The 71,793-nt window shown below is 42.9% G+C and overlaps 2 protein-coding genes and 1 long non-coding RNA gene across 8 annotated transcripts in view; 2 read left to right on the forward strand and 1 right to left on the reverse strand.

Annotated features, from left to right (window-relative positions):
• Positions 1-4,706: 4,706 nt before the first annotated feature.
• On the forward strand, positions 4,707-57,383 carry GUCY2F (guanylate cyclase 2F, retinal). Its single transcript, XM_013191257.3, has 18 exons — positions 4,707-6,345; positions 7,564-7,865; positions 9,599-9,953; positions 13,745-13,829; positions 17,042-17,138; positions 17,991-18,125; positions 18,818-18,898; positions 19,903-20,079; positions 21,031-21,187; positions 22,633-22,782; positions 25,000-25,148; positions 27,220-27,383; positions 27,666-27,858; positions 27,979-28,153; positions 33,783-33,881; positions 36,036-36,130; positions 38,319-38,404; positions 51,585-57,383. Exons 1-18 carry the CDS (start codon positions 5,607-5,609, stop codon positions 51,721-51,723), a joined length of 3,378 nt encoding a protein of 1,125 aa, XP_013046711.3. The 5' UTR covers positions 4,707-5,606; the 3' UTR covers positions 51,724-57,383.
• Positions 9,807-14,280, reverse strand: LOC106042386 (uncharacterized). The gene is made up of 3 exons (XR_010828464.1): positions 13,871-14,280; positions 13,257-13,308; positions 9,807-9,947 (listed from the first exon to the last, which is right to left on the reverse strand). It is a non-coding gene; the product is annotated as an uncharacterized lncRNA (long non-coding RNA).
• A 12,266-nt stretch (positions 57,384-69,649) lies between the features above and the next one.
• Positions 69,650-71,793, forward strand: part of LRRC32 (leucine rich repeat containing 32) — a 17,157-nt gene continuing 15,013 nt past the window's right edge. For 2 of the 6 annotated variants that reach the window (XM_066990008.1, XM_013191252.3), the window contains exon 1: positions 70,159-70,286. The gene's annotated coding sequence lies outside the window, so the exon portion shown is untranslated. Of the gene's footprint in view, positions 70,287-70,315 lie in introns of those variants that run through there. The other 4 variants (XM_066990007.1, XM_013191253.3, XM_066990009.1 and 1 more) reach the window with 4 other exon arrangements.

Here is a 71,793-nt window from a genome sequence, read left to right on the forward strand (position 1 = left end):
CTGTGGCTGGCTTCCAGGCTCCTTTGCGAGGGCCAGGCTTGCAGAGTATACATCAAACACTCAACTGCTTTCAGCTTCCCTGCCTACGAGACAGACCTGCTCGGTATCTTTATTTACAGATAAAACTCCTGGCAATTTCTAAGGTCTCCAGACACATATCCAGGCATGTCTCAGATTTTGTTGAACCGTATTGAAAGAAAAACACTTTAGACTCATTGGGCAAGTGCTTTTTCAGTTGATACCACGTGAGATACTCACTCCATCTCCTCCAACACCTAATTTTAACTTGCTTAATAGTCCAGCCTCACTTAGCCTCATGTACAGAAAACAGTGAACAGTAGCCACTTTTTAGGTCAAGTCATAGAGGCATCTAAGATGTTTAGAAATATCCCCTGGAAGAGGAGTGTTTCTCTATTTATTGCTATGTAACGAGCTTCTGGAGACGAGGTTGTCAAATTAAACACTCGGGTTTTGATGCCTAAACAAATACACATATTAATACCTCATCTGGTGTCATAACGCCGGTCTCTGCCAGCTCTAATATTGACTATCCAAACTACCTGCAACGTCATATATTCCACTCAGGTCAGTGCCAGAGACCTCAGATCTCACAGGCTACAAAAGCAGCATCCAAGAAAATCAAATAAATGAAAACGTCTGGGGAAAGAAGTCACCTGAACCTGACTGTACAGGACTGCTCGGGGCTGACAAGTAGCAGCCCTGGTGCAAACCAGATAATCTGGAGAGAAAAAAACGAGAGAAAGGGATTCCATGTGAAAACTTGAAAACAGGGTAATGTGGCACAGCAGGACACTCCCACCCCCCCAAAAAAAAGACAAAAAACAGCACTGCCAAAACCGTGGGACATCAAATCCTCCTGCGCTGCTCTGCCAAGAAACTGATGTCAGATCGGGTTGACATCAAGCTCACTCCAAGTCACGGAAAGGACAAAACGGAGAGCAACTCGTAATGAATTACAGGATGGAGATTAACTAATGCCAGTCAGTGAGGCTGAGAGATGATAAATCTTGTCGGTTTGACTTTACATCATTTTCTGATGGAGTCGTAAGTCTGGCATATAAAGGCAAGCGGTGATGTTGTCTCAAACTCCTACAAGGTATCATCCAACTGAAAGGTGATATTGAGGGAGAGAACTAGTGCTGCGCAGTCAGTGTGTCCACATCATAAAGAAATATAAAGTGATTAACTGATAACATGAAATAAAATAGTAGATGAGAATGCCTCATTTGGCATTTTCTGGTGGAGCCTCTGGGGGATCTCATTTTTTTTTCCAGTGCTGTTCAATAACTGTATCACATTATCTTGAAAGAAACAGAAAAAAAAAAATCATTATTAATAAAACATGAAGATTGGTCTGGACCTCTCATTTAGGAGACACATTTGAAAAGTATCCTTTAAACCAAACCCAAATGGGTTTGTATACGTTTGGGAATAAAAATTTCATGTCACACTCCCAAGGCAGGGAGTTGTATTGAGGAAAGCTGAAACGAGCTTGCAAGCAGTGATGCTGCGACTGTGCTCATGTGAGCGATAGCATTAAAGTGGAGAGACATGAAATGAAATGGGTGACAAAAGATGCTATCAGCTCTATATTCACCCATTATGGAGTGGGGATTGCTAACAAGTGCTGTTTCTAATTTATCCAAGAGAGGGAGAAGGGAAATTTTAAAATTAATGTGGAAAGTGCTATACGGATGAAATCCTGAAAGCACGCTCTATGGCAAAAGCCTGAAGGAGTTGTTTATTTATTTTATCCAGAGGATGACTAGGATGTGAGCTAATTATGGTGTGCAAGTGCCTACAGGGAGGTGATATTTATTGTGCTTCCTGGCTTTTTGTTTCTCAGGCAAAGGCGGAGCGACAGCCAGGCACAGGAAGCTGAAGCCAGACGCACTAGACATGAGGTGGATATTTTTAATGTTGACGGTAATTAACAGTTGGAATAATAGACAGGGGAACCTGGCAGATCCTCCAAGGCTGGAGCTTTTAATTAAGGCTCGGAGGAAGTGAAGAAAGGCTAACGCTGGCGTTGCCATCTCTCGATTTTCTCTAAAATCAGTGGAAATGGAGACTTTTCTGCAGGAAGAGTTGGAAGGGGAGCCAAACCTTCCCCTGCCTCTCTCTGCTGGCTGCAGAGGGTTTCCAGCTTTAGTCAGCAGTACCCCGTGGGAGAAGTCATTACAAAATGCATTTTATTTCCAGCACGCTTGAGGAGCTCGGCGCAGCAGCTCCTGGGAGGCTGCTTGGCCAGGCTGATGCGGGAGGTCAGAGCAGAGATTAGAGCACCCTCTTCTGCTCTGAAAATTTAAAGCAAAGCGAGACAGCTGCGCCTCAGCCTTCCCATGGGAAATGTTATGGATGTATGAGCGCACGCATCACTCGCTCGCTTTGGTGAATACAGAAGTGTTGGGAATCCGATGGTATACAAATAACACAGCATTACAGAGAAATACTATATGATGTGGTTGTTGCTGCAGTGATGAGCTGAAGATTTGAGGAAAAAAAAAAAAGAAAGAAAAAAAGGTTTGGGGACATAGGTAGGATCTTTAACATTAATTCCAAACAAATAAATTATCCTATTAACTTTTTTTTTTTTCTTCAGCTGCAACACTTACTTTGCTTATTACTGAGAAAAATCATACAACGCCAAGACCTGAGCTTGTTTTGCAAGCATGGCAGAGCCCTTTAGGGTAAGAGACCTGGCAGAGAGATTTGGGGTAACCAGCTTGCCATACAGAGGGTGGACTCCTGCCACTGGCATTATGTGATTGTACGAGGTTCTGTTCTTTCGCTGGGAAAACAAGAAGCAGAAGAAAAAGGAGAAAGTGAGGGAGGTTTCAACCCACTTGGCTATAGAAAAATATGAATTGTTTTATGGCAGAGTAAGCACACTAGTAAAAAGATCTCCACTTCAATTATTTTTTAATCTTTCGTTGGTGAGGGTTTGACCTACTTTTTTTTTCTTTTTTTTTTTTTTTTCCCCCAACATGGGACATTTTAATGCTATAAACATGCCCCAGAAGTGAGCCAGTGGAGCTACTGCAGGAGGCTTTGAAACTGCTGATCCTGAGTGGAGCAGCACAGTACCATTGTCAATATATAAAAAAAAAAGACAACGGGGAACATATTAGACATGTATGTAGCCATAGGTATATTTGGATATAGATATATACATAAATTAAACTTTTACACTCAATTCAAAAAATCACACTCCTAGTGCACGAGCTTTATTTAATTTCACTTTGATCTGAGCCTGGCGTGTAAGCCTAATGCACGAGTAGCATACATAGCTGTGTTCTGAGTTCAGGCTTGACGTTTGATGTCTTTTAAGCACTTTCCAAAAGTGAAGCGCTCTGGTAATTCCTGGTAACTGTCTCGAGCTGCACCAGTCCCCGGTGAAGCACATTTCCAGGAACCTTCCTGGATCCATGCAAGGAAATGAATGAATGGAAAGAAATGAATAAAAAGAATGGAAAGAGCTGCTCTCCCCACTGCATCTGAGTGACTTTGTGACTTCCCCTAATCATTAGTCACAAAGAACGAGCTACTACTGAACATGCGCCGAGGAGATTGTATGATTTATATGACATATTTTAAGTTACTGCCACTAAAAGGTTGAGTTACAAATGGTTCCCTGTAGACCAAATGCTGGTCCTACGGCCTCAGATAAATTACTGCAAGGGGCTTCCTAGCTAGGGCAGGTATGGTGATGTTCAAGGTCTTTACAGGTTGACAGTTTTATTGCCAAGTCCACTGAGGAAGGAAGGTGTCTGGGAATGCGGAGGGGGCTATTGGGGGCTTCAGCTGTAGGGAGAGATCTAAAAAGCCCAGGGAGATAAGAATGTTATGCTGCAGATGTAAAAAGCAATGTGTGTGTCATGATGGGTACCAGAGAGAAACAAGGAAGGTGGGACTGTAAAACATCAGCGGGATGGTGGAGCCTGAAATCAAATATTCTGCTTTCCCCAAAATCAAATATTCTGCTTACCCCAAGCCTAAAATATCTCTTGGCTCCGCTGCTTCAGGGTGGAAGGGGAGCTGTAGTGCACAGGGACTTAAGGATCTGTTCTGCAAGGGGCAGAACCCAGGAGCTAAATCCTACTAATCCAAAGGCAGAGCCTTAAGATGCTATCCCTACAATTAGTGAGTTAGATATGAGTAAGTCCTTGCACTGAAGCAGTTCAGAGTGAGGCAGCCTTGGAGTTCTGCGAGACCTTCAGCGAGGTCCAAAGATCTTGGGGTGAAGCACCCCAAGTCATGAAACCCTGGAGGAGAAGGATGGTCCTCACCAAAGGGGGCACAGGAAGATTTTGAGACTGCCGGAGGGTCTCGGAGCACCAGCTGGGGTGTCCCGTGAAAATCCAAGCCTGAAGAAGGTGGGCACTTGCACGGAGGCCCACCATGCATCGCCTCTCCCTGGGGCAGGACCCACGTCCCAGGAGATCCATCACCACCGGTGAGATGCTGCTCTGCTGGTGGGTGGCTTTTCCTGGAGGACTCTCTCTGTAGAGGACCTGTGGGTGTATTTATAGCACACTCAGCCTCAGTGGATGAAGATCCAGGACAAAAATACTTCTCCGGTGATGAACAGGTAAGCTGGTAAGGGGGCTGCTACTTTTAGAGCACAAACCTGTTTGGATCAGCAAATTTTCTTAGCCATGGGATGACGCTATTGATGGTGGAGGAGCTGCTGTGGGTTTGGGATTTCTGTGCCTGGCTGTGAGGGGTGAGTCCTTTACTCCCCAAAACATATGGCTCGTAGTCTTTAATAACAAATATTTTACACCAAGTTTGAACAAAAAGCTTCTGCCATTGCACTAGTTAAACAGTCCTTAGCTAAATTCCAATCATAATCCTGCTTTTCCCTCGTTTTGTGACTACCTTGTTTTCCACATTTCCTTCTGCCAGGTTTAAAAGACACTGGCAAATGAGGTAAGTTTGACCTTGAAAAACCTTTTCAGAAAGTTTTAAAATCATATGCACTTACATAGAAAACTCTAAGAACCGGCATATATGGTCCAGTACCTCTTTGTGTGCGTGTGTTTATGTGTATATGGGCTCTGGTTCATTTTCACAACTCACTGAGGTTTTGGGAGTGGCAAAAGTTGCTGGCTCAGTGCATTTTATCTTGCTGTGCTCTTACATATGTGCTTTTCTGCGTGGTTTGGGATTTATCTTCTGAGGAACTGAAAAAATACTGTATGCATAGGTTGTGTTTACTGCTGCAAACAAAGCAGAGTCACTCTTCACTGGCTCGTTTCAAAATAGATTGCAAAACTTTTTAAAATGTTAATATATTTGTGCATTTTAGGACTACAGTGAGTTTAACTGGCAATTGGTAGAGTTGTCTGTGTGGTACAATGGCTTTTGTGGTGCACATCCATGGGGCTATGCAGGTTTTTGGCACCCCATACACTTGCATCTTGAGAGCTGTTGTATAATTTGGGCTGATTCAGCTCTACCTACATGCACCGAGCAAATACGTATACAGGAAGGCAAATGTAATCTGCTTTTCTTCCAGCAGCTGGTAATGCACCACTTGGCTTCCTGAAGAGCTCAGCTTCGGTCTCCCTGCCTGTAAAACAATGTCATTTCTCCTACCGTGCCCTAACAGCTTGCTCTGGGTGCTGTCGAGGCACATTAAGTTGCAGCCGTTCAACACTGGTAATTCATTCAAGACGTTTTTCCACGCTCTCTGGTGGCTGCTGTTGGGAATAATCGCAGTTTCCCCTCCAGTGCATTGTTCCATTTTTAAAATTGGACTGCTCGGACCCTGGGACTGTGATCCCTTCTTCTCCAAAGCCTTTCCCCATGCAGCTGCCAGGTTAGCGGTGGAACGAATAAGCAAAGACCCTTCGCTAGACCTTGGCCAGAGATTGGATTATGTGGTCCTGCAAGAAGATTGTGAGACATCAAGAGCTCTGGTTAGATTCATTGACTTTGGAAAATTTTCCTCAGCTTTTGTAGGCCCTCTGAACCCTGGCTTCTGTGAGGTGGCTACGCTTTTAGGGGAAAACTGGAATAAAACCATCTTCTCATGGACGTGCATCAATTATAAACTGGATTCCACCACCCATCACCCTGCATTTGCCAGGACCCTGCCCTCTCCAACCCAAGTTTTGTTTACAGTCATGAAATATTTTAACTGGGCTCACGTTGGCATCATTGCTTCGAACCAGGATGTTTGGATGGACACGGCCAACAAGTTAGCGAGTGCACTAAGGAACGAGGGTCTTCCTGTAGGCATTGTTACAGCCATGGGTAAAGGAGAAAAAGGCATTGAAGACACTTGGAACAAGATCAAAAAAGTTGGTGGCATTAAAAGTAAGTGCTCTGAGTGTTTTGAGTCTCACTCCTTTTATTTTTATTTTTATTTTATTTTATATTATTTTATTTTATTTTCTCCAGGGTATTGACTGCATTGTTATCAATGAACATAGCCTAGAGAATGAAATTCTGAAGTTATTTAAGTCAAGCAGAATTTTATCTCTGACCTTAACAGAGCCAGGGATTCATGTGAAAGAATGCTAGACATTTTGTATGTGATGGAGATAGGATAAAATAGTCTACAGCATCAAAGACTGTGTCCAGCTTGTGTGAAAAGACAGTATTTAGTAGAGATGGGTGTCTCAGCTTGACCCTATTAAGTGTAAAGAGGGGTTTGTAGGAAGGTTTGTATTGTTGGTGTTTTGGATTATCAGAAAGCTCATGCTTTGGAAATGCTGTGTCCTTGCTACCTGGGTTCAGTGAGTAATTGGGGGTGAAAACCAGTGTTATACACCACATACTAAAGCAACAGAAGCATCCCTGCTGGTGTACAACACATGTAGTAAAGAATGATCCGTTTTCTCTTAAGAAAATGGGTAAAAGCCTTGTTGTCCTGGTTCAAAGCCCTTCAGGAAGTCTGTGACACAGCTCTGATCCTGGATGTACATCTTTGCAACCAGCACTGCAAATCCAGATGAGGATGCATTTTAACTAAAACTTGGCTTTTTAGGCTAAAGGCTAACAAGGGTAGGAAGGTGGTGTCTAACTTGAGTTTTATCAGTGCTCAGCTCTATGATGGAGAGCAAAACCACCTTGGGTGGGTTCATCTCATTTCCATCGCTACTCTCTGTTTGAGTTAGCGATGATGGGCTGCTTCCATTAACAAAGAACCAGTCCCTTCTCAAAGATGATTCATCTGAGCAGCTTAAGCTCCCTGCTGGATATAGTACGTGATAAATCACTGCCCAGAAGTACCTGTTTGTTTCCTGTAATTCAGGCACCTGAAAAAAATGCCTTTGTTCACTTCAGCTCCTCTTTTGTCAGGAATACTTTCTTTCCTAAGGAGTGTCCAACCAAAATCTCTATAGCTGGTGACAGGACAAATGGGTGGAAGTTGGGCATTGCTAACGACTATGTGGTGTCCGTCAGCTCAGGGCACACGAAGGGAAGGCTCATGTCTCAGTTAATGACAGCATAGGACCATGATTACACTTCTGTTTTGTTTTGAAAAGCCCAAATGGATTAATAACACTGTCTGTGGTCCTTGTGTTTCAGTTATACTTCTGTGCATGCATTCTGTGCTCATTGGAGGGGAGGAACAGGCGACCTTACTCACAAAAGCTCAGGAAATGGGACTAACGGATGGAAGATATGTCCTCATTCCATATGACACTTTACTTTACAGTCTTCCTTACCAAAACAACTCATTCTATGCCCTTGACAATGACACCAAGCTCCAGGAAGCATATGATGCTGTGCTGACTATTACTCTGGAGTCTGGAAACAGGACTTTTTACGATGCATTCAGGGAAGCTAAAGAAAATGGTGAAATAGCCAGGGAACTGGAAGCTACACAGGTAAATACTCTTCCTCTCGAGCTTTTCTGGGACGTGGTAACAGGACACGTAGTTCAAGCAATAATTACAGAGAAAGGACAGGAGAAAGGAAATCCAGACTGTGTGTGCTTGTATTTTGAGAAAAATATGGTGAAGGCTGGGTGTTGTCTGCATTTGTTTGGAAGAGATATTTCTCCTGATTTTCTGGCAATCTAAGTCAGTTAGTTCAACTGCAGAGCCATGATGGGAATTCAAGAGAAATGGGCTGTCTCTGAGGCTCTCAGATTTGGTTTAACTTAGTTAACGGCAGTAAACCCAAGCTAAAGTGGTCCCTCTTATGGTGGATAAAGTCTGTGACACCAGTTTAAGGCACCAGAATAGGATTTCCACGTGTGATAATTTTTGGGGGGGTTGCAACAAACAAAATACTGGATGCTTCTAGATGGTAGTGCTTATTATCATTGCTGCCTCGTGCTTCTTAGCACTTCAGTCAAAGTTGTTCTTTTGAACATGCCAGAACAATTATCTCAAAGTCTATCTAAACAAACAAAAAAAACCAAAAACAAACAGACAAACAAACAAAAAAACAAAAACCACAGTCAAGTTCTACCTTGTAGACATTAGAAGAATTGGAGACTGCTGTGCTGGTGAGGAGATGCAGGATACAGCTGCACTAATCTTCAAATCCCACCAGGATCTTTCAAAAAATTTAAGCACTTTTAAGGCACAATTTATCAGATCTGCATGGATGTCTACTTTAGAAAGAAAGGAATCACGTCTTATAAGCATCCATATCTTTTCCTTCACTGTAATGAGAGCCCAGGTTAACTATACAGAGTGTAGGATTCTTCACTGTAGATGTCTACATCTGGTCAACAAATCCCTCCATAGACATCAACTTCTACAGTTCCCAACATTTCTTGTTTTATAATGAGTGTATTGGCTATAATCTCCCTTCAGCTACCTACTGTGAAAAATCATATGTCTATAAAAACAACCATTTTTTGGGGGGGAGAGTGAAAGTTACAGACTCTTAAATCAAGTCTGGCACAGAGGAGAGCAATGGAAGGAGAAAAGGCTTTGGTACCCCAGAGAACAGGTTTTCTCTGGCAGTGAATTTTATGTCTTAGGAATAATCAGTGCTTTGACAGAGACTTGATAACACAAGTATGACATTTTTCCTACCTGGGTAGGGAGCCGAGTCTCTTGCTGTGGTCTTTTATTTGTGGAAAATGTTTTAGCTCAGTCCTTTGAGGCTGGCTGTGATAAAAAGACAGCTGAACATCAGGCTCATAGTCTTGGCTCTTCCCAGAAAGTAATTTTACTTAATTTTAAAAATATTTTGAAAGTGTATTTTGGGAAGCAACCATAAGAAATGTTCACATATGTTTTGGACAGAGCTACCTTCAATCTAAGATTCTTCAAACCCATTTTTCTGGGAGCCTTAATGCTGAAAGGTTTGAGTACCTCCCTTTAGCATTTTTGATACTTCAGATGGCCAAAAGTTTTCAAGATCTTATACCTAGACTGAATGTTGAATGGGAAACAAAGATATTCAAGTCTTCTAATATATCCTCCTAGATCCAGATATTAGCCTGAGTTTGCACAGAAGGTCTGTGACAAACCTGGAGAACAAAACCAAGTGTCTCAATTCTTGAGTTTACAGATAAGCTAGAGGGACATCTTTTGATGCAGATTTTAAACCAGAAGCTGGCAGCAGTATATCCTGACCAGAACTTCATCTGTAATTTCAGGTTTCTCCACTCTTTGGGACAATCTATGATGCCATTTACTTCATGGCAATGGCTATAAACAGCGCTCGGAAAAAAGGAGCTTGGGTCTCAGGAGTTAACATAACAGAACACACGAAAAATGTCAGTTTCCCTGGATTTAGCCAGTGGGTAGAGACAGACAGCTGTGGGAAGTGGCTGAGCAACTATGTGGTACTGGACACAGATGGTCATGGGAGCCAGCTCTTCCCAACCCACTTGCTGGACATGTCTTTAGACGATGTGAGATCCCTCGGCCAGGACATCCACTTTCCCAGTGGAGCCCCTCCCAAGGCAGACTGCAGCTGTTGGTTCGATCCAGACGTTCTCTGCACTGGAGGTAAGAAAAACAAAGTAATATGGTCAAATGTCATCAGGCCTACCCTTCTTATTTATTTAATCTTTTTTTTCTTACTCAGTGTGATTTCCTAGTAAATTAGATCTCCCCAAAGAGAAAAGACTAAACCCAAAAAATTCCCATGAAGATGACTGGTCATCACACTACTTGTAGCGGGAGTCCTATGCAGAGATCCCACTATTGATCCACAAGATTCTCTTACTGTTTAGATCAATAATGTTGTTGCCACTTTTGGGTTCTAGAAAGAGTTTTCCAGGTCTAACAGTCAACATGTGCAAGTAATATACGCTAGATAGCAACCAATATATGCCAGTGGCTCCACCCAACAAAGTGTCCCTGTCCTTTTGATGGACAGGGCACTAAGAGGATTTGTGCTGAAGACATTGTTCTTATGCTGCACTACTGCAGATGCTCTCACCATCAGCCCCGGTTAACCCCAGCTTCTTTAAAGAGTTAGGTATGTGGAGTTAAGGCTCATCAGAGCTCACCAAGAATAGAAAATAATCATTATTCAAAGTGTTGGAGTAGACAAATGAAGTGGTCATTGAAGACTTAAGAGAAGAAATATTTTCCTGGGTTTGCTAGATTGAGCACCGGTTTCACTTACTGTTTTTAACTTGAGGCAACTGTGCTGCAGTTTTAAAGTCAACAAGGAAACCTAATTCTCAGGGTAGGATACTTAGCTTCCACTTGACATATTTATTTATAATAACACATATTTACTCCTACTGTTCTAGATCTGACTTAAATAGACAAACTTAACCACTTCTACAGAATATTTCATTCAGCAGCTGAGGAAAGCACTCCCCTTGGTTCAGCTGTAGCTAGTTTAAATTAGAGTAAAAATAAAATAGAGCTCCATGGAAATTGGAGATATACTGATCTTAGAGCAGCCAACAAGCAAATATAATCTCACCATATATCTAATTCTGCATTGTCACTAGGAAGAGAATGGCAATTCAGCATCGCATTGCAGTTATAGAAAGATCCCACTGATTTTTAGAGAGATCAGATTTTATGTTCCCACCTTTACAAAAGCATAAAAGCATTTGTCAGTGAAGTGGCAATTTATTATTATTACTAATATTTCAGAGACTGGATTTTATGACTGGAACTAAATCTAGGCCTCAGTCTGGCTTTTGTATGGAGTTAGGGTTGGAGGAGGTGGGGATGTGAAGCTGCCAAGGTGCTCAGAGAGGGAGAGAAGGGTCTGGAGATCCCCAAGGAGGAGCCCCCAGCCCCTCTCTGGGCAGCCTGTGCCAGGGCTCCGGCACCCGCCCAGCCCAGCAGTGCTTCCTGAGGGGCAGAGGGCACCTCCTGGGCTCCAGGCTGGGCCCGGGGCCTCTGGGCCTGGCCCCGGGCACCCCTGAGCAGAGCCTGGCTCCGGCCTCTCGGCACCTCCCGGCAGTGCCGGTGGCCATGGCTGGCAGCCCCCGGAGCCTCCTCTGCTCCAGGCCCAGCAGCCCCAGCTCTCGCAGCCTCTCCTCACGGCAGAGGTGCTCCAGGCCCTTCGGCACCTCGGGGGCCCTGCGCTGGGCTCTCCCCAGGGTGCCAAACCCTTTGATCTCTCCAGGAGCTGGCTCCCACACCTATCGTCTCTCACATGGTAGCAGGCTCCCAGACCTCTTATCTCACTCACTGATTAGACTTGATGTCTGCAAGCATCAGATGCAGGCAGAATAGAGAGCACCCTCACCCAGGAAAAAAATAGGAATAGAAGGAGATGGTAGGACAGACTGTGATAAGCATGTGCAGTGTTTAGCCAGAAAAATGCACGTTTATGTGTGACCAGCATTCCCATCCTCTCCATTACCCCATTCTTGTGCTTCATCAACCCAGCCCCTTCCTTTTCCCCATTTTTGTCCCTTAATCTGTACATCCCAGCAGTTTCACATACTCTCACAGTCCCTTTAAAGCATCCCTCAATGAGTTCAACACAATCCCCCAAATCCCCTCGAGTATGACCTTAAATTTGGTCATTCAGGTGAGCCCGTTTTAACCTAGTTTTCACTTCTAATGAGTTACAAAGTTCTGACTAAGTTTCCTCAAGGCTTTACATGGTGACATGAGCACTCTGGTCTTTGGTATTGCCTCTGCTAACTCCGGTTACTTAGGATTTGTTTATCTGGGTGCTTATTTTTCACTTCTTTTGTCCTTTTACTGTTTCTCATTCACCCCAGTGAATTTTGTGCTTCAACTAGCTCTCACTCAGCTTATCAAATGCTGCTTCAGTGAATGAAATGGGACTTAGGCATTTTTCAGCTGTGGAAGAGTCCTCACACCGTGATGGGTTACAGGGAACTATCTGAGGAAGCTTAGGAGACAGCACTGGTAAAATCAAAAAAAACCAAAACAAAACAAAACAAAAAACAACACCACCAACGACAAAACCAAACAAAATAAACAACCAAACCAAACACAACTGGACACAGAAGAGAACATCAGCAAACTCCACATTATTCCTACCACAATGTGGTCTGCCATACAAATTCTCTCTGAAATTGTTAGATGACCGTGCAGGGATGTGAGATGGGATTTTCATACCCCTACACTGTACCACTATCTTGTCGGGAAGGCATTTGCTCCTTTGTGCGGCAAGAAAACCAACCCATGCCCCTGTGACTGGGTTATTCAAAGTTATTCTCTCTTCAGTAATAGGTTTCCTAGCAGATGACCACAGGTGCAGAGCACCAGGTGTCCTGCAAGTCTGCCTCTAAGCTGATCCAGTCCCTCTTTTTTCATGTGTCTAGCCATGAAAGCAGTGTGACTTATATGCATAAGGACAATCAGGGACTGGAGCCCTGGGCTGAAACAGAAAATGAGTATAAATCTGTCAGGAAAAATTCAGCTAAAATGGTTTGTCTGCTCCTGGAGAAGATGCCATTTTTCAAAAATTCCTGCAGCTTTCACTGGGAAGCTTTATGTCTCTATGTCTCACAAAGTGCCCTGAGACTTAGGTGCAAGAGAGTCATGAACTTTTTATCAACCCAAATTTCTGCATGTTTGTTTGTGTTAGAGGATCTCTGAACACAGAGAGAATAAAGTAAATATAAATAAAAGATAGAAGAGGCAGAGGCAGAAAACTCTTCCCACTTGAATTGAGCTCATCCACTCATGTCAGTTTTCCTTACCCCCTAGCAAAGAAACTCATGAGCAAACTGTCTCCAGTACGTTCTGTCAATGGGCCCATTGAGACATCAGCCTCATCTCCCTGCTCTTCTGCTCTTTTCAGCGTTAGACATCTGTAGCAGGGAATGAAAAATCCCAGATGGACTGGTGACTCACACTGGCAGTCAGTTTGGTACCACATGATAAAGCTTCTTCAGTGTTTCAGTTCCTGGAGAGAAGAGGGTCAAATGTTCAGAAGTTACGAACTTTGTAGAAGCTGTCTGTAAGACTTAATTCTTGTCTGTGAGTCCAGTTATTTACTATTTTTCCCACTGATTCAGGGCTCTGTATCTCGTTAAAAAAAAAAAAAAAGGAGAAAAACATTCATGCATCTAAGTAAAAAATTAAAGCAGTTTCATGCAAATACAGTCAGCATTTGTGTATTCACAAATTAACATTAAATAAGAATCATTTTCTAGCATCTTTTTAGCTGAATATTTGACTTTGTAGTCTAAAGACTTTATATTGGTGATTTTAATATTATTGCCTAAATCAAATTAACTTTCTTATTTATTCTAACTATTTAAATATCACTCCAATTCTTAATTATTATTCTAATTAATTAATTTTCTAATCCACTGATTTTCCTCCCTCTCTTTGCACAGGAATTGAGCCTACAATCATGATTTTGGGAGCAATGTTGGTATTTGCCCTGGTGCTTTGTGCTGTGGGCCTAGCTTATCTTATCAGGTGAGAATTGCAGCACATATTTGATTTAGAGCCAATTTTACCTTCTGTGGGAGGCTTGCTAGCAGCTTGAGCCATGTGTAGCAGGTTTGGTTGTGGTCTCTGCTCTCCAGCCAAATATTTCTTCACTTTATTAAGTGATTGAGGCTTGGGTGGTGTGATCATTGGTTCTGTAGTCTTAGGAGGAGCCATTTCACACTTAATCCAGTCCAGCGTTGGAAGAACATTGTAGTTTGCTGCAGGAAGGATTAACTGGATGATGTCTCTGAAGCATTGCGAAGATTACTATCTCTTTGGAAGTGCAAAGTACGCCCTACAAATCAACAGGAATTTGCTTTGAGAACTTCAGGGTGGAGACCAAGAGGGCTGCCATTTTAAATGTCTTTTTTCTTACTCCAGATCATTCTTTTCTGCATTTCTGTCTCCTATGTGATTTACCTACCTAGCACATAGGCTGACCCTCTTTCCTTTTTCCATGCATTGGAAAGAAAGAGAGAGAGACTCTCTCTGGAAAGGGTTTGGAGCAATGAACTAGAAAACCTCTTTATTGTCAAGCCAATTTATTCCCTGCTATGAGCTGGAGTCCAGGTCCCTGGTCACTCATGTTGCATATACATTGTTCTGGGCATGGGATTCACTCTGGAGCAAAACAATAGCCTGCTGAGGAAGAGACAGTTTCCACCAATTGTACAAATCACACTTCTGTCCCAACTGTATATCCAAGGTGGACGTGAGCCAACATGGACTTGGTGGCTTGATATTTGCAAGGTCAGCATAGCCATAATCTAATGTACTCTTCTACTCCAAACTCTCCCCTGGAGGAATCTGTCTGTCGTTGGTGATATCTACATGGTACAGGACTGAAATTAGAAGGCATATTTATTCAGCAGCAATGGGTTCAGCATAGCAGGGCTCCTGGAATGTCCCATCCAGCTCAGCCTATCAAATCATCCTCAAACATGTTCTCTCCCCACTCCTGAATCATCTCTCCAAACCCGTATGATATAAGGCCACCCAACAAGCAACACCTCAAACAGCTCCCCTGCTTACAACACACAGCTGCTTCTAATACTTGATAATTGCAGGCACCGAGGAGGTGGCCTCCATCCACCCACATCTTAAAGCCCTGCTCTATGCCTTGGCCACCAGCCTCTACAATTACACAAATAAAAGACATTTTTTCTGCCTATTCTACGTGAAAGCTGTTCCACAAGTACTAGACTGTGCCTGGGAAGGCTTAGTCGTAAAGTAAAGATGTATGGCCATCTGCAGGGGAAAAGAGAGGAAAAAAATAAAGTCTAGTGTGACTCAGACAATGATTTATGTTAGGGCAGGGCATGTCTGGAACTAAATTTAAACCACAGCATGGACTGAGTTCAGATGTGGGAGCACTAGTCTAAGCTCTGCCAGGGATCTGCTGTATGACCTTAAATGAGTCACTCCCCTCTCTGTGCTTCGCTTTCAGCAGCGGGGTGCTTTCCTCCACGCCTGGGGGAGAGGGTGTGCATGATTGAGCACAGTTTTCTACGGGACAGGTGAAGGGTACATGAGTGATGAGCTTTTTGCATGGAGCTGACTTGGGTGTCAAGAGGCAAAGCAGTTAGAGAATGATGATAATAAATCAGCCAAGGTGATGCGGACATATGGATGAGGCTCCCTCTGAACTCCAAAGAGCAATGCTGTTCTAAAATGCCCAGAGTGGTGCATGCAATGAAAAAGTAAATCATGGATATTTTGCAAAATGAACCCTTCCACAATATGGTTAGTAAAAGGAGTCTTACTGCCAACAGGATCAAATATGTTTTTTGGGGATCTCATTAGGAAAAGTTCTAGTTGTCTTAGCAGACAATCAAACATGAACTTAGTCTTACCAGATGACCAGACATCTGCTGGAGTATAAACAAAATACTTTGAACAAAAAAAAAAATAATAATGGGGGCAATGGAGAGCTTTTCTTTTCCTTTTCTGTACTTGTCTGATGAATTTTTGACTGTCTCATCGACAGTATGTTTCGTGCTCAGTGTTAGACCTTGGCATTCATTGAAAGAGTGGTGTGTGACTTCTGCCTCTTTCCTAAGTCCACAAAATGTCCAAGTGGTAAGTATTAGGGTCAGATGAATCCCAGCTGAAAACTACCAATGAAACTCTGGAATGTTTCGTATTAATTTGTGCAAGCCTGTCTGAACTAGCCCATGAACGTGTAGTCCTTGCTAGTGCATCCTTTCCTGCTGTGAGCTTTTCTGCTATGCCAATTTTAGAGAAGCTGGGCAAGTAGCAGACAACATCTTTTTTTCTGACAAGTACATTGAATTTCCTATCTCCCCTGTGGCAATTCTGCAAATCTGGTAGTCTTTCAAGGAGTCCAGAGTCATCCCTTGGAAAACAAGCAGCAGCATCCCTGGGAGATGCCAGAAGAACATTTGTCCTGTGCTGCACAGTATGCGATAGACATCTCATCTGGCTCAGATCCTGGAAGTAGATCTGAATCAGCACAGTCTTCTGCTTGATATAATCACTCACGACCAAGAAGAAGAGCACTGGCTCAGCAATATTGCTTCCAAGACCTCCACACTGCATTGCCACATACAACAAAACTCTCATTCCTTGTAGCCTTTCCCTCTGTTACGAGTTTGCAGTCATTGCAAGGAGGTATCTTGCTGTGAGGTTCGTACTGCACCATGCTACAATATTCATCTAGCACACTTTGATGGTGACTGTTGTCCAGGCTGCTTTTATAAATTACCAAAGGTTCAGTTTCAGGCCCTAAGAAAGGCTGGTGTGCCTGAAAGCTGGCCTGTTTTTTCACCAGGTAGGCTGGTCTGATAAAACCTGTTATCCTCCCCTAGTAGAGAATGGCGGGGGTTATGAAAAATAAATGCAAGTAGAACAAAGTATGCATTATATACACTTCCAGTTTATATTTGTAAATTATTTGATTAACTCAAATTATTATTATTTGATTAACTCAAAATCTCCATTTGTGATGAGACACTCTGAGATTAGAGATTTTGCTGTCTGTGAATTGAATAACCCTTGCTGTTTAACTCAGAGGATTTCAGTCCAAGTTAGGACATCTTGGCTTGTCTACTGCTTTCAGCCATGTCCAGCACTACTGCACTTTCCTAATACTGCAGTGAAGCCAGACATAGGGGATTCAGTGTCAGAAACTACTTACCTAGCCGAAAGTGATAACCGTGACTCTCTCAATCTCCCAGGCATAGCATCCTGAACAGCCAGTTATTCAGGGGGCCTAACAAGATAATACTGACCCTGGATGACCTTATCTTCATCAACCCAGAGCTACATAAAAAGGTAAGTCCTTTCACTCATGCAATTAATCCTGTGGGACCCTCAAAGACAGGTTTGATGCATGGCATTTCCATACCCGTGTACCTCTGGGAATGTCCTTCACTTCCCCATACCTCATTTCCTCCTGCATGTCAAATATTTTCCCATATGCTGAGGGGTTTTGAGTCTTAGGCTAGATGCACACACAATATTAGAGCTGTTATGATGATGTGAAGTAGTACCGTTGGCTGTATTTATTCTAACAGCCAGGGCTTATTCTTTCTTCCTGACATTGGAAGGCATAGCATCATTTATATCCACATAGAAAAACTATCATACCCTCTAAAACAAAGTGTCTGCATCCAAACTACCCATCGGGAATTGTTCCTGGCCTGTGCTGGCTCCTTCCCAGCTCTGGGGATTGCCTAGGAGAGTGTTATTTGGCACAGACCAGACCCATGCCCAGGACCATGCCAGCAATATAGAATCCCAGAATCATTAAGGTTGGAAAAGCCCTCCGAGATCATCTGGTCCAACCACCCCCCTACCACCACTGTCACCCACCAAACCATGTCCCCAAGCACCACGTCCAACCTTGCCTTGAACACCCCCAGGGATGGGGACTCCACCACCTCCCTGGGCAACCCGTCCCAATGCCTGACCGCTCTTGCTGAGAAGAAATGTCTCCTCATTTCCAACCTGAACCTCCCCTGGTGCAACTTGAGGCCATTCCCTCTAGTCCTATCACTAGTTATGGACTGCTGCGAGGCAATTCTGTTGCTTAAACTGATGGCATGTATGTCCTGGGCAGAGCTGGGGTGGAGGATCACATCCAGAGGTGTGAACTGTCCTGCATCTGCTTTCCTTGCCTTTCAGAGGCTGACCTTGGACAGCTTGACTGATGCAAACAGCGTAGCAGCCGAGACCAGAAGCCAGAAATCCCCAACCCGCTCCTTTTCCTTGAAAAGCACAGCTGCCACCCACGAAACCTCCAACGTGGCTTTGTATGAGGTAGGCATGGACACCGTACAGTCTCTCTCCACTTTGGGTCACCGAGCTGCTTAGGTGGGGAAAGTCTTGGGCTGCTGTACTGTAGATGCCAGGATATTAGTACTGCTGATGCCCCCAGAGGGTGAAAATAGAATACAATGAAATAAAATTAATAAAATAAAATAAAATAGAAAATAAAAACACTCATCAATTCTTTCCAAAAATACAACTTTTTGATAAGTGGCATGGCAATTCTTCTTGTAAAGAGACAGAGGAAACTAGATTATTAGTGCCAGAGAATCTGTAGAGAGTTACTTTCTCTTTTAATCAATGTATCTTTGTTTGTTAGATACTAATAATACTAATTTAATAATTTCTAATGTTAATTAGATACTAATAGATACTTCCAGCTATGAGGTTCTGAGCTAGGTGAAGGCCCTGCCTCACCCCATTTTTTTAGGGTTTCCTGTGGATTCTCAATTGGGTGCAATATAGAAACGATATAGAAATATAGTATAAATTATAAATACAAATATATACTATAAATTCTACCATAAATATAGTAGAAACTATATAGAAATATAGTACTTCCAAGGACGTTGAAAATCCCCAACTACTTTTAGAGTCAAGGATCTGGAATTCGGACCTAGGTCTCAATGTTAGTCGTTGTTCAGAGACTTGCTCTGTCATTCACCCACCTGTATTGTGGACAGGGTGACTGGGTGTGGCTGAAAAAATTTGAGACGGGAGCAATTCACCATCTGCGGCAAAGCTCCACCAGCATCTTGAGGAAGGTAGGAACAGGGGCTGAGTGGGGATGCGGAGGGAAGGTTGTCTGGGGGCCTTCGCAACAGCAGGGAATTTTTATTCTCTTTGTCTCCTGTTAATATCCATCGAATCACACTTCATGGCTGTCAGTAATTCTTGCCTGGTGACATCTGGGAGAAAGGACCATGCAGGATTGCATCTGACAAACCTGCCAGTGACCAGTGTTCCCAGTCAGCAGCCTGCAAAAGCCCATCCTGTGCCCGATACTTCAGAGCTGGTGCAAGACTAGATGTACAATGAGTCCTCTAAATGAAGTTGTCTGCAAAGACAGAGTGGTTTGGGGGAAACCACCCTGTTTTGTATCAGGGCAGGGTAATGCACTACTAGCTATTTCTATGTGCTGTTTGCTTGCTGTCTAGAAGTTTGGCACAGACGAAGGTGCACATTTCTCTGGGATTTGGTTTATATTTCCAGCTAAGATTCCCTGCAAAAGTTTAGTTTTCTATCTTATTATTAGCTGACAAGCAAACACACTTATTTTCCATATTCAAGGCTATTAGCTGTTGGCAGTTACTGCTAACAAATGAATGGCATTATTATGCATAAAAATATAGCAAACTTACCAGGGTATTTAGCCAAAGCCACCACTGATGGATGACTTTGGATACTCCAGGCATGCTATTGCTTTCCAGATCAAACCAGAGCAGAAGCAAGGCCCCACATGCTGAACTCATCTTAGCCCACCTAAACCATTTTGTCCTACTGAAAAATCCAGTCCAGCTTGTCTGAAGAAAAACACGTTGGTGTTCAGTTTGTCTTTGCTATCTTACTTTCATTGTCTTAATGGTTAGACTAAGATGAGCAAAGCTTAAAAAAAGTGTAGGACAGATGACTGTAAGTGGCAAAGATGTTTTCTTCCCCATTCTAGTGTGAAAGGTTGTTTGGAAAGACAGAAATGGTAAGGGCATCTGATGATGCTGAGCAGATGTCTGGCTGACTTGGTCTCCTGCAATTCACTGTCTTGTTTCAGATGAAAGATTTGCGTCATGAAAATGTGAATCTGTTCCTGGGCTTTTTCTCTGACTGTGGCATCTTTGCCATAGTGACAGAGTACTGTTCCCGAGGAAGCCTGGAAGACCTACTGAGAAATGAAGATATGAAACTGGATTGGATGTTCAAGTCCTCCCTCCTGATGGATCTAATTAAAGTAAATCCATTGCTCCTGCTGAGGCCTGACCAGCATGTGATTTTTAGATTGACATAGCTATTTCCTCCAGGACTGTGGGATTTTAGGAGTAACGTAGGGAAAACCAATGTGACTGTAACTATACTGGTATACATGGGTCTTTAGTAGAGACCTCTTACTCCTGTTCTGTTACCATCTGAGAAATACTGTTTAGAGTGATAGGAGTACATCCTCAACAGCAGGCTGAGAGGTTAAAACCACACATCAGACTGGAACTGACCACCTAGAACAATGAATTTGGTGACAAAATCCTACTTTCAAAGGGCCTTTCTTGTCATAAATTAGAAATGCTTCCAGCACAGAACCAAAGCATAGACATCCTCTGCTACAGGGTGGATGCATCTGTGGTCACTTTGCAAGAGTGTTCACACACTTCCAATCATGTCCTACGTGTTTTTATCCCATAATCGTGAACTAGGAGTCCGGGGTAGGTGGCTTGCAGAGGGTGTACTTCCAGAAACCTACCTTCTGCTCCTCCTTGAGGAGGAGGAGGATGCTAGGGCATCCAGCTCTCAACACCTCTGTAGCTTCCCTTCACTTAACCATTTGGTACCACTTGTGTCCACCTTCTTAACCTCATCTAAAAGTACAGCTTCTGAGCGAAACAAGTCCTAAGGCTACAAAGAAGGAGGCGTCTGACTCCTAATGGTGTTAGTCTTTCTCAGTATTACTTTAGGGTGCAGCCAAATTCTTGTTCATAATCAGTTTCTGAACTTTTCCCCTAGTTTCCTGGGCTGATTAACGCTGGTTGTGTAATTTGGAGCCTTCCAGATGACGGTGTCTTAATTGACTTCTGCATTTGGCATGGAGTCAGTGCCACATTTGGTGCCCTCCAAGGTGGCTTAGTGCCTCTGAATGCTGATGGATAATAGAGTCTCAAAGAACAGTCTCAATCTTTTCTGTATTTCATAGGGAATTAGGTATTTACACCACCGAGATTTTGCCCATGGACGTCTGAAGTCTCGTAACTGTGTTGTGGACGGACGGTTTGTGCTGAAGATCACCGACTATGGTTATAACGAGCTCTTAGAAGCACAGAAATGCCCTTATATTCAGCCACCCCCTGAAGGTAGGTGCCATAAGGAAATATTTTGGGGAAATATGTGTCCATTGATTTAACAGCCAGCGGCTACATGAGGATTTATACATGCTTCATCTCACAACACCCAGGTACCTGTATAAAATGAATTGTTATAGGAAAGAATATGCAAAGTTTTTCAGACTTCCTAAAGGCTAATAGCAGAGTGTCATGGTAATGGAAAGAGATTTTGTTGTAAGCAGTGACAGAGCTCAAGCTTTTTGTAGTTGGAGAAGGATTTAAGTGCACCTCAAATCTGAAGCAATTCTGAATTTCTGTGACAGGTGGAATTGGCTTCATATTCTTAGCTCCAGCCCTATCTTTGAAGTTTTAAGTTAAGCCAAATAAAAAGAGCCCTTTTTTAAAAAATATAAAGAAAAAATAAAATAAAATAAAATAAAATAAAATAAAATAAAATAAAATAAAATAAAATAAAATAAAATAAAATAAAATAAAACTAATTTATCTGAAACACAGCATGATAACAGTCTCTTTGAAATAGGTCCTTCACATGCCAGTCAAAAAAGGCTGACACATGTCATTACCACCTCTTAGGGACAACATATCAAGGGACCGAGTTTGGAGATTTTGATGAGATTTCTTTCCAGGTGAAAAGAAATTGCCAGCTATTGCCTCGAATTCCTATTGTATCCCAGCTTATCCTTGAAAGCTGGTTTCAAGTGGCATGTAGTGCTTTGATCCCCCTATTATAGGATTTGATTCCCATACATTTCCAGTGTCTCAGCTATGTAAGCTGCCAGAAGACCCATCTTCTCCTCCCTTACATTAATTATATATATTGCAGTACCTGAAAATTTCTGTATTCCCATTGCCCACAGTGCACAGCTGCCAGGGTAACAATATCCCAGTTTGAAAAAGATTCATTTCCTGATGAGTCCAGGTATGTTTTTTACAACTATGTCTTTCATCACTTGAACTATAGGACTATAAAGACTGGTCATACTTCAGACTGCCACAGACTTCTGTGATGGAAACTGCTTTCATCTGAGAACTACGTAAAATACTTTATTAACTCTTTCTTCTTTGATAAACAACACCTGTAACAAGAGATCCAAGCTTCAGCATCAACTTTTTGTCTGAGTGATATTTTTTCAAAGAAAAAAATAGCTAAAACTTCTGACACTGGTCAGATGACTTGTTATACAGAAGTTCAGGACTAGTGTTATAAAATGTAAATTACTGGTATAGCAATTTTTTTCAAAAGGTAGAGTGAAATTTGGAAAATTAAAATTTCTCAACAGTATAGAAGTTCAGTATTTCTAACACATTGCAAGACATAAAAGACCTGATTCAATAAACAATGAAATATGTTCCCACCTCTCCTCAAATGACTGGAATGAAGCATGCATTTAAATACTGGGAGCAACAAGTCTGAGCCCAAGTATAAGAAATCTGATGCTCTTGTATTTTTTTAGAATTACTCTGGACAGCACCTGAGTTGCTGAGGGACCCAGACATGCGCAGAAAAGGCACGTTCAAAGGAGACATTTACAGCTTTGCGATTATCCTGCAAGAAGTGGTTGTTCGGGGCCCACCATACTGCACATCAGACCTCTCAGCTGAAGGTAGGCAATGATTTCTGTTCAGTTTTAAGGTTTTACACAGAGCGCTCACAAAAAGTCTGGTAAGCCCCTTGGGTAAAATGTTGCTGTGAAAGTGATGTCTCAATCTCATGACCATTCTCAGTTAAAAAGAAAAAAAAGTCTATTTTCAATAAAACATCCATAATGCACATCAAAATGTACGCTTCTGATCTCTCCTATCAGTGGGGCTGGGGCACTGGGTCACCTCCCTAGATGCTTCAAAGCTGGCCAGCTTTGCTGTAGTTGCTTCCCACCCATTATTTCTTTTATGTATGTGGTAAGAGGGGTGAGGTTTTTGAGCTGGACCACGTTAGCCATGTCTTTTTCCTGTTTTGTCCATCAACCCATCTATTTTTCCTTAATTGCTTCCACATTTAAAGAGGTTTTTTCTCCTCGGCAGAGATCAAAGTGATATATCATGACCCTAGTGACTTCTGCTGAAGGCAGCTTGGATCAGAATTAGCAAATAGGTGAATTCCTTGGGAACTGTTCATGGTGCAACTCACGTTAGTTCAAACCCTGTTGGGAGGGCATAGGAAGAGCAAACACACTGCAATCAGGGTCAAGTCACAGCACTTGGACAGGGATGGGGGTGAGAAGAGTCAGAAAAGAGCTGATTTCAGTGAATGCCCATTGTAAACCCACTTAGGTTGGACAGTCACCAGGTGGGGTATGGCCATTTGGTGCCTGGAAAAATGGCAGTGGTCCAAGCTGCTGCTGCAATGCAGTGACAATGATGATTATGGTGCACTTCAGAGCTGGACTATGATGCAATCTATAATGTAATTTGCAGGTGTTCTCCCTCCTAGCCCCCTAGAGGAACCCCCAGAAGATGAACGTAGTGCACTCCACTTTCCTGACCTGATAAAATGATAAATTTCTACTCATTGCTTCCTAATCCTCAAGGAGCTTTCGTACACAGTGTGAACTTTAAAACTGTCTACAGAAGGCATTTCCCCTTGGCTGCCCCTGGAAATACTTAGCCGGGTGTTTTGGTTAGTTCATTTGGTGGAGATGGGTGGGATGGGCCAAGGAGCTTTAAAGTAGGCTGTCAACACTGAAAAGCTCGTGGTACTAACCCTAACAGCTGTGGGAATGCAGGGCCTCTGCCAGAAAGAGGGTGGTTTTCACTCCAGATGACTGCTCTGCACTTCACAAGATGAAACCTTCAAAAACAATCACAATTGTTGTTTTTTTTACACAGGAACAAGAGTTCTACCTTACGCTTTTTTCAGGGGCAAGGTTAGCTCCCTGAAGGTATCTCTCCTTCTCAGTCTACATTGCAGAGTCAGGCTAAAAAGCAGTAAAAAAAGAATCACCCTGTCTCTGAAAACCTCCCTGAAGTTTCAGTGCTCTGGTTTGCAGTGAGCTCCCCAGTCACCTCGGTGTGGCTGCAGGAGTGCAAGCCGCTAATGTGGGATTAGGAGTGAAATGCCAGGGAAGGGAAGAGGGAGCTACAACAACAATTTCCTCCAGGATATTCTTAATAAGAAATACCTAAACCAAAGTCAGGGTTGGGTTCAGACATCACACTTCCCCGTCCATATTTCAGCTGTCAAAGAAACCCGCAGCTCAGCTCCTTCGCTGTAGGGCTGTTTTATCTAAAAACTGCAGATTCAAGGACTGACTTCTCAGGACCAGTGAGCCCAGGCATTCATTAGTCTGGTTTCACCTCTAGCCAGGGAGTCACTTCCCAGATGTTGTTTTGAACCCAAGCTCTCCCTCTTAAAATACTTTCTTCTGTCTCCATTCCCATCCACCTCCTACGTACTGGTTCCCGGTTAACGATGAAGCGTCAGTGGCTGGTATCCTTCCTGTCTGGGCTTGGATATAACTCTCTAATCTCTTATAGGACCATGAATCCTGATGGAGAGAGTCGGAGGCAATTTCATTAAATATAAGCCTGAAGGCTCACACATTGATCTGTCATGCAAGCTTCCCCCATCCAGCCACTTTATTGCTTGTAACCTGTCTCTCCAGGGACAAGAAGGCAATTGAATTTCTTGCCTTTTAAATCCTCCAAGAGACTCCTGACAGAGGAAAGCAGGAAACCCCAGTCTCATTTGACACAGCCATGGGGTGAGAAATAATAGTGACAGTGAAGGAATGAGCAAGGGAGGGGCGAAGAAGCCTGTGTTCTTTGTCCTCACCAACAGCCCCCATTTCACAGTGTGTTTTGGATTCTTCTCTTTGTCACAGAAATTATCAAGAAGGTGAAGAAACCCCCTCCCTTGTGTCGCCCAAACATAGCCCCTGAGATGGCCCCTCTGGAGTGTATCCAGGTAATGAAGCAATGCTGGGGTGAAGCCCCTGAACGACGTCCCACCTTTGAGGAGGTATTTCACAAGGTCAGTGAACAGAGCAGCAGGTGCAATCCTCTGTTTTTACTTGGCAGGAAAGTGATTTGTTTTATTTTAATTAATTACTTTTTTTTTTTTCAAGCAAGGTCTCAAGAAATGATTGAAAAAGTCCTTGAACTCTAGTCTTGCCTTTACTGTCGGGTTGTTTTATGCTTTGTGCATGTCTTATACCTTATACTGAAGTTAGACTGCAGTGGGACCACCATGCAGGACGTAAAGCAGGAAAGAAATGGTCTTGGTGTCTTCACATTTGCAGTGTACCTGTCCTGATGGTCTCATTGAGATCAAAGAGCTGTGAATTATGTCGTCTACAGATCAATATGTTGTTTGATCTGTAAGATCCCAAACTGATAGCAAACTGAACAAAATTCAATGGCCTTTGGTGCCAAAACATGGCTGAATGGTTTAAGACCATGGTTTAATGGTTTAAGACTCTTTGGCCTGGAGATGAGGCAACTGAGGGCAGATATGAAAAAATTATCAATCCTGACTGCTATAGAAAAGGTGATTAGGGAATAACTGTTTACCATTGCTCATAATACAAGAACTAGGGGCATCAAATAAAATGAGCAAATAGACCAAACTCCAAGAAACAAAAGGAAGTGCTTCCTCACATGCTGCATATGTGAACTGGGTGACTTGTTACTACAGAATGCTTCCAAGTATTTAAAGGCAGCTCATGAAAGGAAAATTCACCAAAGGATGTTAAACCCAAAGACACAATTTTTGGTATAGAAGGTCTCCGAACTTCAAATTGGCGGAGGCTGGGAGCACATCCCAGGGAAATATGACTGTACATTAGCCCTGTTTGAACATCTTTCCCAGATACCTGTTACTGTCCACTATCATAGATAAATAAATCTTTTATCTGATCCAGTAATGCCATTCCTATATTCTTTTAAGGTCAAACTAGAAAATCTAATATCCATCATTTTAACCTTTCAATTCTATGATTCTGTGATTAATTTCACACCCATGTCACTCCATTCTTGAGTCTAATACAACATCTGAGTCCGCAGATTATCCAAATGGTTCCAAGGCCCAGCTTCAGGTCAAGAGGAGAGCAAAACTCAATGTGGTTGGGGGTGGCAGTACACATACATGCTTGTGTGCAAAGGCACATTTAAGACCAGTAAGACAAAAGTAAGTATTTCCAATGCCTTGGAATTTTGACCTCTGAATGGAAAGGGAGGCTGATGGGACACCCATTGTAGGAGTACAACGAGCTGAAAGCAAGTTGTGGCAAGGAGGGTGTTGGTCTTTCTTCTCAGGTTTCAAGTGACAGGACATGAAAAAATGGTTGCAGGTTACACTAGGAGAGGCTTAGATTGGATATTAGGAAGAATTTCTGCATAGACAGGGTGGTCAAGCATCGGAATGGGCTGCCCAGGGAAGTGCTGGGGTCCTTGTCACTGGAGGTATTGAAGAGGCATGTGGACATGGCCCTAAGGAATATTGCCCAGAAAAGTTGTGGATGCCCCATTCCTGCAAGTGTTCAAGGCCAGGGTGGATGCATCTTTGACCAATCTGGTCTAGTGGCAGGTGTCCCTTCCCACAGCAGGTGGGGTAGAACTAAATGATCTTTAAGGTCCCTTTCAACCCAAAGCATTCTATGATTCTGTGGTTAAGTGATGGTCAGGTTGATGGTTGGACTTGATGATCCTGAAAGTCTTTTCCAACCTACAAGATTCTACGATTCTAAGGGCTAACCATAACTAAAGAAGTTATCATGAGATAAATGAGGGTGCAAACTTGCAGCATGGTAGGACTCCAAAACAACTCACATATGTGTTGTCATCCCATGGAAAGTGGTGCTCCACTTTACCCTCCTTGAAAGTTTCTAGAGGAGCAACATGCCTCCAGGCAGTTTCCATAGTTAGTGGCACAAATTCACCACCCAATTTACGTTTTTCTTTATTGCTGAAGTTTTGCCATTCGTAAAACCTGTCTTCAAAATTGTGACTTTAAAATGAGTGCTTGCTTTTGGTTTCTTTCCAAATTTAGAGTGCTATAATGATGTAATGAGACAGGAAAATAATTCTGCATTTTGATTTTCCAGTTCAAAACCATCAACAAAGGCAAAAAGACCAACATCATTGACTCAATGCTCAGAATGCTTGAGCAGTATTCAAGCAACCTGGAAGATTTAATCAGGGAGAGGACAGAAGAGCTAGAGATTGAAAAACAGAAGACAGAGAAACTCCTATCGCAAATGCTTCCTCCGTAAGTACTGCTACTTTAGGTGGTAAAGAGTGCTTTGGCAATACATAGCTGGGCTGGGCAAAAGTGTCCCCCACTATTGAGCAAGTTGGAGGGCAGATAACTGGTTTTGGCAAGCACCTTTCAATCAAAGCAAGAAACTTTCATCAATGCTGATTACAGCTGTATAGATCCTTCCATTTATTAGAATATCTTTTAGGCACACTAGGGCAAGAGTGTCTGAGATCTTGGGCATGCTACAACAAGGGCATTTGCCCTGTCACCTTCTTTGTGTTGTCATTTCAGATCAGTGGCAGAAGCCCTCAAGACTGGTGGCACTGTGGAGCCTGAGTATTTTGACCAGGTCACCATCTACTTCAGTGACATCGTGGGCTTCACAACCATTTCAGCCCTCAGTGAACCTATCGAAGTAGTTGACCTCCTGAATGACCTTTACACTTTGTTTGATGCTGTTATTGGAAATCATGATGTTTACAAGGTGAGAAGTACCCAGGGATGAGGATCAAATCATAGCTAAGTCAAACATTCATAAAATTTGATTCTACTGCTCTTTCCGAACTTCAATTTTATCTTTTTTTAATACCGTGGTATTTGCTAGGTAGAGACAATTGGCGATGCCTACATGGTTGCCTCAGGGCTCCCAAAACGGAATGGAAACAAGCACGCAGCTGAGATAGCCAATATGGCCTTGGACATCCTCAGCTCAGTAGGAACATTCAAGATGAGGCACATGCCGGACATCCCCCTCAGGATACGAATCGGGCTGCACACAGGTAGGCAGAGGCACTTGCCTGCACCTAAACATCAAAGAACTCCTGCACAATTGTATTTACAGCTTTGAATGTTTTCTTCCTGCTCACCCTAAAACTGAATACCCTTAGAAGATGCTTAAAAATCTTCCATAGCAACAAGGGCATTAAAATGGAAGTGCAAACACAAAGCAGAAAAGTGGCTAAGTGTCATTATGGGGAAAAATTGTGTATTCCATCACTGTCAGGAGTTACATCAGAAATGTTAGTCCCAAGGGTTGCATTGTGTGCAAGTGTGGCTTTTTGATGTGCCATAGTATTTTCACTGGTATGATATGGAGACATCCAGAAATGTCTTTGTAACTCTGTTCTGAAATGAAAAAAAATGCATAGAAAAGCCATCATATATGGTGAATGAAGAGATTGGGGATGTTTATTTTAGGTAGGATGTAACTGGAAGAATATATGATACAGCTATAAAAATAAAGTTATGCTATAAAGAAAGTAAACTATCTCTAATGCAGAAGTTACAATCTATTAAATTAACGAAAAAGTAGCTTGTTTAAAAATAAGTGGTTTTTTTTTTTTTTAACAAAGTGTAATTGAACTCCAAAATAGCAACAAAATCAGTAAGATTGCAGTCATCATATAACTGAAAGCATATGATTTTAAATGGTCTGGGATTTTAAATGGAGGAAAAGACATCTGCTGTTACCAGAGAGTCTATATGTTTTGTAGAAATATGAACCTTCATAATTTTATACCATAGTCAGCCATTAATAAATTTCTCACAGCAGTTCATCATTGGACTTCCTGCTTCTTCCTCTGAAGTACCAGGTACTGGCCATTGCTGGAAGCAGAATAATGATTAAGATTGTCCAGCAGTCTGATCCAGTATTACAGGGTGTTTTTTTTTTTATCCTGCTGCCTATCTAGTAATGCCCACATTCTTGCAGCTGTGGCACTGCAAGTGTTTTGCAGAAGTCAATATCCTGTCCCTGTTGTAAAGTGAAACAAGAACAAAGGAAGTATCTCACACAGAATACTCCAAGAACAGAGCTGTGACTTGAGCAGAACTAAAATCAATATTTCATATCTCCTAGACCATATAGCTTCTTCTTTTGGAGTTGTCTCTGAAAACTCATTTCCTTATTGTTTTCTTTGCAATACGAGAGTCTCAGCTGACCCTTTACAGAAGTCCCAAATGTTAGGGAATGATTGCAGACACTGTGAGTTTTATATTCTTGTAGGAATCAGATGAGTCTATGGCCCCAGCTTGTCTTGCCCAGAGCAAGAACCTCTGGAGCTGCAGCAGCACATTTTCGACATGGGAAAAGAAGAATTCAGCATGCAACATCTGCTGCTGCCTGTTGACAGCACTTCTGCAATGCGCCTTCCATGCACCCAGCCAAAAATCTATCCCTAGGCAATGTGTGCAGGGGGTTAGTTGTTTTCAGTTGTTTTTATGGACAGTTTTTTCAGTTATGTTTTTATGGTGTCTGGAAAGCAGTGCTGCTATGAGCCGTTGTGTAGGGTGTGAGAAGAGGGAAAGGAGTTGGTGTTCTTTTTATAAAGAAGCAGAAGCCAGATCTTGTTTTGCACAGATCTGTCAATGTCAAGCTGTCATGGGAGCAGCAAGAAATGCATGTTCCAAGGCAAACCAGTTCTCTGAACCTCTAAGACAACAGAGTTTGATTAACCCTAGACCCCATTTCTCCTGAGGAAAGAAATATGAAGAGGGAATCACCAGCATCATGAAAGCACTGAGGAAATGCTTAGGGAGAGGAGGGCTTGGCTAACACTTTAACCACCCTGGAAAGGATGGAGAATGGGTGTGACCACCAGCTTTGTGGGCCAGCTGCCCTCTGGAAAGTGGTGCAGAGAAGAGCTTGTGATCCTGCCTCTGAAAAAGCAGGAAATGCCGTTACAGAGTGGGCTGCCCACGTCCCTCCTGGCTGCTGTGTCTTCTCTGACCACAGTGGAGAGCTGCAGCTCTGGGAACATCTGCTGGCCCATGCACATGGCCTCCTCGTGGCAATGCGTGGGTAAGGCGGAGGACAAGAAGACCAGTGTTTGGTCTGCAGTTCCTCCCCTGCTTTAAATGCACTCTGTTTTTTTGGCTTTCCCCTCTCAGCTCCACTGCTGGTCCAGAAAAACTCAGCTGACTCTGCTGTTTCCACTCCAGCTGTGTCTGGGCTGAGACTGGATGGCTGGGGAAGGCGATGGTGAGAAGACAAGCATCTCCGTGGAGGCCTAAGGGGGTCTGTTTATCGGTCAGGCTCTCTGGCAGGCAGCCCTGCATTTTGATCAAGCTTATTGACCTCCACGGCACCACTGATGGTTGCTGCAGAGGCTGAGCCAGCATGGCTCATTAACTGACCCTGTAAGCCCTGGCAAAGCGCCATTTCAAAACAAACTGGAGAACCTGTATAATTAAACAACTAGGCCAAAGCATTATCGTCACAGGGTGTCTGGTTTCCTCTGAACTTGTTACTGTGGGAGATTCGTATCTGGAAGTTTTAGTTAGCCCTTTGCTGAGGCTGTCTAGACGGAGGGAACACACAGGCAGTGAAGGCAGCAAGTGAATGAACTCTTGGATGCTTTCGACACTGAGAAGTCCTTTTGTCATGCTTATACTGTAAGGTGATTTGAATTAACCACTTTCTGCAACAGGAGGTCAAGTTAAAAAGCAAAGCTCTAGAAAGATATTAGAATCATGGAATAGTTTGGGTTGGAAGAGACCTTAAAGACCATCTAATTCCACCCCCCTGCCGTGGCAGGGACATGTCCCCCCAGCCCAGGCTGCCCCCAGCCCCACCCAGCCTGGCCTTGGACACTGCCAGGGCCGGGGCACCCCCAGCTCCTCTGGGCAGCCTGGGCCAGGGCCTCAGCGCCCTCAGAGGGAAGAATTTCTTCCCAACGCCTCCCCGAAGCCTCCCCCCTGCCAGGCTCCAGCCGGTGCCCCTCGTCCTGTCCCCCCAGCCCTGACAAAGAGTCCCTCCCCAGCTTCCCTGCCCCCCCCGCAGGCCCTGGCAGGCCGCTGGCAGCTCTCCCCGGGGCCTTCTCTTCCCCAGGCCCAGCACCCCCAGCTCTCTCAGCCTGGCCCCACAACAGAGCTGTTACAGCCACTTGACCATCTTTGTGGCTCTCCACTGGACTCATTCTAATACCTCCATGTCCTTCTTGTGCTGCGGTCCCCAGAGCTCAATGCTGGCCCTATTACCTTGCCCTAAAAATCTTGCCTGTTTTTGGTTGTGAGCTTTGCAGAAATGATTGGATGATTGCACTGACTGATTAGAAACCTAAATTTAGACATCCATGTGGAGGTGTTTCCAGGACTGTTAAACGGCCTCCACTGTCTCTGTGGTTGGTGGAGATCTGGAGGACATCATAAGTGGGCCTTGGAGATCTGTTCAGCTGCAGGAGCCTTCTCTGTGGTGAGCAGAGAGGTTCTTACAGCGCAGTTAACTGCATTGACCTGGCCTCCACCAACTGCAGTTGGAGCTGAGATACCTCAGTTTGTGCTTCTTAAAATAGAATCAAATCCTCCTCAGTAAAGAGCTCGGTTTCAACAAGAGCCATTTATTCTCATCTTGTAACATCTATTACAGATGGAGCTTTGATCCTTTCTGAGATTTCTGAGTGCAGCACCATGCCATTACCCAGATTACGCTGGGAGAGTTAGTATTTTATCAGGGGAAGCTCTTTCTGAAGTATGAATTAAAATGTCTCCATCAAGACCCTTTTGTATGTCATAGTGAGTACACATTAAGGACCAGTTATGGATGCATTAGGTTCTTAACCCAGCATCAGCAGTGCCTTTACAGTTGTGCTATAGAGGTGTCTAGACTGCCAAAACTAGACCCTGAAAAATCTTCCTTTAGTGCATATCGCTCCTCTCCTAAAGAACTTGAACAAAAGTAGAGAGTACTGGTAAGAGTGAGAATTGAATTAGAAGATACTCTGAAGGGCAGTGAGTTTTCAAAGGCTGCACAGCGTGTTGTTGGCAGTAAAAGCATTAAACCAAGTCCTCCTGATCTGCAGCATTCCCTGCATGCTGTTTCATCCAGACATGCTGTTGAAAAGTCCTTGTAACATTTTTGGTATGAAGCATTCTTCCTCTCTATTTTTCAGTTTTTGAGTAAGTGATGGCTCATCAGGCAGGAGTTAAAATCAGTCTCCTCTCAATTTGCATCCTCTCAGTTTGCATCTGTATATTGTATAAAAATACTCTTACTTTGACTCTGCAGTAACATTTTTTCAGAGATCATAGCAATAGGTTTTCCTGTAAAGTCCTCCATAACTTTCAGCTTTACAGGAGTGGTATATTTCAGAGTGCTTTTGATCCCATACATGCATATATGTATATATACGTTAAGGTGAAAGTTAAAGTGTATGTGTGTGTGTGCCTTGATGGAGTTTCATTTTCCTTAAAATGCATCTGAAAACTATATGAGGAAACAGTTATTTTGGGGGCAAAGAAGGTTAAAATCACAGTTAAATTGCTTGCTTTGTTACATTGTCATAAATACCAGGCAGCAAACGAGTAACTGATCTCACTTCTAAATTAGGCTACAATTATTTTTTAAACATTTTAACCTAAAACATTTTGTTTTATTAAAACCTTATATATAACATACCTTTAAATATTGTTGATGATGTACTACATTCACAACTCTTGTAACTTTGCACGGCAAAAGGTTTCCTAGATATCAGTTTTGTGAAATCTTAACGCAGAAGGATCATGACATTGAGGAGGTAGGTAGGCAGAGCCTGAAAAGACATATGTCATAAATGCATTCAGTGGAAAATACAGAAAGGCCTGTCTTTTCTCTGCAGGACATCCCACATCTCGTAACATTACTGAGAATATTATTTTTTGTGTGTGTGTATGTGCGTGTGTTTATTTTGCAAGCCTGATACTTTAGAAGGTGGGTGATGAAATTTAGCATCTCATCCTTCAGAGCCCAATCCAAACATTAGCTGATCCAAGCGCCCAGATGACACTTGTCTATGCTGCTTGGCTGTCACACTTTACATTCTGTGTATGTGCACCTTCAAGTGAATCCTACATGTATAACTCTTGCTGAAAACTTGGCACTAGTTCTTTGGGAGCTACTTGGAAGGGAGTGATCTTGTCTAAAGGATGAGAGAGAGGAAAAATAAATAGCTTTTGGCTAGACAGGCAAGCTAATGATGTCTTCCTTTCCAAGGAGGGGACACAGGGTGGTCCAGCATGCTGCCAGCATCTCTTGATTCCTAATGCTGACTCTCAGTCCTGATTCACTGGGACACAGGGCATGTCACAGGATCTCAGCTTCAGCTTTGTCAGATGGAAAAGGAGGTCAGAGATGAATTTTAAAATGAGATTTCAACAGTCCTTGAGCCTCCATGAACTCTGAATTAATTTGTCCCAGATGACAATGAACTGAGACAAGAAGAACTCTATTAGGCATAAAACAGCACTGTCCAATTCAGAGAAATGACTGTATTTTGACTGCTTGTAACAAGCATGAAGGCCAATGACATCTTTAAAAATCCTTCTCCTGTATTCCCAAGTGGAAATTTTTGGATATCAGAAGGGAGGATGGGATTTGTCTGGGAGTGAACCCCATGATTTGTACAGTATTATCAGTTGGATTATGTCTTTCAGGGCCTTGTGTGGCGGGCGTTGTAGGTCTGACCATGCCACGGTACTGCCTCTTTGGAGACACGGTGAACACAGCATCGCGAATGGAGTCCACAGGCCTGCGTGAGTATTTGGGACAACGCCTGGGGTGGGTGACTGACGAAATTCTCAGGGGAGATGAAGAAATGTGCATCTTTAGCTGTAGGCAGTACAACTGAATCAGCTTTGCAGAAAGGGGCAAGACCAATGACAAAATTAAAAGCAGTCTGAATGGGAGGGTGTCAGCTTTGCCCTCAGACATCAGTCTTTAAGACAGATGAAACATTTAGTTTTAGCCTTTTTCCTGCAAAATCTCAAAAAAAAAAAAAATGTTCAGTCTGATCCAGTGACCAGTGTGGCTCACACCCTGTATTCTAGCTACAGTCCTCTGATTTGGATTCCCTCAACCCAAACGAACACGAATCTTGCCTTATATTTTTCTTCCATGGGGGCTGCTAGTTGTATCTTGCTTTCAGACTGGTCAGTGCTGAGGACCCTTCATTCAGAGCTGTTCTTGTACAGTAAATAATGCACCTACCTTACTGGCTTACTGGCATATTTTGTGATGGCTTCATTTATCAGCAGTAGAAACTCTTTGAACAAGTGGTGGCATGTCCTAACAAAATCCTTAAGATTCCCTTCCCATTTGGGTTTTCTTGATGTCTTTCTCGAGGGTTGATGTTCCCTCATGTTCTTGCCATTATTTTCCCGAGGCTTCCAGTTACAGAAGTGGAATATTAATCTGCATTTCAGTCATACGCATACACAGATCTGTTTTCTGCTGGTGTCCTTGACTTAAACATGGACCTGGAAACTGTAGTGGATGAACTGTGGGTGACACAGTGGACAGCTAGGGACAGCAGTGTCAGGGCCCTGGGTGAGATTTCAATTGGCTTTTGATGTTCAGGCCATCAGTACAAGCTGATTGCCAAAGTCGAAGTGTCTCACATGTTTTAACCCTTGCTCTTGACATTCTCAGCAGTTCTAAGAGATTAGGCAGTGTGTCTAGTTTACAAACTACAGGAAGTCTGTGATATTTAATACTGAAATCTTGAGGACTTGCCAGGCTAGAAATATGTTGTAGTATATATGTCACATTAGAAATTTTCTTTTTCTGTCATATAGCCATCACATTTCTAGTTCCAGTGATTTCAACTAGTCTAATTAAGACTAACAATTAGACTCATAATTAATTAAGGAAAATTGTCTGTCTTATGATTATGTCTGGCTTATTTTAAGAGGCATGTACTGAATTGAGAAAGGAGTGGAAAGGAAGAAATACTAATGGCAAGAGAGATATTTGAAAATTCTCCAGGTTTATTCCCCTGGAAATGCAAAGTCTGAGACTGGAACCTGCTAATGCTGCAGAAACAAAAAGATCTTTGTACATTAATAGAAACTTATACATATACACAGTAATAGGTATACTGTAGTTTACTGTGTCACGAAATGTAGCTCAAAGCTGTGGTGTTCCTCTGCATCAGTTTCTTAAGCTGATATTCTTTTTTTCTGATCATTCTGATCAACTACAACAATAAAATTATAAAACTATTATGGGAGAAAGTATTTTAGAAATATTTCCCGGGTGTTCAAATCAATTGCACAGCAACAAATTTCAGTGAGTTCCAGCAATGGCTGTAAAACAAACTGGGGAGATGGGAAATTGATAAAGATTTCTGCCTTTGCCCTTTTTGTTCATAAAATGTTAATGGCAGCTCTGGGTGGAATCAATTACTGAAAAGTCTAGTTGAATCTACATATATAGCCACATTGTCGTTATGTCTCATTGCAAACTCCATCTCTTTGCTCTTAATCCCAGCACCTGTTTTTCATATGATGCTGCCTGTCTGGAGCAGGACTTCAGCTGGTTATTTTTCTTTTCTTTCTTGCTGCCTCATTACACTGTGACAATAGATATTAAAAAAGACATTCTTCATTGCAGCCAGCACTGTTGCTCAAACACCATTTGCTATCTTTATGAAGAGCAGGACTTCCCATGCTTACTCTGTTGGTGTCCTTCCCCACGAAGTCACCATTGTAGATCTCCTCTTGCACTGTGCTTGTTACAGCCTTACCTGGAGGACCCAATCCATCAGCATCATACTCTGTGTCAAGCAGCACCACACATCTTCTTGCCAGCATGCCTTGGAGAATTTTTCCTTGCATGTATGAAGCGGTGGGGGGGTTCACAGTGTGTGAGCAGTAGACTGATCCATCTGTTTTGCTTTCCATTCCCAGCTTACAGAATTCATGTCAGCCAAAGTACAGTGGATACACTTCGGACTCTAAATGAAGGCTATGAAATCGTACCTAGGGGAAAAACAGAACTGAAGGTAAGAAGGCCAGGGCTGTGTGAAATGCTTCATAAGGGAATCTTCTCGCTTAAGGAATTTTCATGTTAAGCTTTGTTTGGCCCTTATCCACCACTCTTCCATGCAATCAAAACATTCCCCAAAACATTCCCCATCAGTTGCTTCAGTAAGTGAGGTAATTCTTGAAGGACCATGGAAAAATCGACAGTGTCAAGCACACAGATATATGCTATGTATCTAACTATTTATTCTAAAAATCGGAAGGAGAAAAAAACTGTTGAAAAAGTTGGTGGCAAAAGCATTTAACAATGCCATTCTCATCTGAAAGCTTCTGTTGTGAGTAGATTCCTGGTGGAGAGGGTGAGTGAAAAGGCAAAAGTCTTTTCCCAAGTTATTTTTTTTTCCTGGCCTTTTGTTTCTGAAGTTTATAGGGAGAGTTTATCTGAACCTTAGATCACATGCCAAAATTCTTACCCCTGCCAGCTACTGCCACGCAGACAGAGTTCTGCAGGATATCAAATTCTGCCTATTAGTCAAGCCCAGCTCTGTCACCCTCTGTTTCATTTTAACATCATCCTTGAGTAATACTATACACACAACAAGGAGCCACTGGTTGCAATAGGACCGCTCTTTCTCAGGGAAGGAACCATAGCAAAAAAAGGTCCTGAGCAGAATTTACCAGTCTTTCAGTGGTTATCAGAGAAGTGTAAAATATTGGCAGAGAGAAGGAAGAATGGTCACGGTATAAGGCAACTCTATTCCTCATTCAGAAAGAGCTTGTTTTGCCTCTTGAGGTTGATAAATACCATGAGGAAGAGGGAAGGGATTATACATTAGAAAACTCCGCAGTTCCAAAGCATATGATGGGCTTTTTGTTTGTTTTGTTTTGTTTTTGAGGCATTATGTAATCGTGGGGGACTCACAAAGTTATAGGGGATTTTGTTGAAAAGCTGCATATGAAGGCTAGGGGTCACTTGTTCTAAAGTCAGTATCTACAGTGTGTGCATGCATCTCCACCTGAGCTCTCTGTTTTCCCTGTCAATGAGAGCTGTAGGTACAAGTGCAGCATCCTTCCAAGGTGGACATTCAGAACAGGCCAGAGGAAACACAATGGAATCTAGAAGTGCGTCTTAATTCTCATGATTTCAAAGGGTACCTGGTGACTTGCTCGCCTAAAGGTATTCATATTATGGAGGTTTACAAATGGTTACATGAATTAGTACCTTCAACTTACCCATAAAGGACAAAGTGGGTACATTCCCCTATTGACCATCCACTCACTGTATGAAATAAGGACTTTTAAGAGCACAAGAATACCTCTTAGCATTCAAAATTTAACTAGTTTTCAGCCAGAAATGTTCCCAAAGTTTAGAACTCTGTTTAGTCCATCGTTGACAGAAGATGCTACTTTTCACGCTGTCTAAATCAGATAAACTAAATAATTCAAAACATCGCTTCTCCCCGTATGTAGTCAATAGAAGTAGGAGGTTTGCTTACCTTAAACACCTACAGTAGAAAGTATGAATATGGCCCCAGCTCTCTCAACAATCTTTTATGAAAAGTGGAATCATGTCACCCAAGTTTATATGGCTCCAACTGGGTATCTGAGGTAGCTATTCCAGGTTTATTCAATTGAAAGACACCTTTACATAGTCAGTAAATTGGCACTTCAGGAAATTATTAACCTGACTTGCTTTCAGTGTCCAGTTTTTGGGAAGATGGATGTCACCTTAGAAGTATCTGTTCTCCTCCACTGGCTCCAGTCAAGGATGATTGACTCTGATATAGTTGTCTACATTACATCAGAAGTATCTCACTTTAAAAGTTAAATTATTGATGCAGGGAGAGGAAGTGATTATTCTGATAGTCATCCCAGCAGCAGCTGTAAAATCTTTCAATTACTGATGTTAGTACTGAAAAATAAGATGATTAGAAATCTTGTAGCTTCTCATTTCTATTAAGTTGTATATTTTCAATGACCCAGGTTAGTGAGAGTCATTTGTGCAGTTTGAACAAGGCCTCCTCTTTAAGGACAGTGAAATTAAAATTATCCCTGAGCCATTGCAAAAGAGAGGCCAAGACTTCCAGCCATGCTCTCTCTCTGGATATATACGAAGCCCTCAGAAACCCAGTAACAAAATTATGTATTGAGCAGAGGATGGTCTGAAAACTGCTCTTTATCTGGACTTTTTTTTTATTATTATTTTAGGGTAAAGGAGTAGAAGACACATATTGGCTAGTTGGGAAAAAAGGATTTCTGAAGCCCTTACCTAAACCTCCTGAAATAAAGCCAGGGTAAGTGTGACTTCATCACTGTTCAATACATTCATTAAAAGGTCACTGTTGGAGTTCACAGGCTAACTAGCAGTCTTTCCGTGGTGTCTATTTACAAAGTCTGCATTGTTTTTCTTAGGCTACCTACATTTTTTCAGGCATAGTACTGGGACTCAGAAGTGGTGCACTTGCTTCAACACTTCTTAATCACAGTTCCCAAGAAGTGGCATGGAAACTTGTTGGTTTTCCCCCATAGTCCATTAGAAATGGAGCACCAGGGAGTTCCTTCCTGAATGTCCTTCCTCTTCTGTGTGCGTACAGGAGATGTACTGGTAGAGACACTTTCAGGCCTCTTCTTTCATCAATGTATGGTGACACTCAGATCTTTCTCTCATTGCATCAAACTTCTTCAGAAGACACCATCCTCATTACAAACACATTTCTTCCCTGTATCACTGTTCATTTCAACCAAACAATAAGGAAATTGTTTTGATTTAGAAATAAATCAGCATTATATAATTAAAGACTTAACAATGTTGCCTCCTTATAAGAGGTGATGAGCAAAGATTGCCTACTTGAAATTCATCCAGCCATTTTGCACCTTTGCAATGCCTGACTTTGCAAACTGAGCGCTCCCTGCTTGGCTGTCACATGCTGAATGCCTAGAAAGGATGTTATGGTCAGGACATGAAAACCAGGAGTGGGATTGGTTTGACAAGAACATTGTAGTCACCCACATTAAAGTTACTCAACCGTGACTGCCTTTATAGTCAACAAAGAGAAATAAATGCTTGGAGGGTGTGATTCGACTGGCCTGCGTAGAGTAAGATGAATTGCCCTTAAAAGATGCTTGTTCTTGTTGACCGTAAAGAGGTCCTACAGTGACTAGCTCAGAGATGGATGTCTGACAGCAAACAGGATCTGTTTTTGCTTTGACTCTGACTTCCCTTGAGTAATCTTGTTCTTGCCTCATTTCCTGTTAGTAAAATGAAAAGGGCATTCATCTCCTTTTGCAGATAATATTTAACTCCTGGGCAATTGCATTCAGGGCAGCCCATGTGTTCAGAGCGCTCCCAGAGTTTTCCTGGGATAGCATGGAATTAACAGCATTTTGGGACATATCTTTTAAGGTATCTGGGTGTCAGACAGGGTGGAAGACAGAAAGTGACTGGAAAATAATTGTGAGAGAAGCACAGTGTTTCTTTAACTTGGAGGCATTTGTTACCAGTGATGCATTTTTAATGGGAAATATGAAACATGGAGCAGATTTGCCAGATTATTGGAAGGTGTCTCTGCCTTTGGCACGAAGTTTGGAACTAGATGATCTTTAAGATCCCTTCCAATCCAAACCATTCCATGATTCTATGATTCTATAATTACCAAGGTGAATTGTCTTTCCATGAAATCAAGGAAGCACCAAGATTAGGTCCTTCTCATCTGTGTTTTACCATCTAAAAGTCACTTGTCAGGCCTCTGTTTAATGTTGAGGTTCCTTCTAAAGCCCCTTAAAGAGACGGTCTTCTGGCAATGTGTGCCTGTATTTGGTCGGATTTATGCAGGCCAGAGCTGATTCTAAACAAGGACTGTAAATGATAGAAAATATATCAGGTAATGGGGCTGGAGAGTGGGGCAATAAAAAAATTTCTCCCACACAACCAGGATCAAGGGATCTTGAGCATCCTTTTATAACCTCAGAAGAATCTACCATTAACACTGCCGAGAGGGAGGTGATCTTCTGCTCTTGCCCCAAAGCCTTGATCTTCACAGTTCTTTTGAAGTATTTGTGTTCCCAAAGATCCTAATACAGCAGTTGAATGAATGTGAGAGTAATCAGACAAAAAAAGCAGAGTTCTATGAAACTGAATCTGTTCTAGAGAAGGGTTCAAAATGAAAACTAAACCCTGTAGAAGCAACTGGATAGCCAAGCAAAGCAGATAATTGGAGAACTGCCTCATGCACAGGCAAAGTTATTATTGGGGAAGGATCAGAAATGGTGCCCTGTTTTTCCAGCCTTATCTCAAGGTTCAATTTCTATGTTTATGTTTATGAGATGTTGACAGTTGTTCCTCTGTTATGGCTATATCTTCACCAATATGGTATTCAAGACACTGCTTGACACTCACCTAAATTTCCTCATCTGTAGGCTTTTGAGCTAACAAAGAATTAATTCCTCCTGGATAAAGGAGTGAATAAATTTCTCTTCTACTCCTCTTTTCACCTCATCCTGAAGCAACTCATCTTCCACTTAGTCTTTCCTTTCTATGAGATCTTGCATGATCTGGTCACTCATAACTGTTGGGATCAGTGAGCAGAAGTAGATTTTCTTCTTCTGTTCATAAGAATGCATGAAGAATGCATTCCTCATCACTTCATTCATCATGGATCACCAGAGCTAGCAACCCTCCTCTGAGAGGTATGCTGAGAGGTACTTTCAACTCATCATTTGGCTTTCTGTTTGAACTCTTGACTTAGACCACCAAAGGAATCACACTCATTAAGTATTGAACAACAAGGAAAGTGGAGTTGCTTCAATGAAGAAAGTTTCAACTCTCAGGCTAGGAGATTCCTCTTACCCAAATGATCCTGTAATGCCTATTTTAACGTAATTTGCCTGGCAACCATGAGGGGTATTTTGCTTGAGCATGTCCTTAATTCCTGGTGTTCTTCCAAGAGCTGAAGGTGCCCATTGCTCAGAAAAGAATGGTTGCCAACAAGGCTGGGTGAGGGTATTTCTCACACTGCGTAGTCTGAGGAATTTCACAAAACAGAATTAAGTTTAACTGTATGGCTACACACTTTCCCATCTGTCAGCTGGATTACCTTTACTGCCAATGTGAGCTCTCCCCAGTCATTCCAGTTGAGAGATAAAAATGGCATTTGCTTGTCTCATGCTTCATTTTGCAACTTGGGTGATGTAAACATCTGCAGATGGGCAGTTATGGTCGTGCTGAGAGCTGGTGCTTGTTAAGAGAAGCTTTATAAATTGTGTTTGGTTTCATGCCCATACTATGGAAAGACAAACCTTTAGGCCATGGATTTAAGGTTTGCATCCTGGGGATGGAAGTGCTGTGTGAAGAAAGGTCTCAAAGTAATTCTAAGAAGATTGATTTCGTCTTCATAAAAATTTCTGGATCTGTGTCTGACCCCATGAGTTATCTCCTAGAACTCATATGAACTTGGACTATTTGATGAGCTTAGTCTCGCTGACAGTCTATTAATGCTCCTTGCTGTCACGATAAAACCATGAGTAGTGTCCCTGACAATACTCCATGAAATATGGAGTATTTAAGACCTTCACTTCAGAGGTTTGTGAAAAAGACAGCAGGTAACATCAAAAAAAGTGCTAAATTTATTTCCCGTGTAGAACCCATCATTGTAGAACCCATCAGCCAAAAAAAGCTGAAAGCACAGTCATTAGTAGAAGGATTTCTTGACATGTGAAATCAGTTTACTAGCTCTGGTGGGCACTCACAAGCAGACCTATGATCAGGTAGCTCATATAGCTGTTCATAAATATTTATAGATTAATCAAGCTACGTTATCTCACTTCAGGCTACCGCTGTGCTTGCAGTAGTCTTGGCACCCTTAGATCTGGAGAACAAACCTGGACTTTACATAGATGATAGACTTTGCATATATGAGTCTGCTAGAATCCAAACTTCAGCAAATGTAAAAATGTGGGAGGATATTCAGTTATGTGCCTTGGTTAATACCAATAGCCCATAAAACACTGGGAAAACAACCCCTTCCGGCATTGCTGAAATTACTGAGAGAATATATCTGATTATCTAGTAATAAACCTCAAGCCATAAGCAAATGACTAACAAAGGAACAATTATTGCACCTACATAATTTGAATTTAATTGATATTCACCAACATCTGTGTTTAATCCTAATTACAGACTTATTGGAGGCATTAATTGGAGCATTCTCACTGATTTTCATTGTCTGCACTAGGCTTTCATACATTTGCAGTTGCATAAGGAGGTTTGGGTAAACACACATTACTCTTAAAAGCCAGGTGCTGTGGGTAACGTTATTCACATAGGATACAATGCATTTTAATTAAGAAGAAAGTAAATTCTATTAAATTACCTAATATGCTTCTTTCCACCCCTACTTTCTTCCAACCATGCATAAAATCAAATGAACGAAAACACTATTCATAAAATTAACCTTATGCCAAGCTGCTCAGGGTCTGTGTATCTGTTCTCAGAAGTAAAAGCTTACTGGAAATCAGGTAAGAAACCCTTTCACATGCTATTTGTAAGGGATAGGGTGGATATTCATTAGTAACCCCAGGACACAAAGAAAGCGGAAGTTTAATGCCCAAACTGCAGTGCTGCCTCCTGCTCCAGACAGCTTTCTTTTCTGAAGGTTAACCTCCTTTATGGGTCTGGTCAAATTGCAGTTTTACCTGCTTTATATGAGACCTTTAGGTTTTCTTTGCATCAGAGAAAGCAGTGCAGGCTGTTAAACAGACTCCTTAGGCCTTTCCTTGCTCCAAGGCAAATTCCTACACCTTACGTGATAGATGTCTACCTTGTGATGGGTATTATTTCTCCTCCTTTCTTGCAGCTTGTTAGGATTTGTGTTGCTGCATGTCAGGATTGGGTTGGGGCTCCATGGTGCAATAGTCACATAAGGCAAAGAAAAAGGCTTTCCACAAAAGCCTTATACTTTACTGGAGGAAATAACAGCCAATTGGGGTGGGCATAGAGAAGTCATACCAACATGATGAAATAGCAAAAGCAAGCATGATGAACAATTGAGCAGCTGCCTACCTGTAGACTAGATTATTTTTGGAGATTTCACAATCAGATAGGTTGGAAGGAAGGTTGGGAGGTTTCTTTGAGGGTACACCAGGAGACTAGTTTTGGGGCTGAAGAGCAGACGAGGAAAAAGCACAAAGATGCTAGATTACAAATGTGAGAAATTAGATTGGGGCACTCCTGTTGCCCCCAACAGCACAATGAACGTGATGTTATACAAATCTATCGGATATAAGCCTCATCTAGACTGAACCATAAATGCTTTTGGCAAAGCACTGAAATATTATCTACTACTAAGAAATATTCAATAGCCATTGAAATTCAAACAAAACAAATAAACAAACCACAGCCTTTAACAGGGGAAAGGATCGTGTTCATTTGCAGTTCCAGGGAGTTAAGTAACACAAAGGGTTTTCTAACTTTCCAACTTCTATGATCCCATTTCAGAAATCCCTTGCTTTGGTACAGAATACAGTGCTTTCAAGCAGCAGGAGCCTTCTATCCCAGAAGGTAGTTTTATCTGGGAACTTTTCCCTTATAACACTATTTTAAATTAAGTAGAATATCAACTGGAGAAAAAAAAATACAATTCAGTGATGAAATATATAGATTATGGTTCCTCTCAAGGGTTTCTAACCACAAACACAGTGCCCAGGGAAAGAAAATACAATGGTTTTGGATTGTTATTATCGAGCCCAGATCCCTGCTCTTGAATGAAACCATGCAGAAAGTCTAAAGTCCAGAAGAGCCCATAGGACAACCAGTCCAAGATCATCAGAAATAGTAAGCACAACATGAAGTGAGAAATCACTGAAAACTGATGGTGCAGCCAGGAAGAGGAGAAAGTTTGGGGGCTTTCCCATCCTCCCATACATGAGGGCCACCCTTGGAGAAAGCACCAAGAACTTAATTGAAAATGAAATGGGTTAGAAGCAGTGAAGGATGCTCAAAGAATCCATGTCCAAACACCAAATGATAAATGTCAGGAAGAAGACACCCGTTGGGACAACAGGGCTTCTTATTCTACCCTACGGGAAGCTCTCTGATTCAGTGTCTGTAGGAGGCACCCTGGCAGGATGGGAGAGGATCAGTGCAGAATCTTTACTGTTGCTGCTGATGCTTCTTTCTGAGAAGCAAGTTAAATGATTTCTCTTCAGGATCCCATTTGAAGGTTTTTACCCAATGCACATTTTAACCTGAAATAAAGAGCTTGTAGAGCAAACAGCAGTGACTTTTTTTTTTTTTTTTTTTTCTGTCCTTAAATGGCTGGACTTATATAATAGCGTCACAAGATTTCATAAAAAAACTTTGTATAACATATAAGAAGAGGGTTTTTTTGAGAAATCAAAGCATATTCTGGCTCATAGGCTTGATCACCCAATGGCAGAACAGATACTTTTTATTTCACAATCAATGTTTGCTTCTCAAATGATCTCTGAACCCCTAATACAACAGCAAGATGAAAAAAAAGGAACGTTCTGGTCATGTTTATGGCATAAAGCAGGTGAGAAAGAAGATTTTTTATCTCTGAAATTTGATCATTTTAAAGGGGGAAAGAGAAAGAAAGTGACTCATCTTCCTTTGAACAAGACTCTGACTTGGAATGCAGTTGCTTCAGCTGATTTATTTAAACAGCCTCTTTATGAGCAAGCTGAGGCTTCTGGAAGAATTGGCTGTAATATTAGATTAGAGAATTGCTGCCTATAGCAAGAAACCCCAAATGAAGTGTTCAGAAAGGAAGCAAAGTCAGGCAGGAGCACTGCCTAACTGGAAGATGTGATTCAAAGTGTCACCCTTCCATCTGCAGATATTCGTACACATTTAGGGAAGGGCAGACCTGAAATTGTGCTGTGTCTGGCTGTCTTTGTTGTCCGCATTCTGGCATGCAGGTATCACCTCAGACATGCCTGAGATGTTCCTAGATGTGCCTGGTAGTTTCTCCTGTCTCACCCAAGCAGGCTGGGAGGTGAAGTGCAGGGTGAAGGATGTTTTTGCAGAGGGACAGAAATAGAGCAGCAAGCAGCACCTTGGTGGCAAGAGGGACTTGCAAGAGTAGGTCCTGGGCGCAGGAGTGCATTTTGGGGTGTTTCTTGCTGGATCTGCCCACACTTCCCATGAAAAGTGAAATGTGGGGAAGCCTGAGCTGAGATGTAATGAGCTGCCCAAGATCCCTGCACCTTGCAATAAAGCATGCCTTGCTCCAGCACAGAGGGTTGCGTGAGCTGGGGATAAGAAAAAGAGAAAGGAGGGCAGAGAAGACAATGTCTTCTGCAGTTGTTCTCGCCAAAGGGTAGAGGGTGGCCAGGTCATAAAGATGCTCTCTGTGGACCTGAACTTTCCCCATATAACTGGGAACTAGAATTTGCTCTGGCTGCCTCTGGTTCAAGCCAGGAGATTGTTTTTTTCAATGCTTAGGAAAAAAATAAATGTGGTTCTGTTATTGTAATACACCACATTCAGGAAAGAGAAGGCAAATTCCTTAACTTCTCTGGGCAGCTGCTGTAGGACAGGCAGGAAGATCGTGTCCAGGGAATTTAAGTGCAGGACTTCACATGAAATTTTCTCCAGCTGGCTTCAGAAACAAGGTGGAGGGAAGAGAGGATCTTGGAAAATAACGGCTGACAGGCAGAGGGGTTTTGCAAGAGGTTAGGATGGAGGATGCAGAATCAGCAATCTCAGTTATTCAGACACTGGCAAGTTCGGGAGATGTGTCAGTGCTGTTTGTACTGGATCTTCCTTCTTATTTTTGTGCTGTGGATTGTGCCAAGTCATTATCAAATGGTCATTTGATATTTGTGTGAGCAGTGTTTGGAGCTAGAGCTCAGATAATCTGATATTGTGCTTGACTCACAAAGACCCTGGTGAGGTCTTGGCCTTCCAGTGGGTCACAACCTCCTGCACGATCGTGCAGAAACAGGCAGCAACTACCTCCATTCCCCTGTGGATAAAGTCCTGGAGAGTGGAATCAAAGAGCAAGTCCGCTCGTGCTTACCCTTTTGTGACTGAATTTTGCCACTGCTTGCATAAAGGGGCTGGAATAGAAGTGTTCCTCCTCCCAGCCCAGCTGGTAGGACATCGGTTTACGTAAAGTTATTCATCTCTGGCATTAGACACATCCATCTGAGCTCTCTCATCTTTTAGAGTCACTGTAGAGAAATGGGCACTTCTAGGTGCCACTCTCCTGCCCTACAGAGGACATCTACTTTGGGATAAACCCAGACTGTGACCCAGCAGCTTCTATTTTCCTCCACTGGCTCAGAAGAGAGCCCAAGATTTATGGCTCCCATAGAGAGTTCTCTGTTGCAGGTAGATAAAGCTCAGTGGGATGAATCCCATGTGAGCTGTAGATTCCCAGAAGAAGCCATTCCTCATCCAGCCCATCAGGATTATGTCCTCCAGGCTTCCCTGTCCTTGCAATCCAGCCCTGTGGGCTCCAGCAGTCATGGGAAGTTTTATAAATAGAAATCAGTGTTTCTATAAGAAGGAAAGATGTTCCCACAGCTGAGTATTTAGGTAAGGCATAGAGGACAATGTGGTTGGATGTTACCATTTGTAAAAAATAGGCAAAAAAAAGCTGAAACCTGTGTTCTGTCTCCCACCAGAAAGGTGGTTAAGTTTGTGCTAAGCTCTCAGGGCAAACTGGCAGTCCTGAGGGACATCTAAATAGGATTTCCACTCAGAAATGTGCCCATAGCTTTGAGAGCTGAGAATCTCTGAAAGCATCACCCCTGTGGAAGGGCAAAATGCACTGAGAGAGGAGCTGGACTAACCAAAGGCAAGATCTTCACAGAAGTTTGGTTTTGCTCTTCCCTTTGATGAATTAAGGGGGGATCAGAGGAATAATGGAATAAGTCACTGAGGGTTCATCTTGTCAGACACACTCAGAACACAGCCATCTAATAGAAACCTAGTTTGAGCTCCTCCATCAACAAGTCATTTATCTCATCCTGGGAGAGATATGTAGGACATGTCAAGTGCCCTCTGGAAGTGCCTGGCTATACAGATTACAAAACATGTCTGTTTCAGGGCAACTTCAGGACATTTAAAGTGGAATTAGCTAACCTCACCCTTTGCAATAAATTGGGCTGAAGTGATACTGGAGGGGAATAAATGAAATCTGAACAAGGCCCAACATTTGTTTCCCTTTTTCACACCAGAAGACACTTACATTTCACATAGTCTCCGCTATGGTCTGTTCTTTATTGCAGATGAAACTGAACTGGTTCTCTCTCTAATGGCCTACATGTTCACTGCAGGTGTAAAGCTCATGGGTTACCCTCGGAAGAAATTGCAGAGTTCAAAAGGAGGAAAGCTGCAAAACTCCTTGACAAAAAGGCCTAGATCTGAGGTAGTAGCTGTAGGACAGTCCCCACGTAGCTCTGCTATTTAGTGTCTGCTTGTGTGTTATTTGTCTGCACTTCGCTGGGTGTAGTGCCACGCTTTTTGTCAAAAATATGTATTATTCTTTTAAAGTGTCTTATTCAAAAAGGTGTTGGGAACTGCGACAGAGCTGTCTAGAAACTGTAGTAACCTTGTTGGGTGATTTCCTAGCAAAATTATGACCTGCTCTTGCATGATTTGGTTGGAAATCAGAAGTTATATGTGTATAATAGCATGAACCTGCTATACCTGATCAAATAGGTGCTGCTAGAATAAAGCTGGCATATAAGCATGCACGTACACACAGGGTCTGATGCCCCTTGAGAATGTTGCATGGTTGTGGTTTTTTAGTATCTCTGAGAGTAGCAATAATGCTTCTACTCAGTGCTTCTGAACTATAACTTTATTTACACTTTCTTAGAAAAAGACAGATGTGGATGAAAGCCCCCAGTGCCTCAATACAGGCTGCTTACAAACCTCTAAGATACACAATATCAAACTGATAAAGACTAAAGTTCCATCCGATTTTCTCACAAGGCTAAAACCCAACAGAGCACTTCTGGATGTGTTGCTCTTTCCCAGCCATGACTTTTAAAGATCCGGGGGGTGTTAAGCTGTTTCAACTCCCTTAAGAGATCTATTTATTCATTTATTTTTCTGAGAACAAAATTTGGGACATACTGTGCAGAGACCTGCGTAAGTGGTAGCATATGTGAACACTCGCAACTAAATATAAGCTCCAAAGCCCAGAGGACCAGCATGCTGATCTGTACCTATGATCACAAGCTACTCCTCCAAGGCCAGAAACAAAAGGACCTCTCACTTGGGTTAGCGCTGCCTGGCAGAAACTGTACGTATACTAATATAAAAACATTTAGCACATATATCACCCACAGATATATTCTTCACTTAAGGCTGATTAGCAATACGTTACAGAGAACAGAAGGTCCTCGTTAGCTTACTTGGCTCAATTCTTGGGAAACAGCAGAAAAATCAGTAAGATATTCATACCTGGAGCTTTTCAATGATCCTAGTTCAATCCTTCTTTTGTGCCTGAAGCTTTCAATGGAACAACAATGTCCTCAACGGCCACTTATCCCCCTGTCTCTGCTTCATGTCTTAGTGGTGTTCCCATCTGATCTTAGATGTACTTCATAAGATGAAAGGAATCATGCCATCAATAACTTCCGTTTTTCCCTGATAAGAATAAAGGGACTCTAGACAAAGTATTTCAAATGCAGTGATCTATAGTTCTTACACTCAGTTTACAGTCCAATTTGTTGGACATCCTTTAACAGTCTTACTGTGATAAGATAAGGTTCCCAAACTTTTGGAACATTCATATAGCCTGTAGTCTAGAGGCAGGCCAAGACTGATCCTCACACTCAGAAGATAAACCCTTTAGCTGTGAAAGACTGTGGACTCTGCTGTCCTTGCTGGATCGAGAACAAGTGATGGTTCCTGCTTCCTAAAACAAGTGATGGTTCTGGCCAGATCTTGATAAAAAGGTACAGCAAAGTATGAGCACCATCAAAGTACACCTCCAGGCACCCGGAGATAAACCTTTTGGCTATACCTTGTACTTTCTCCTCCAGCAGAATCTGTAGGGATTCTTCTGTAGAATCATAACATGGATCATAACATGGGTGCAACGACCCGCACAAGCAAGTGGGGTACAGCCTGGAGCACCATGGGTGTCCGAGGCAGTTGTGCAAGGCTGGAAGATAAAACAGCAGCTGAAAGCACCAAGGCTTAGTTTCTTGAACTATTATTCTCTCTCTCTCTCCTCCTTTTTTGCCTCTCCCTCTATTTTGATGACTTGTCCCATGAACTCATCTCAGTAACAGCAGACCTCTCGATTCCTGTTAGGAAAATACAGTAAGCACCCAAATCACGGCATCTTGCTGGCCAAACCACAGACTAGCAAGGTGTGGTGGGCCAGCAGTTAAGATCTGAAGGTGAAATCTGAAAGCTCATTCAACACAGGGTGTTTGATAAATCTTCGCTCTGTCCTTAAAGGTGAAACTCACCCTTACACAGAACCACAACACAATTACAGCTTACTATTTCTCCTTCTGACCCACTGCAGAGATAATCTTAGGTGATTTTGCCTGCGTGATCTCTCCAAAGGTTAAAACCAGAACTTCAGAAACCACTCATTTCTATTGATTAATTTTTTCCATCACATTTTTCTTCTCTTCCACCTTTCTTCTGCTCTGCATCAGCTACTTCTTCTGTCTTGGTATGCAAAGACATCTCCCAGAAACACAGTGGAAGGAAAATCTTCTTTGTCCAACACTAGAAAGGCTTAAAAAAGACACTTAAGGATATTTCTTTTCCTTGTTTCCTTTGTGGTTGCACAACAGTTCTGATCATTTTGACGGGGGCATCAGTTCTTTCTCATAATATTCAATGAATGAAATGTCAGGGTCAATCCTCCACTGAAGCCTAAATCACATTGAGATGATATATTTGTAATTTCTTAAGACTCAGGAATTTGCCCGTAGTTTTCTTTCCTGTTTTTTTTTTTCTTTTTTCTTTTTTTCCCCCGTAGTGTGAGAGTGAAGGGAGCAGAGTGCGTGCTCAGGTTGGAGGTCCTGGACCTTTTCTTGTTACATCCAGATTTAATAGCCTGTCCTCAGAGGCAGATAACTAGACCATCAAAAACAACTGCAGAACCTGAGATCAAATAATAAAATGCAACTCTTTGAACGATACCAGAAAGCATTAGGTATGTAGTGCAACAGTACAGGGTGTCAGTGATCCACCTTGCATATCCAGTTCTGGTTCCAGTGTTACTAGTATATGTATATATTTTAAATATGTCATATATCCTTTATCCTCCTGTGCTGTCATTAAGGGCAGTTTCCTTAGGCTCCTTAACAATTCTATACTACTAACTGGTCATTAGTGTGAATACTCTTTGGGCCTGATACCATCCTGTCCCCCTCCGTTACAAGGCTTCTTATCTTACACTTTTGGGATCTCTGCTTTATATAGTTACTTTTACATATATTTTTATTCTAAAGTAATTGCTTGTTCATTGTACAGTGATGTTTACAGTTTAAAACCTTACATATCTGTGTATGTGCAAAACAGTTTCTCATCTATTTCTTTTTCATATTTATGTAATCATAACAGTGTTATTGATATGTGTTAGAATTTGGTTCTTTTCAGCTTACAACAGTTGGGATTATATTTTCTTCTTTTATACGCAGTTAATTTGATTTCATGGGATGCTTTTACAGGACATCTAGAAAGTTGAGACCTACCTAAAACCTTGCTATTCACTCAGCTGCTGGCCTTCTACAAATTCTTGATGTTTCATTTGTCTCTGAAACCCCTGTTATATTATAATAAATCCGTGCCTACCAACAGATGGTAGAACCTGAGCATCATGGACACTTAGAACTTCATTTCAAATGAACCTCTTCAGCTCCATCACATCAGTTTACTAGCTTGGATCTAGATTTAATCTCTGAATTAGACAACCTCTTGCTCAGCAGAGCCTGTTGTATCAGGAACAGTGCCGGGCTGAGGCAGCAAAACTGCACCTGGATCTCAGGTGGATGTCAGCATTTTCTGTTTCTCTGTCCCTCCTGTGTTGGGAATGGTAGGATCATGGGGCTGTCAGAGCAGCTGAGCCTTCAGATTTCCCATAAGTGGCAGTGAATGACCTCAGACCCAGAGAAACCCGCCTGATTAACAGGGAATCTCTGCTATTACCAGACAGAGGCTTTATCAGGCTTGCGATGCGCAGTTAGAAATATTCTTCATAAGCAGAAATGATGTTTACCTTTATGAAGTTGATATCCTTGGGTGAAAGCTCTGTCCATCCCACTAACCCATGCAACTTCTCCAGCACTCGTATGGTCTACTAGGACCACCACATCCCTGCTGTTCTGCATCAGTGACCCTCCCTGCTTGATGCTTCTTGATGGCTTGAGAATGTCTAATATTTATGCTCTGTCTGATGCAAAATGATGTAAAATAAAAAGCTGTTCTGTAGTGAGCAGGGCTGCTAATTCCTTGTATCTTCTGTTTTACAGCCACAACTGGTCGGGCATGTTGACCAGGAAACTCAAATTTGTCCTGAGGAACACAAAGAGGACACTGACAAAAGCAGCCTTTAAAGAACTGGGGAGCATGAAGGAGACTGAAATGAGTATTGAAGAGGAAGAAATCTAAGAAGAGCACACCAAAGAACTAGTAAGACCGGGATGCTTGAAGTCAACCCCCGTAGAGAAGTCCACACCCTCCATTTAATTCCCTCCCAGCCAAAAGCAGTATAATTGCTGAAGCCTCTTAGCTCTTGCAGGAGGAGAGCCTGAGAAGGCAGATGAAGCCCAATCATCCTTTCTCATTGAAATTGGGCACTGGATTAGAGCTTTATTCATCATGGTTCCATGTGTGCTTTTTTACTGGGGCCCATTGGAAGGGAAGTGATGGTGCTTTCCTTCATCAGCACCTCAGTCACAAGGATGGGCCCAAGGCATATTTTAGCTAGGTCAGCGTGGCAGCATAAACACATCCAGCCATGCTTGGCTCTGTATTAGAACAGTAATGCCAGGTGTTAACTCATTAACCATTTTGCAATAAATAGGTTTGTTGTTATAAGAAATGCTGGTTAAAAAATAAGATCAATACAATTCTGAAGAAAATTTTTTTGACAACAAGAAAAAAGATTTTTACTCCCCCAGAAAGGGAAATTTTCAATCAAAAGGCTTTGTTGCTGCATGCCAATTTAAGCTGAAACATTTTCTTTTGAATTGACATTTCTGCTGCAAATGCCATTTTAATGCTATTTTCAAACTGAAATGACTGTTTTGAAATGAAGCAGTTTGGTATGAATCAATATTTGTTTCCAAATGCCAAAATGTGATCTGATCAAAATGCCAAAACATGTCATCTTTGCAATCCCAGATCTCAACTGGAAGAACATTTTTTTCTTTATAAACACATACATATAACATATCTAAAACATTTTATGCTTTTCATCCCAAAGCAGAATGAAAAGAAAATGTCAAGATACTGGAAAACTGAGATGCAGAGATTAATGTTCTACAGTCCCTTTAGCTGACTGATACTAATAAGACTAATGAATTTTCTTACCTGCAGAAGTGAGGTAGAGGGAAGGAAAAGTTCATTATTTAATCAGTAGAAGAAGCCTAAAGAATCACAGTATTTTTCCTCCCTGATCTCTAAGTAGTGTCAAAGCCACTAATATTCAAAGTAAGCCTCCCAGTGGGTAAAAATAGCTTTCTACATAGGGCCAGCATTTGGCCTGTAGGCACTTCCCACAGAGAACATTTCATCAGAGTCAAAAATTTTTATTGTTGGCCACTTCTTCTTCCAGATTTTTTACTTCTGTTCAGTGTCTAGCTTCTAACAGACTTTTGGAAATTGCTGTTTTCTCTCCAGCCAGGCTGAAGAGAAGTGCAGATATGGTAATTTAATCAATATTACTACCAGAAGGTGCTCACTGAAAACACCGAGACCTTTCTCAAGCCCAATTTGAACTCTTCTCAACGCTGCACCCAGGACAGGTTTTTACCAGTTAGATGATAAATAATAGTCAACAACCCTCTTACGTTATTGAAGATAACTTTATTAAAGAAGGCAAGCCAAACTCCACAAATCTCAGAAGGATACTAAGTGAACAGCTAATTCACCATAGCAAGTATAAGGCGTGTACTGTCAAAGTAAAAGCTGTTCATGCGGTATCTATCTGAAGAGTGAAAATGGGAGGAAAATCTATTCATATTCTTCAATACCCAGATTTTACTCTTTGGCACCTGTCTTTTTGACAGTAGCTATTTTGAGATGAAAGTTGGTATTCCAGGTGGGAGAAGTTGGCCCTTGAAAGATAATCTGTCAAAGGGGTTATAGGACACTTCAGATGTCAAACAGGACTAAGAAAAACTTTCACCATCTGCATTCTGCTCATCCCTCCAGTCACGAAGTCATCCAGCAACAAAGTGCTGTGGAGGAGATGTGGGCCAAGCAATTCTCTCTCAATGTACATCAACATACAGTTCCAGGGAAGGATGTAGACTGGATTATTCTGTGCAAATCTGAGTTTAAAATCAAAGAATTTCTATATAATCCTTGTCTTTTTCATAATTTTCCCATGTTAAAAACATTTGTCAGGGCTGTTCTGTTATGTAGTGGTGTGGCTTATGTCAACCTGGCCTTACCTCTCAGCTAAATACTCTTACTAGGTGGAGCAGACAAAAAACACATCTTGTCTATAGGTGTCTGATGATCTCTACCTTCACTGGATCATTGGGTTTTCCTTATAAATGCCTCTGTGTATTCAAGACTGGCCTCCAAACGAAGAGAAACACCCACAAAGATATGCAGAAGATTTATCTGACTAAATATATCTCTGTAGGGTGCAGTCTGAAACACTCACCCAGAGAGATGCCCTAACACCGAAAGGAAGCCAGCACTTCCAGGAGTGTTGCCTAGGCTCCAACAAGCAGGTACCTCTGTGTGCTGGGTGTCTTGGCTCCCATTAGAGTTAATGGAGATCTAATCACAAAATCTGAGGAGCCTAATGATTCCACTGAGCCTGAAATGGGTGCCTGCAACTGGATAGTGCAGTCACCACAAAGCTTCACTATTGGCAAGGTCTCCATTCACGTAGTGGGAGCCTGGGCACATGGTGCACGCAGAGAGAGCCAAATGGAGAGAAATGTCTGTCATGCAATCCAGCTGCATAAACATGGGGACTTCATGCCCTTTAAGTTGTCCTGTAGTATCTACAATACCCAGACTGAGCTGATAAGTAAGACACGGGAGCAGTTTTGTACTGGCAGCTGGAGGCCAGACACAAAATCTTATGATCTGAAATAATGCTAGGCAGATATGTTTAATGAAATACATCTTTAAAGTTAGGTGTCTTAACCCCAAAGTGAAGCCCATCCCAGATATCTGCATTCAAATGGATGAATCGTGCCCTAAAAGTACTTGCCATCGACTGTAACAGAATCTGCACCGGTCGGTTCAGTGGAGAAACCTACATCACGGATGACTAAAGTCAAGCTGGATGAACCTCACTCCCACATAGTTCATCACCAGTTCGGAGGAGGTGCTGGACTCTCTGACATTTTCCCTGGAAAACTCCAGCATTGTGCTTGTCTAGATGGCAAGTATGTGCTAATCCTCTCTGAGACACTTCTTATTCCCAGCACACAGGCAAAGTGGATGTAAAGGAAAAAGCATGTGAGCAGAAAACATAAAATCCTGAAAAACTTCTGATTGATCCTTTTATCTGGTAATGTGACAGCAAGCAGGAGAGAGAATGACTTTCTGCTTCTGATATATGTCAAATTACACATTTGTAAATGTATGGGGGAAAAAAACCCACAAAAAACAACATTAAAAACCAACTCACTTCTTCAAACTACTGCTATGTATGTACTCTCTCAACATCTGCACATATGTACAGATATATATTTGAATTTTGGGGTACCTAGTGTTGTTTTCTTTAGTCTAAGACAATTTAAAGAAAATGTTGGGTAGCTGTAAACTGAATTCTTCATCTGAAGAGCATTTAAACAAGAAGATTTCAATCTGCCCTTCTGCACACAGTTTTTGAATTCCTTCTTCAGCATGCTGTCTTGAAAAATAAACAGCATTCTTTGAATTTATTAAAAAATACATAAAATAGTAGATCTGTGGGAAAGGAGAGGAGAAAAGCAAAGTTCTGATCACTGACGACTTCAGTAATCCCAGGATAATTCTTAATTCTCTTTGAAGCCAGTGTGTTTTTTTTTTCCCTCTTAATTTCAACAGGAAGAAGCCAAGGACTCATCCCCAAGTGTGATAACCTCTGCTGTTAAAAAGCCATAAAATATATTTATATTTTCCTGGTATTGTTCTGTTTAGACAGGTTTAGGTTCACTCGTGAGATTTCTTCCCACACTAAACATAATTACTGTATCACACTCCTCTCTTGTTATTCTGCTCCTAAAAATAGTGTTTGGATGTCATGATGTTAAGATGGGGCCTGGAAGCAGCAAATGTAAATCTTGTAGCTCTGCAGCCAGCTTTTCAGGTGATTGTGGACAGGTCGCTTGGCTGATTTCTTGGATAGTGAAGCACCCACTCTAGAAAACATGATAGCAGGAGGGTTTACTGCTAATGTTATAGGGTAAATTTTAATGTAATCATGCAAATCTGCTGACAGCTGTAAAAGATGTACTTATGCACAATATAAACCATCTGAATATAGTTTATATTTCATACAGGATCTACAGTATTTTTAATAGTGAATTAAAACCAAATGCCAATAAAGATCCTTGGAGACTATCCTTCCACATGAAAATCTTGTTCTTCTACGTATCTTTACCTTTATCTCAGATTGCTTTTCAGCTCTCTCTGCAGATAAGGTACCTATAGAGAACCCCATATATTCACTCCATTATTAATTAATTTAGAGGCAGACCCCAACAAGGTCTCAAAATAAGCAGGCAGTGGAATTATGAGGAGATGCAGAAGAACCTAAGGATGGTGTGGAGCAGCCACGGCATGGATGGGTGTCAAAACAGCTGCAAGTACCTATATCTGGGAAAGCTGCCTGTACTAGGGGATACTGCAATGGGGAGGGAGTAACATCACTCCCCACAGCACATTGCTCACTGGAAAATATCAAGGTCCTGCCCTGGGGCTTGGGACTGCAGCAGGGTGGCAGCAGAAGTAAGGCTGTGGGTAATTTTGCAGCATTACCCCTCTTTGAAAGCATGAAACTATGTTGTCTCTGTCCTGGCATCCTCATGCAACAGCACCTTCCCTGAAGCTCTGGTTATTTTCCTTGGCATTACAGAGATTTGTCCTCCAGTGGTGAGGTCAGGGACAGCTCCATGGTCACTGCAGCAGGTGCCCTCCCTTCTCTACAACCTCCTCTCCTCACATCAGCAATGCATTTGCCTCTTTGTCAAATGAATGGGAGACATCAGAGCAACCTACCCCCTTCTGTCTGTGTGACTGTCCTGGATGCATCAGCTGGATGCAAGTCCATGGGCATCACCGATGAAAGATGGGGTAAGGATTTCTTACCCCTGTAGTCACACATCCTTTTGTTCCCCTTTGGTCACGCCACAAAGTCCTAGAATGACTCTCATTGCTGACCTCATCTGTGACAAAAATAATCATTTTGAATAAAAGTGGTGAAGCTTTTCAGTGCTTGTCCCACCCCTGGTCTTTGTGCAATGACCTTCTCCATGTTCTGTGCAGAGCAAGAAACATCTACCACTTTCCCTCTGATGCTCATTACTTTGCAGCTGTTGGTATTGTTTCATTTACCATCCTTTTCCTCACTCACAACAGTTCCTCACAGCCATGATATCTGGCTTCATGATATCTGCAGATCTCAGTCTGCCTTGGTTCTCCTTCCTTCTTCCCTGACCAATATCTTTGAGCACCTCTAAACTCTACTGAACAGCACGGGGCCCAGCAGGGATCATCAAGAACCACCCACAAAGGTTGTTGCACAATTAAACCTGATGATTCAATTCTGATCTTTGCTTCCTGCCTCCGCTCCATGATATTTGCCACTCATTGCTTGGAGGAACACAGCCTCCTTAAACGTAGGACCTGTTTCAGATCTCATGAAAGCCAATAAAAATGTTATCAGCTGGTTGTCCTTTCACTGTCAGATTAAAAGGTGTTTGTTTGTTTGTTTGTTTGTTTGTTTCAAATGAATTAAATCCCCCTTTTGCCACTCTTTCTCCTTGACTTGGTCCATGAAGCAAACTAGGTAGTACAGGCTGCAGGCATAATTCAACAACTGTACAACAGACCTTGGATATAAATATGCTCGGATTCGAAAAGCGAGATGTCTAAACATTTTTCATTAACATATGTGGAGAAGCTCAGGGAAGGTCAATACCAATTTGGGCCAAGGACCAAAGCTGTCGTATGTTATTTCTGTATAGGTTGGATGTCCAAACGAAATCCACAATGCGGAGCATGAAATTCAAGTTGGTTTCGAACACAAGGCATTTATTAGCATTGAAGTTTTCTCTCTTACTGTTTCTAGAACTTGCCAAGCAGTGAATATTCCACAGTTTCCAAATGGAAAACGCTCTGGTTGTCTACCATTACCTGCCAGACCCCTCAGCTGCCCGTCTGTGGGGCGATCCCAGCCACCCAGCCCAGCCTCTCACTGCAAAGCAGCCCCGGAGGCAGATGTCTCAGATCCAACCTCCGCATCCAATTTCCTTCCTTATTTATTTTGTTGTTGTTGTTGTTCAGAAGCTGGAACTGAAACAGCATTTCAAAATACTGAAATCCTACAGGAAACCAACTGACCTTTCTCCATGCTAGTCAGAAAGCTGTAGGCAGGAAGAGCAGACAGCAAACAGGCTCTGCGTGCCTTCAGCTCGAGTCTCAAGCCCTTTGCTCACCAGCAACATTGTACTGTCCAAATGTCGCATAGCACAGGATAGCAACTAAGGGCAGATGTACTGCAATTAACTGCTTTAATAATCAGCCCAAGTTCAATGGTTTATTCAATATTTCTTCTATAGTATTAGCAGAATACTATATATATATTAGAATATATTAGAATCTCTTTAATGAGATTCTAGTGCTGGAGAAATCACTTACAGTCTGCTCTGACATATTATTGCTTTAAAGCACAAACCTGAAAACTGTTAATCTGAACATTTCTGAGTTTAAAGGAAGTTCAGGCTTGGCTCTGAACACACGCTTTGTGACTCAGGGCTGTTTGTAATAAGAAAGCATCACAGAAGCTGAGCATTCCTTGCCAATCCCTGTTTTGAGCTGTCTGTGAAATCTTGGCACCGCGTCCCGAGAACACTGTGTGGAAATAAAGCTTTTGTTTAACCTACTTGTGTGGGCTCCCTGCAGAGGTGATTGTCTGCCGGGCCGTATCTGCAACTCTAGCTCCCCAGCCACCATCATCACCAGAAAACTCTGGAGAGAATAACCACGAGTTGTTACCCAAAGAAGGTGACGAAGATTATTCCCAGGAAGATGTCATTGAGGTTGCTCTGGTTGACTGCACTTGTCCAGGCTGCACCATCATTGGGATGAGAGGTAAAACTACGACCTGGTACACGTGCTGGGTCCAAGCCTCAGGACTAATCTTCAAAGTGTCCCAGCAAATGCTGGGGAGCAGGAGTCAGCCTGAAAACGGCTTCCCTACACCTACTGCTGTAGCTTTGTCCTGGTGGCTGGGCACTGGAAAGGTGCAGAATATCCACCACTGGTGTGTGTGGTGAAGAGGGCCAAAGAATAGTAACTTCCTCACCGGGTGAGGCTAGAAGATGAAAACGTACTTATTTAGGTGGAACGAATACGCCATCACTGCATGTTCAGGCACTGCTCTCCATGTATGCCCAGCTGGAAGAAGATGGGCTGATGGAAATGTACTGAGTGAAGAACCTTCCTGCTGTGGGGGGACAGCAGGCTTCACATCCTCAGAGGTCTTCAGCAACTCATTCATCGTATCTGAAACTTCAAAACAGCCTGGGCAATGAGAGCAAACCCCCTTGCCTGGTGCTTTGTGGTCTTAGAAAAGGAAAAGAAGAAATGGATGCTCCTTAGAAAGCAGTGGTGATGCCTGTATGATTAAATATTATGTGCCTAGTCCCCTTCTCTGGTGCTGGAGCCATCTCTTTCCCCTCCCAAACATCCAAAAAACCTGGTGCCACTATTTCTGGCACCAGGAATATTCTCATAGACAAGCTATGAGATTGTTTGGGATTGTGTTTGCTGGTCGGGGGACAACCAGTGGTAGAGATTTAACATCTGAATCCAGCACCCAGGAACTGGTCACTGGTTCAGCTGGAGCTATATTTGTTTTCCCAAAGTGAAAAGATTGCAGTTTCACTCGGAAATGTTGAGTGGTGAACCAAGGTGTATAGATGAGAAGTTCCGCTGGTTCACTTCCCAGTAGGCAAACCCCAACATGAGTACAGCCCGAGAAGTCACCACTGCCACTCCTCCCACTTTAATAGGTCATCCTATTGAGAAAAGATTGGGAACATTATTTTTAGGCAATGTCTTTCAAATTAATGCAAGTCTTGAGAGCTGCACTGTTGAACGTGCTTATCCTCACTACCCATGCCCAGGTGCTGGACACGTTTGCACCAAGAGCTGTTTCTGCCACCTTTGCAAGAGGAGTGCCCCATTGCAGCTCCTCCTTCCTCTCCATCATCCAGCCAAGGGAAAGCCAAACAGGTGAGAAAACAAGTAGGGGTCCCAGAGCCACCTCAGCAAGGAAGGATGACTTTGTCGCCATTTAAATCCTCATTTCCTGCAAGACACTACCATTTCTATGAACTCTATTGATTTTGCTCAATAAACTGGACAGAAAATCACAGAATCACAGAATGACAGAATCATCTAGATTGGAAGAGACTTCCAAGATCACCTGGTCCAACCTCTGACCTAACACTGACAAGTCTTCCACTAAACCATGTCACTAAGCTCTACATTTAAACGTCTTTTAAAGACTTCCAGGGATGGTGACTCAACCACGTCCCTGGGCAGCCCATTCCAATGCCTAACAACCCTTTTGGTAAAGTTTTTCCTAATATCCAACCTAAACCTAAACAGTGATTCCCTTCTCCTAGAATACAGGAGCTGGGGAAGCAAAAGTTTCCCCTTCATAGCTGCAAGGGAAAAAGAGCCACAAAATGATGTCAACCCCTTGCTGAACTGAAAATAGAGAGGCTGAAGGAATCTCTCTCCTCTAAACACTCTGCTGTCAACCCAGGGCCACCTCTGTCTCTGCGCCCTCCTGGTAACCCAGACTGGCATTGTGTAAGGAAAAGCACATCCATGCTGCGGTGGTTATTTTTATGCTGTCCTGTACTTGCTGTAAGAACTGGTCCTGCAAAAACATTTTGCTCTTGATTTTGTGCAGCTCACCCAGTTTCAGCGAGGTTTATTTATAGAGAGGAAAAGGACAGATGAAGAGCTCACAGGTCTCTCCAAGCTGGAAAAAAATATTTAACTATGCTTCTATTATTTTCATGCTGAATTATTTTAACCGAACTAAATGTTAAAACAATCACAGTAAGGTAGAAAATCTTCAGTATAAAAAATAACAGCTACTGCCCATGGCAATAAAAATCTATTACTCACATCTGCAACATTCAGATTTAGATTGCAATTTAGACGACAGCATTTTCTGCCATATGTCAACACATATCCATATGAACCTACACGTATATTTATACTTGTATACGTATAAAGAAATATATGTATGTATGAAAAAATTAATCATCAGCCATTCACCACCAGAGGGCAGGCAAAGTATATGTAAATCAGTCATCCTATGTGTTCCCTGCACATGTCAATGAATGAATTGTTCAGTGGCCAGAAAGGTATTGCCAGTGTTTTCTTTGACCATCTCCAATGACTTTATTATCTTGAATCTTGAGCCTTACAACATCCTCATGTTGCACAATGTACTTTCCTTTTTATTATTATTATTAAGTAAAAAACTCTCTGCATTTTTCAAGGATGAAAGCTGGGAGCGGTGCACCGTGAGGTAACCACAGGGAGCATCACATGAACGGTGAGAAAATTCCTCAGTGCTAAGGCTGAAGGAGGAAAGGACATTGCCATATGTGTATCTGGAGAAAGCAATAGGCTGGGGGGAGCTGTATATATCCACTTTTCAGTAACAGTAACCTACTATTACTCCTTCACAATCGGCAGATATCCACTGATGTACAGTGAAGGGACTGGTCCCTTCTGGGATGTATTAAACATTGATCAAAAGTGTATTACTTGACAGCAGAAAACGAATGAAATCAAGATCCAGGAAGGCTGGTGTGAACCAGCAAGCAACTGAATTAGCAATGGCATAGTCCTGAATACTAGAAACATCTAATTTAATCAAATTAAGTGTAAGGTTGGTAAGCCAACCTTCTGGATATGTATAATTAGAAAAAAAAAAAAAAAAAAAAAAAAAAAAAAAAGAGCTTCTCTCCCTTTTATAATATAGAAAAAATAAAAATACAGGAGTCTAGTCACCAGAAAGTAAATCCTAAAAAGCTCACTCCTCAAAACAGGAGATGCTTATGGTATGGCATGGACAGGCAATGACCTTCTAGATAAGATGGACCATGAGCTCTGTTAAGATCATTGTCTAAATCCCAGTGCCTTTGGCCTGAAGAGGAAAATGGATGTAGGGTCTAACCCTAGAAGCTGCATTCTCAGTTTGCTAACAAAGATCTTTTCATTGTGTACAAGGAGATGCTTAATAAAGGTAGAGAGGTTCTTCAGGGCAGGAATCCTGCTTAGGGCTTCGTTCAGTGGGATGATGGATGTCAGAGCCTCAGAGCAACAACTGAATGACAGAATCACTTACAGTGTTTGTAACGCATCCAGAAATATCAGTTCCCAAGTGGCTTCTCCCAAGGAAATTTGGAAATTATGTTAACTGACTGATATGTCCTACCTGGGCTGGAAAGCTGGTTATACCCACACCAGCCAAAAAATCCAGTTGGTTCTCTGTCTCCTGCCTGTGAGAGGGACTCATTTCCTTTCCTATTGAAGCTGTGTCTGTGTTAGTCACTCCCCGCTCCTATCGTGCTCACAGTAGAAAGTGGGAGCTCCCTGTGGGTGATTCATCTGCCCCATCTTTGATGTCTGCTGGAGAACAAAATGAATCACGATCAAGAACTCCCATTTCCCCCCGTGAGCTGTGCAGTATATCAAGATGAGTGGCTCACTTGATAGATGCAGACCTTGCAGATGTCTACATTTGATCAGAGCTCTCTCTTCTGTCTCTGACATCATTCTGGGGTTACAAATTTGTGTAAGAAAAAGGAGACCAGGAGTTTACTCAGCTCTTCAATACTACTGCCATGGGTTCTTCTACCCATGCTTGGCTGGGAACTGACGATACACATTTAAGCAAAATTTTTTGTGCTTCTATATTCATCATACTTCACTATTCCAGTGCACTAAAACTCCTGGTGGAAATGCAGCCTGTGCAGGCTTTAAAGATTTTGCTGAGTGCATCCCACCTCTGAAATCTGGAAGGCAGTGTTCAGCATTGAATTAAATGTTCAGCATTTGGAACAATCAGAGACTGATAATCAGGGTTAAAAAGGCAAAATTTCCGTCAGGTTGTTGCCCTGTGTCTGCTTGTTCTCTCCACTGAAATACCTCCATCATTCCCCCACGTTTCCCAGTGTACCCCCACTTCATTATTCGGTGTGGAGAGGTTGCTAGATGGTGCAGGTGCCTTCCTCCTCCTTTTTTTTTTGTTTCAACAAAAGCACTGTGGAAAGGGACTGCTATAAAGTATCGTGTCAGCACTGCAAGGATCACACCGAGGAACAAAGCCAGGGTTTCAATGTTTTTCCTTCATGCAAAATATCCAAAATACATCATTGAGTGGTGCATTAGATTACTCAAGGAAAGCCAGCATTTCGTGCAGAAAGCAGAGACATTTTGGAAATAATCCAAAATCCAGCTGTGGGCTATTAAAAAAAAAAAAAATCAATACATGATGACGTAGGGATGGATCAAGGGGCTATGGGAAGGATCAAAGGGTTTAAGGAACACGACAAAAATAGAGCATTTCTAAGTCGTTTCTTCTATCCCTAGGATTATGATTGCAAACTCTTTTTTTTTTTTTTTTTTTCCAGGGTTTGCCTGACAAATCAGCACAGAAGGAGCAAAGGACAGGGCAGATCACACTCTTGACCAACTGTAGTGAAACACTTTCCACAAGAGCTGAAAATTACTCGTTTCATGATCAGCTTCAAGACCTTGCAGATATAATGCCAGTAGTCCCTTTACTACAGCTTCCCTGCAGAAAGTTGCCACCTACCCAAAGCAAACAGGGAAAGAATAGGGGCAACAGAAAAGGGAAAACTGATTACCAACAGTGGTTGATAGCTTAAAGTCATTTTGGCAAGATCTGAGTCAACACTGGGGACTAAAAACACCAAGGGAGAGACCAGCTTTCCTCTTTATTTCCCTGCTCAAAAGAAAATGAAAAGAATGAAGAAGAGTGGATGATATTTCACAGTTTGAATTGACTGGGGGATCTAAAAGGGAGAGAGATGATCTTTGACAGAGCCAGCAGAGCAAACTATTCTCCTGCTTGTTGGCTCCACCTGATTCATAATTCCTCGTGTTACTGCAGAGATATGAGAAGTATTTGAGAGAGAAACCACATCAGACTCAACTGGTTTTGCCATTTCAAGATAAACCAGATCTGTCACACTGAGCACAGCTCCCTGAACCTGTTAATAATGCTTGGGACACTTGCAGTGCCAGCTAGAAGAGGGCAATGGAGATGGTAGAGGGGCAGGCAAAGCCCAGAGATGCTTGAAAAAGCATGGGTCGGATGCTGCTGGACGAAGGCTACCACCAGCCATCAGAGCTGGGAGGCCAAATGCAAGGCAGAAAGTCCCTGCCCTTATTTTTGTCTTCTCAAGACCCAGCAACTTTCCTGCAAGCCACACCTCACAAGTCACAGTATCACAGTATCACAGATTTCTAGGTTGGAAGAGACCTCAAGATCATCGAGTCCAACCTCCGACCTAACACTAAGTACTCCACTAAACCATATCACTAAGCTCTACATCTAAACGTCTTTTAAAGACCTCCAGGGATGGTGACTCCACCACCTCCCTGGGCAGCCCATTCCAATGCCTAACAACCCTTTCAGTAAAGAAGTACTTCCTAACATCCAACCTAAAACTCCCCTGTCGCAACTTTCGCCCATAGTCACTGGGGATGGGTGTGAGTCTGAGGCTCAGTCATCGGAAAGTAAAACCAGAGGATGCTGGAGACACTTTCAGCCCTCTACAATCCAAACAACACGAATCCTGCTTGCCTCGTTCCCCCCAAAATTGTGGGAGTCTCTGAAGCTCCTGAGCTATCCTTTTCCTTGCTCACGTTTTCCCTTCCTTTTTCTCTTGTTGTCTCATGGCTTCATGTTCCAGCAGCCTCCATCTCTGGCTGCCATTTCCTCCCCAGATGTATTTCTTTTATCTCCTGCAGTCTCTCACTCTGCAGAAGAACCCTTATTGCCAAACCACCTCATCTAAAGCCGGCCGTGATACCTGCTCACACTGGGAGTTTCAACAATATCTGCCATCCAAGTGGGGTCCGATGTCCCTCAAACGTCCCAAGCACCATTACGTGCATTTCACTTTTTTGTTTAATTCTGGAGCACTGCCTAAATCCCGTGGTGCCTCGGGATGGGCAGCCACACAGCAGTGACAAGATGAGCCAGGAGAATGCCAATCCTGCAAGTCAATGCTCTGTAGACTGGACACTGCTGATCCCTCACTGAATATTCGCATCTGTTTGGGAACGTGAGTGTTGAATGTCCCAGGAGAACTAACCACGCATTTTTCACCCTGGTTTTCAGATTAAATTTGCAGATGCTTTTAGGTTATTAGGTAGTAGGGTTAGAGTAGCTAAGGGATATCTCCTTTGCAGTTGTAAGTCTTCAGCTTGCAACGGGAATGTCTTCATGGTCCAAGGTCAGGTGGACCTGAGGAAGGTTATGGTTGGTACCAGAGGGCACTAAGTCACGTCCAGGGAGGTGATCATACCCCTGTGCTCTGCTCTGGTGAGGCTGCACCTTGAGTGCTGGGTTCAATTTTGGGCCCCTCGCTACCAGAAGGACATCGAGGCCCTGGAGCGTGTCCAGAGAAGGGCTGCGAAGCTGGGGAAGGGCCTGGGACACAAGTCCTGTGAGGAGCAGCTGAGGGAACCAGGGGGGTTTGGGCTGGGGAAGAGGAGGCTCAGGGCAGACCTTATTGCTCTCTGCAACTGCCTGAAAGGAAGGGGTGGGGAGCTGGGGGTCGGCCTCTGCTCACAGGTAACCAGTGATAGGACCAGAGGGAATGGCCTCAAGTTGTGCCAGGGGAGGTTCGGGCTGGAAATGAGGAGACATTTCTTCTCAGCAAGAGCGGTCAGGCATTGGGACGGGTTGCCCAGGGAGGTGGTGGGGTCACCGTCCCTGGGGGTGTTCAAGGCAAGGTTGGACGTGGTGCTTAGGGACATGGTTTAGTGGTGACATTGGTGGTATGGGGGTGGTTGGACCAGATGGTCTTGGAGGGCTTTTCCAGCCCTAATGATTCTGTTATTCTGTGATTCTATGAGATGCCAAGAGCAGTGTCTTCCTCCAAAACTGCTCAAGACACAGTGCCTGAAACCTGCAGGCGCCACATGATGAGGCTGAGGACAGGAACCAGAGCTAACCTGGTGACCTGCACAGACCCTGCCCTGCTCCCTACCACTGTCAGTGCCAAGGCAAGCCAAAATCCCAGCGTGTAAAGCATCGGCAAGCTCCCAGCAGCAAAATTCCCCAAGGAGCAGCAGGGACAGAAAAAGAGTGAAGAGATCAGAAATCTTGGCCCTCTCTTTCCTCATGCTTTTTTTTTTTTTTTTTTTTTTTTTTTAAGAACAGGCTATAATCAGAGCTGAAGGAAATGGAGCAGAAATATCAAACTTTGTTTAGTCTGGGGAAATATCATTTATAATTAGAGATGGGCATCCTGTTGACATGATACAACCTATTTTAAGCGTGAGGTGAGCACGTGGTCAAGTACTAATCTTTTACAAGTGATTAAAAACTGCCAGTTCATCTCTGAGTGGCTGCCTTTTTTTTTTTTTCTTTCTTTCTTTCTTTTTAAAGTGCTGTTTCTGAAAAGCAACTGGGCTAACGTCATCTCGAGATAATGATGCTTATACTGGCAGTGATGTCTTGGAGCATCTCGGAAGCTGGGAGTTTTGGTTTCTGCTTATGCACTGCTGCTCGTCTCCATGCCAGCCCTGCCAGCGAAGCCTGATCATCTCGTCCATGGAAGAGTGGGAATCCCAAGGGACCTTCAGGGGCTGAGCCTGTGGCAGGACATGGCCCACAGTTGACCTTGTATGACCAGCACCAACTTGTGGACTTTTTTTGGAGCAGGGTTTGGCAGCTGCCACATCCTGCTGCCCCAGAGTGAGGCTTGCAGGATTTGTGCACAACAGGTATCAGCAGGACCCTCTGCAGGATTGGTGCTTGCGAGCAGCTTTGGGGGCACGATGCTACAAGTTTCTCGAGTGTGCTGTCCCTCCTACTGCCCTTCATTCATGGGACCAACATGGGCACACGGATGCTGTCAGATAACCTGGTTCCCCATGGTCACCCACGTTGTTGGGAAGTTCACTCCCTGGGACAGACATCTTTAGTGGGAGAGAAGTAACCAGAGGAGCATCATCCCTCAGGTCTCACTGGGAACCAGCCATAGGTTGACCGAAGACTTCTGGACCCACACACCAGAGCTAGAGGTCTATCAACAGCAAGGTCTGTGTGGATAAGCCCTTCTGCTTCCATATGAGGTTGAAATTTATTTTTGGAAAACTCACCCTTTCTGTGATAGGTCACTTTCCCATTAGCTAGCCATGCTCTACTTGGAAAATACAGCTGGACTCACTTCTCCAAGTAGCAGGTCCACAGCTTGGCTGCCAAGACATCAAATTGGCCACCAGGTTTGCCTGGCATGGTGACAAGAGGTGCAACAATACGTCCTTGTGCCTCGGTGAACTCTCTCTGTGAGTAATTCCTGGCCGAGTAGGATAGCACGGAGTAAGAGAGGAGTTTCAGCTTGGGTGGGAGGTGTACATCGATAAACCAGTGTCGAGCCCATGCCAAACCAAACAGTGCAGCCATATTCACTTGGCTGGGTGCCACAAGATGAAGAAATAGTCGACAGTTAGTTCAGGTATTGCGTGGACAGGCCAGGGCCATACAGCTTTCAGACCACAGTGCGAAGCTCACTTCTTGGTACTTGCCATCTTTCTTAAGGGGTCAACATACATCAGATGTAAATAGCATCTCTGATGTCAGCCGTGACTTTGTAGGATGCTCTTGGAACAGCAAAGCTTCTGCCAAAGGCACAGGGATGTGTTCATCCTTAAATCTGTCATCCAGGGTAATGTTTCTCAGGGCTAAAGCTGAGAGATCTGGGGTTAGTTGGAGAAGAGAAGGCTCTGGGAAGAGCTTATTGTGACCTTTCTAATAAAGGGGGGTTTATAAGAAAGATGGAGAAAAAATTTTGTAAGGGTCTGTAGTGACAGGACAAGGGGCAATGATATTAAATTAAAAGAGAGTAGATTTAGATTGGATATAAGGAAGAAATTCTTTACTGTGAGGGTGGTGAGGCACTGAGATAGGTTACCCAGAGAAACTGTGGATGAGCCATCACTGGAGGTGTTCAAGGTTGGGTCGGATGGGGCTTTGGTCTATTGAAAAATGTCTGTATGTATGACAGGAAGGTGGACAAGACAATCTTCAAGGTCCCCTTCAGCTCAAACCATTCTACAATTTGATTATTTACCAAGAAGTAAATAATGTGTTTACCAACAGGTAAAATAATGTGTTGTTTGCAAAATAGGAGCTTCAGCAGATGACCCTATATGAACAAGTGACATCCATCTCCGTACTGAGGAAGAACTCGAGGGACCATCTCAAGCCTCATCAAAGGGATATTCAGAGGATACCAATAAAGTTTTGGGATTGATGCACACAAGCAAGCTTCTCCACAGGATCTGCTTCTGTTGCTAAGAAAAGTCAATGATTTCTCATTCACTAACTGTTATGTCTAATTGTTAAGTGAATTTGGCCTTTAATAAATTACATATATAGCTAGGTGTGCACACAGACAATAGCTGTTGCAGTAACAAAATCATTTGTTTCTTTATTCTATACTCTTACTACTTCATTTCTTATCCTTGTTACGTGCTTCTTGCAACAACATGTGCAAAATATATTTACTGCCTTATTTAGTGAACCACATCTTGCACATCTGTAGATGCTTTCATCTAGAGCCTCCCAGTACATGGCAGATATGAAATAACTCTGACTCACAAGAGCTGGTGGGCTACAGAAAATGATCAAGAACCTGCTGCGGAGAAGCAAAGGCTGGAAGCCGGCATATGTTTAGCAGAATCCCCAAAGCTTCTTGGCACGTGGTATAAAAGGACATGGCTTTTATCTGACTTTATAAGTGGATCCAGGGAAGTGGGACAGAAATGATGCTATCCAGGAGAAGAGACTCGGCACCACATTTTTTTATATTTTGGGGGGAGTGGAAATCATTGCAAATTGTGGTCTAAAAGGGGGGAAGTGCCCAATGCTGAAGCCAAACATCTCCTCCGAGGGGCTTTGCTCAGCACAAGCCCATCCTTGGCACTCACCCCTGGCACTTCAGGGTGCCTTCCCTGTGCAGGGGAAGCAGCGTGACTAACATCCTCCAGGACTTGTGACATCCTTCCCCGGGGGAGCCGCGTGCCCCGCGCATTGTCTCAGCGCAGAAGGTCACCGTTTGTGTCATCACAGGCACACGTGCAGCCCTGCAGTTTAATGTCAGTGCTGAGGATGCTCCCCGGGCACTGTGGGGAGAAGACAGGAGGTTTGCAATAGTCCCCAGTGCCCCTAGGGAGTTCCCGATGGGGTGGGGTGGCCCAGGGGAGGTCAGGTCTTGGCTGGGGAAGCTATACTCATTTTACTCTTCAGGCATCGAGTCTGGAGCTGGCAAAACACTTTTAGAGGTTGGTACTCCCGCAAACTAGTATTAGGAGCCAGTGGATGCCCTCCCAGTTATCAGGGCACTTCTTCTAAGCAGGAGAAGACAACATGGGCAATGCTCAGGTCTCCCACCCATTTACACAAGAGCGGTGTTTCTGAAGAATAATGACCAAGGAAAATAAATCAGGATCTGTCCAACTGCCCTTTTTTAGAAGGCATTTGTGTTATTCGCCATTCAAGCGTGAAATTGAATTTATCCTTTCCCCCAAGGGTACATTGCAGCCATCCCACAGAGAGACCCTGGAGCTCTTGGGACACCAGATGTGCTGTGCTCAACCTACTCCGAAGTACCCTCTTCCTACACACCCCATCCTGACTTTCTGGCTTGGATAGCTGGGGTGATGGGTTTGTGCTTTCACGGGGGTGTGCAGTTTGCTGGCTGGGACTATGACCCCAAAAGGGACCTGTCTTGCTTCTGTGTCCCTGCGGGCGTGCATCCCAGCTCAGTCCTCACAATTCACCACAGCCCTGGGGTACCTGGGGGTCTGTGCTGCTCAAAGCTCACGTTCCCATCTGTGGGACAGGCACGGCGAACTTCAGAGGCAGCACATGTCGCCCAAGTCTGTGCGGAGGGGGTTTTTGTGGTATTCACAGACCGTTTCATGTGTCAATGTGAGAGGAGCGTAATTACCAGCTGAGAAACTGCAGGAAATAAGCCAAGGTTGAGCGAACGAAATGGAAAATAAAGAGAAGTGCAGAGGACACACACATTTTAAAACTATTACGGAGGTATGCATTCACGTGCTCGTGGGAGCCTGGGAATATATAAGAGCTCATGACTGCGAAGGAATGAATTCAAGGACCGGTCTATGGGGAGTATTTTTTTTTCCTGTGACTTCAAACTTCTCTCCGAGCTCGCAGAGTTTTAGTCAGCTGGCATGCAACAGAGGTACGACTTCCCCAAGGAAACTCTTCCTCGGCTCGCACTGGAAAGGCTGCTGGGAGAGTCCGGGAGGCAGAAGGCTGCAGGCAGAGGCGAAACCACCTCCTCCTCCTCCTCCTCCTCTTCCTCCTCCTCCTCCAGCCACAGAGCAGGTACGTGGAGCAGCGCGTGAAGCCAGCTGGAAAGTTGAGCCGGGTGCCTTTCGGCTGCGGGAGAGACGCGGGCTTCGGTGGCTTAGGGCAGCAGACTTTAAAAATATCGCAGATGAGGAAGGTACTGTATAAATAAAATGGGCTGTGTTTATGAATAGGCTGAGGAACTGGCTAAGCACACTGTGTAAATGGCTCTATCCACACAGCTGTATATTTAATCCATTGGGGACTTGCGCTGCAGAGAGTTAGACCCTTTAAGTTAAGGAGGCACTGCTTAGTTTATAACAATACAGTTGTCATACTCCTGCTTTGTTTTTATTCTCTGCGTTAACAGCGACAGAAGATGGGGAGATATTTTTTTTTTTCTTTCTTCATAGGACTTTAGTCTATTTATGGTGTTACTGCATTGTAGCGCTCCGAACCAGGAATGCTGCAGAGATCAGCATCGTGCGCTGATTAAATGCCACTCACCCAGCTCTCCGACACTGCGTCCTATAACAGCCTTGGGCAAATCACACCGTCCCGGGGTGACATGAAATGCTGCTTAGCTCGTCTGCTCCTCTTCCTATCGGTGCTGTCATTGGGCTCTCCCTGTTGGAGCACGAGGTGCAGGATGGCAGGGCTGTTTTTCTGCTCTGAAGATCCCGACAGCTTGAATGTCACCTTGGGTGAACGGGGACTTACAGAGAGTAGCTGCTTTGCTGCATCTGGGCTGTTATTACGAGGAATTGATGGTTAGACAATGTTTGGAAATGAAGAAGTTCTAGAAAATCCTGGTTTATATAAAAGTCATAGAAAATATTCTGAAGACAAACTCAGTTGTATTTTTGATTAAAGTACACATATGTTTCCTGTAAATAGAAGCCAAAGTTTTGGCTTTCCACAACAGTGGAAATTTTATTTATTTATTTATTTTTTACTAAGATGTAGTCTTTTCAGATTTAAAATCGTCTTGTTATTCTAAAATGCTGAAATTATTTGGTGTTAATAGCAAAATAAATATCATTCATCTCTCTTTAAAGCAGATAGTTACAGCTCAGTGACTAGATCAGTGCTTGGCCTTTTATTAATACAATGATGAATGAAATCACAGGGGGGTATCAGTACCATGCAAGTCAAATATATCAGAAGTAATTTTCCTCACTTTATTTTATCTCCTGTTGGACCCTATAAATTCAGTATGTCTTTTTCTCGAAGACTGACTCCACTGTCATTAAAAGAAAAATTGCTGAATTAAAAACTGATTTCTCTCTCTCTTTGCTGTGCTTAAGTTAAGGCTTGTGAGAAAAAGTTCTGTTTGGGTTCCTGGATTTCAGTTTCTCCAGGAATTTTGTTCCCCAGGGAAAGAATTTCACATTTGAATACTTTCACCTTCAAGTGCCGGTTCGTTTCACTTTTTGTAGATGGAAGTGTTTGCATTTTCCCACCTTCTGCTGTCCCTTTGCCCAACCCCTCTCTTCCAAGAATCTCTGGACTGAAGGGTTTCATGCAATTCTCATTCACTTTCATTTAGTCTCCTGGAGAGAGAAATAAAACTGAAGATGAATGAAGAGGGGGAACTGGTTAAACCCCGTGTGAATTTGCTGTCTGATTGAAGGCTGATGTTCCCCTGAAAATTTTTGGTGGGC

This window comes from Anser cygnoides, chromosome 1, assembly GCF_040182565.1.
Source record: "Anser cygnoides isolate HZ-2024a breed goose chromosome 1, Taihu_goose_T2T_genome, whole genome shotgun sequence".
NCBI lineage: Eukaryota > Metazoa > Chordata > Aves > Anseriformes > Anatidae > Anser > Anser cygnoides.

What these genes read in the sequence shown, in the direction of transcription:
- GUCY2F (XM_013191257.3), top strand. Translation starts at nt 5,607, where the DNA reads ATGTCATTTCTCCTACCGTGCCCTAACAGCTTGCTCTGGGTGCTGTCG. An exon ending in GGGAACTGGAAGCTACACAG is followed by an intron (nt 7,866 to 9,598) that starts GTAAATACTCTT and finishes CTGTAATTTCAG; the next exon opens with GTTTCTCCACTCTTTGGGAC. An exon ending in TCCTGATGGATCTAATTAAA is followed by an intron (nt 20,080 to 21,030) that starts GTAAATCCATTG and finishes TGTATTTCATAG; the next exon opens with GGAATTAGGTATTTACACCA.